We start from the raw sequence: 72,089 nt of genomic DNA, 5'->3' as shown, positions 1-72,089 counted from the left end.
CCTTATATAAAAAATTAGTTTTACTCGATCCAGAATCAGTTATGTTAGTGTATTTGTAAACCGATTTTGGGTTGAGTTTTATGCTTAGGAAGATGTAAACCCAGAATCGGAGTTTTATCAATACCCACATAAACCGATTCCAAAAATCGGACATTTTTAATGCACATGTAAACCGATTATGCCTTACTTTCATAAACAAAATATTCATTCCATAGTTTAGGAAATTAGCCCACTACATATATATATAGGACTCAGTATGGGAATTCTAGAATTTGACACATCAAATGCTCATCAATGAACCTCCGAGCACGTCGGTACAACGTCGTATATTCTTTGTGGTGAATGAACTTTCTTTCCCCATTACGAATTCTACATAGCCCGTGGAGACGTTCCAGCTGAAATTCAATGAATTCTTATATGTTAGTATGTGAACTAGTGTAGTTGACTACCAATATTCTGTGGAGCACGTGTCACAATCTTAGTGGCCGAACATATATCCAACTGTGTAGCCTTCGCTGAACTGAGAATCCTAAGTAGCAAAGGATACCTCCCGCAGATCCACTTTATCTCATCCCAAGAAAGAATGCCTAAACGGTCAAGATAAGAATGGTAAAATCCTAGTCTACAAAGAGGCAGCTGACGAGGGGACAGAGGTAGATGACGCATCTAATCAACATTAAATGCTCAAATCTCTTATCTACACGCATGAATCAAGGCACGTGGAGAGAGAAGGCGTGGCAGAACCCGATTGGCGGAAGCTGGCGGTGAACGAAGGTACAACCTGTACTAAGGTTGGGTAGTTCCCGAAGGAACGTGGGCCAGCTGACGTGGTGAAATACAACTGGAGAAGGTACGCGGTGGACGAAGGTACCATTAGTACGAAAGGTATATCAACAGACGATGGACCCAGAGGCAGCAAAGATATACCTGGAGCAAGAGGGGCTATAAATACCAAGCCTCACCAACAAATTAAGGGCATTAAATATCTAGGAGAGAAGATCTAGTCTTAAGCTTATACCTCTTTAATGTTTAGAACTTAAGTATTTACTTCCACTTGAGTTCTCTCTATTACTTTGGGAAGCATTTAAGATCTTTGTAACCACCTCAAACTTAATACAACACAATCACTCATTACCCCGTGGACATAGACAAATGTCGAACCACGTAATCTCTTGTGTCTCATGATAACTTAGAAGCTTTTACATTATATTTGTGTTCTTCGTTATTATTGCGATCTTAGATATCATTTATTACTTAGCATTATCAGTTCAACAGAGGTATCAATACTGCTTAGTATCAGATCCTCAGAGTTGTATACATTACGTAGACTACGGGAAAACGAGTAGTCACAGTTTGACGCCCACCATGTTTTGCTCATGAACCTGAGTTTAGACACAGTTTTACATTTTACTTATATATATTCTTAAACGAAAGGATTTGTGTTCCAACGATGAATCTCACTCTCTAGTGATTCGTTCATCCATTATTTATGTGTTTTTTGAGTTCATATCCTCTAAAAACGTGCCTCGTTACAGATCCACAAAAAAAATTCAAAAAACATACTCACAAAACGCCAAAATGTTTGTTTTATACTAAAACAACCCTTCTTAAATAGAGCATATTTTAGATCTGAGAACCTTTGACTGATAGAGGAATCTCAGTCGAATTTTAAAGAAAAAAGATCTTCTAACGCATTTAATAGCCTTGTTTTTCGCAAGATCTGACACCCTTTTTCATTGGTTTTCAATGTTTTAAAGTTGTTTTTTCCAAGGATGTCATAAGAATTTAATACCCGTCTGTCAAAAACGTTATCTCAGTTCTTTATCTAAAAACTGCTTAGCCGTCTTCCATGTCAGAGCATTGATTTCTACTTTTAACGAAGATACCCAAGTAGCAGAATTTTTCGCCTTTTCTGTGACCGCAGGATAACAAAAGCCGAAGGCATGCAGAAACCAACTGATGTACCAACAAGCTCACGACCATCTATCACAAGAGGAAGATCCCAAAAGTCGTCTCAAGCAAACCAAAGGAATGAAGCGGAGGACGGACAAAGCAAAATAGCAATAAGAACAATTGCTAACAAATCACCTATTCCTGCTGAAGGGATGGGGCAGACATCGGGAGCCCAACCAAACTACGACATGCCATTACCGGAGCACGCTACAACTACAAATGCCACCTGCGGCCAACGCAGGGTTACCCAGAACCTTAGCTCCTATGGGACGAGGGTTTGGAAAACGTAACCCCAATTCAGATAGATTCAGATGCGCCAATTATAGAAGAAGGAGTGGAAAACTCTGAAGATCCAGCCAACAACACTCCTCAGGGAGGTGGATCCCACAACGAGGACCAAATGGCGGCACAAATAGCAGATTTGTTACTCCGTTACAAGGAAAACAAAGATGCAACACACGAGATGGCCCAGGAGTACCAGAACCTCAAAGGTATGCTAGACATACAAATCGAAGGTTCCCAAACTCACCCTCCGCAACAGAGGCGTGAAAACGGAGCTATCTCAGGAGGACGAAGGGTGGATCTCAACCTACCAAAGACAAATCAACCTAAGGGAGCAAGGAGAGAGCACCATGATCCAGACGAAACAGATTCAACATACAAACCCATTTAGACCTACCACGGCGAAGCATTTTCCAAAGATGCTCACAATGTGAACATGGTCACGGAGCAAATTGAGAAAATGCGGAAGGAGATCCAAGGCCTAAAAATTGGCCACGCAGGCGCAATACTAGAAGAAGTGCTACAAGAGGAAACCACGTCCCCACTATCTTTTCGCATTTTGAGGGAATCCATCCCTCCGAAATGCCCGGTACCTACGTTCCAAGCATACAACGGTACCTCAGATCCCGCAGCCCACCTACGGTATTACAATTGTGTCCTTGCCCATTGGAAAAGAAACGAGGTTGTACTTTGTAGATACTTCTCAGAAAGCTTAACGGGATCAGCACTAGCCTGGTATGACAACTTACCAGCGAACTCAATTGACTCCTTCGAGAAATTATCTACGGTGTTTTTGGAGACATACATGTACAACAAATCAACAAAGGAAGGGTTAGATAGGCTATTTGCTTTAGCTATCGGACCCCGGGAAACACTGATACAATACACATACAGGTGGCAAAAGACATGCCAAGCAATTGGTAAAGTCAATCCAGAAATTAGCATAAACTGCTATAAGTACGGACTTGATAGAACCTCATCCATCTTCGTGGATCTTCACAACAGAGCCCTCGATTCCGAAGGCGAGCTCAGGGTTGTCCAAGACCATTACATCAGACTCGAAGAAATCTAGAAGGACAACCCCAGGGCACAAGCAAAGACAACAACATCTCCACAACAAACTAACTCCCTGGAACCAATTACGGAGGTACCTAAGCGACAAAAGGAAGCCGGGGCAGGACCATCTCTCGAAAAAAACGATCCAAACACGAAGATGGAAAAATAGGCAAAGGAAGAGAAGAATTTATGGATAAAATCTACACGAAGTTGAATACAACTTTCTTTCACATCCTAAGCAAGGAGGGAGCAAAGCCAGGCTTTCCTTACCCTAATACTAGGGGAAAGCAGCTAGAAAAGACGAAGGAAGCTAAGGAGTATTGTGCGTACCACCAATACTACAGACATACTACTGATACATGCTACCACCTGAGCAACGTGATCTAAATATTCATCGACGAAGGCAAATTCATGGAGTACGTACAACTACATCCAGCGGAGACTGAGGAGATCCCAAAGAAAAGGGTAGAACTACCTCAGGATGGAAAATACATAAACATGATCACCTTCTCCAGTGGAAGCCAAGAATAAATGCTCGAAGACATACTCGAGTTAGCTCTGAATAGAAAGAAGATTGAATCTCGTGAAGTGTTCAAGCTAAGTGCACCACCCACTAGAACTTGGGAGGAATGGATGGCCATGCCATTAACCTTTTCAACAAAGGACGTCAACCAGAAGGTTGAAATGCACAACGATCCACTAGTGATCACTCTTCCAATACACGGATGGAATGTTACGAACGTCCTCGTGGATGGGGGCAGTTCGTTAAATGTGCTATTTTACGAACCCTACCTACGCATGGGTTTGATAGCAGAGCAAATGGATTTTTCCACTTGCACAATATATGGTTTTAACGGAGCAGTCTCTAGACCAAAGGGAGAAATTTTCTTGCAGGTACATACAAGACCCTTAGTAACCAATACACGCTTCTGTGTGGTAGAAGCACCTTCGCCCTACAATGTAATCATGGGCAGGCTATGGTTCCATAGATTGCGAGGAACAGCTTCGACGTATCACCAATACCTACGCTTTCATACACCTATGGGTGAAACGGAAATCAAAGGAGACCAGCAAGACGCAAGGCTATGCAATCTAGCGGAAATCAGACTCAACGAAGAAAGAACTGATGCTCAATAGCATGAAAGAAAGAGAGGCAAGGAAAATATCAAGGAAGTGCAGGACGCAACCTCCTTAGTACCCAAAGTCGTCTCATCCCCGGAGACAAGCACCTCCGCCACTCCAGGCGCAGATGTCTCCGCCAAATGACAGTTACAGAAAAGCACTCCTCAACGACCTCAGCAACAAATCTGCTCACCAGTGGAACCAACAAAGAAAATCAACATCGGGACGGAGGCAGAACCAAAGATGCTCAATATCGGAACTTTACTTGAAGAGGAAGAGGAGGTGGAACTACAAAGGTTACTAAAAGAGTACGTAGACGTGTTTGCATGGTCAATGGAAGACATGCCATGAATTTATCCGAATTTGGTCTGACACCACCTTCGGCTCAGACCGGAAATACCACCATTTAAGCAACGCATACGTAAGGTGGCGGACATCTACCACGAAGGGGTAGAAAAAGAGTTGCAAAAGTTATTTGCAACTGGATTCATACGAGAAGTCAAATATCCCACGTGGATATCCAACATGGTCATTATTCCTAAGAAGAACAGAGGTGTGCGCATTTGCATCGACTTTATCAATCTCGTGCCCCAAGGATAGCTACCCACTGCCAAATATTGACCAGCTGGTCAATGCAACTGAAGGCCACCAAAGGCTATCTTTCATGGATGGATACTTAGGTTATAACCAAATAGCCGTTGCGGAAGAAGATCAGGAGCATACTGCGTTCTTTACCCCACGAGGCATGTATTGCTATACAAGGACGCCTTTTGGACTAAAGAACGCGGGGGAAACATACCAACGATTAGTAGAAAAAATCTTCAAGCCATGGATAGGCAAAATACTGGAGGTATACGTGGACGACATGCTCGTCAAGAGCAAAGAAGAAAAAAACCATCTCTCAGACCTAAGGGAGATATTTGAAGCCATGAGGAACTTCTACATGAAGGTGAACCCGTACAAATTCACGTTCGGAGTTACCTCAGGAAAATTCTTGGGTTACTTGGTAACCAAACGAGGAATCGAAGTAGACCCTAAAAGGGTCAGAGCAATAATGGAGATGTCATCTCCACAAACTCTAAAAGGAGTACAAAATCTAAATGGAATTTTAGCTTCCATGGGAAGATTCATATCAAGGTTGTCATATAAATGCAAAGCATTTTTTGACACACTAAGGAAAGAAAGTAGGTTTATATGGACCGAAGAGTGCGAACAAGATTTTCACAAGATCAAAGAGTACTTAGTATCAGTACCCATCCTGTAGAAACCGGATCCAGGTGAAATACTCACCCTATACCTAGCAGCAGCAAGCTACGCTGTGAGCGCAGTATTGGTACGAGACCAAGGGCAAGGAGAAAAGCCCGTATACTACATCAGCAAGACACTCAGTTCAGTGGAGCGTAACTACACCAAGGTGGAATAACTCATATATGCCTTAGTAGTGGCAACACAAAAGCTAAGGATATATTTCGATGTACACACCAGCCGAGTTTTCACAAAAGCTCAAATAAGTCAAATCCTCGACAACACGGAGAATATTGGAAGAGTGGCAAAATGGAATGCCATGATAAAACAGTTTCACATAATCTTCGAAACCAGGAAAGCGGAGAAATCACAAATCTTAGCAGACTTCTTGGCGGACCTACCTCTGAATGACGAAGCAGAGATAGACGACATTCCAGGAGTGGAGGAAGAAAAGCCAGAACCAGAAGACCTCTTGGAAACAAAAAACTCACGAAGGTGGGAGATATTCGTAGATGGATCCTCCAACGGAGAAGGTGCAGGTATAGGGATCGTAGTAAAAACCCCTACCGGAGACCGACTCATCTATGCATTCAGGTTAGAATTCGAACAATACACTAACAACATCACGGAATATGAGGCAGTCATACACGGCCTACGCCTAGCACATGAGCTGGGTTTATCAAGTGTTCGTTTGACTAGTGACTCGCAATTGGTCATTAGACAAATAGAGCTTAAATACCAAACTTTGGATCCAATACTATCCTCGTACCTAAAGATAGCACAGGATCATGCGTCAAAGATCAATAAGGTCACATTCAGACATGTCCGCCGAAAAGACAACAGACAAGCAGATGCAATTGATTTGTATGCACCATCCACCATTACCACTATAAACATCCAACAATGGTAATGTTATGAAAAAAGTTTTGATTTCACATTTAACCATACTGGGTACTTCTATTAGGTTTTGATTCATACATATCTTTGATAAAATCCATGTAGTCCCCGTTATTTTATTTCATTAGGACCAAGTACACAACTAGGTTTTGCAAGCTTTCATGAGGATCAAGTACTGCAATGGTAATGTAGTCCCCATTATGTTTGGTTCATGGAATAACGAGAAAAGCAGCAACAATTGGAAAAAGCTGTCTGTGATCCATAAATCTTGATGTCAACACAATATGCAGTAAGGAATCGGGATTAGTTAGATTGTTATGCAACTATCTAAGCAATTATTAATTTTTAACGCCATGCTAAATGTTGTAGTTCTCGTAGTCGTAGGCATAAATCCTTACATAATATTTTAGCTTTATTTTTATGTTTTTACTTTATGAATCTGAAGCTCATTCTGGAGTACTGCCTTATCAAGATTCTTTTGGTTTCTCATTTGTTTTGGCATACAATTTTTTCAGTTTTTACAGTTTCTTTCATTATTGAGGTTTGTCTCAGAAAAATAGGTGATCATCGCGATCGTCACCACAGTTGAAAATTGTAATTATCACTATTGAAAATGAAAATTTTCACATATACTGTATTATTTGCTTTTGTAAGGTTGGAGGCATGTTGTTTGTTTTGGGGAAAAGTTCATTTATCACTTGGCTTTAAGGGAAAAAATTGTATTCCTTTTTTAATCTTGTAAGGCATATTTTCTATAAAAATCATTTTTTCACCTGATTTTCAAGTGAAAAATTCTTTTATCCCCGTATTTCAAGTGAAAATTATGATTATCATTAAATTGTGAAAGCCATCCTATTGTAATGCATATATAATGATTATACACTCGAATCACGACCTGAGGAGGATGTGCCCCTAAGCAAAAAGATATTTACGACACGGAAAATTAGAATGTCTCCCTAGTGGAATTAGGTAAGTTGTAAAACCAGAAATTAAAAGATAAGCTGGATTACTATCCAAAAGAGCGTCTAACCTGACGGCTAAAAACTATCCATATTCAGCTCCACGGGACCCACATATATCCTGATGTCCATTGTCGATCATATTTTCACCATAATAGGGCCTGGTGTATGTGAATGAGGTTGCTTGATTTTTCTTCTTAGTATTTGCCATTCGGCAGGAAAAAATTACAAAAAAATAAAAAAAACGAGTAAAATGTGGTAATATTAACCCAAAATCCATACATCGTTTCGAGTTCAATTCAAATGCCCTATGTGTGATATTAACGCATCAATAATATGAAGAAATGTTAACAGTATTTCATTTCCTTTTATTTATTTATATAACTAAACTTTTGAATACAAGAGGCCTCTTATATAAATTAGCCGTCAATCACCGGTAGCCTAGCTTGCCCGTCTCGAATTTAAAATGCTCAATTTAGAAATAAGTAATCTGAAGAAATGAGATGGAGGAGGAAATTGATTGCCTAAACGATATAACAAATATCAGGAATCAGATATCTAAATCATGATTCTTTATATGAAAAATTTGTTGGGTGCAATAATCAAAAACAAAGAAAAATCAAATAAGCAAAAAGTTATTGATACTTAGCTCCTTTATAGTGGAAGTGATTGCTTTGACGAAACGAACAAGCTCCCCATATCTCCGCAACAGCAACAGGGCAAAACTTTGGAAAACAGAGTGAGTCGCGTGTTCAACACGCTGTCCTTAAGACATTAGCGTCCGACTACACTCAAGAGTGATGCTACAGCCCTCACAGGACGGATATCTCCAGGATAAAACACCCTAATACACCTACTACTAGCATATGTAGTAGATGCTCAACTTGAGCTTGGCAACTCCGAAAAAACATTAAGGAAAATCGCTAATGCTAAAGAAAGCAATACAAATATTTTTCCTTGGGGGTCTCTCTAAAATATAGAGAATCCCCTTGGGGGTCTCTCTAAAATATAGAGAAACCCCTTTACCATATAGGGGTCCCTCTAGAATATAGAGCAACCCCCTTTTTCCATGCATTTACAAAAGAAGTGAATTTGTTTATATAATTGACAAACTCAAGTTAAGAAGAGCTCCTCCCCTATGTGGGACTAAAAATCTTATATAGTCTCTTAAAAACAATTAAAGAGTGGAAACTCCACTATGTGGGACTAATAAGTTTTCATTCACAAAAGAAACACTAAATCAAAATCTTTAAAAAGTATTTTTATTAATCGTTTTTCCAACAATCCCCCACATGAATGAAAACTCAATAAAACGTAAAAAACACAGATAGATCTTGGTAAATCAACAACCCAATCTCACGACCCGAACTGACTGAACAAACAGACAGATCGTGCATGTTGAATTCATACTAGCCATTTCAACGTCCTCTCCTTCACACAGTAGTGTGTTGATCCCAGGGGCATAGTATGGATTGCATAAATCATAATAGTATAGAGAGCTTTCATCTTTAGTTTCTCACAAGTGAGGCTAAAGGTTTCTTTCACCAAAGTGAAAAATCATGAACCAGTGAATCCTTAGTGACCCTTAGGTCCTAAGAACTAGTAATACCAAGACCATAAAAACAACATAAAACTCATTTTCTCAAAATGAATTAAAAATAGATAAAAATGAAAAACAGGAAATGCCACTATAGGCAGAGGTGTCCATGAGGTCTTGAACCTTTGCTGAGTGAGAGATTACCGGAACTACTTGCTAGACAGTGAACTCGATGTCTTGAACTGCTAGCGTTTGGTGTAATCCGCGATAATAACCACGCATGATATCTCCAAGGTTGCTGCCAAGCTCGTGCCGTTGTGTCCGTTTTGGCCCTGGACTTATCCTGTTTCTCAGAATGCTCTAGAGAATCATCTCATATTCTCATAGGAAGCGACCCACTTCCCCATTCAGATAGGTGATATCCATCAAGAGTGTTTACTGCTACACCCCACTTCAATCTTAAATTGAAACTATAGAACTCATTAAGACTTATTAAAAAGTCATCCTCCACATGCAGTCACACTATCACGTCTACACCATAGGGAAGGGACAGAGAATGAAAATCTCTGATAGTGTTTACCTTTACCCATCACAAATTAGTTTCTCATTCGAAACCTTGATCATGGGATCTCCAGTCAGCAAGGTTGAGTATCCTTCATGGTAAGTTTAATATATGAGCTTAAGCCCCAACCCCCTCCTCCGACCAGGACGAAAGACCCCATTGAAGCGGCTAATCGATGCATTTTTAACTATCTCTTTGTATAAACCTTTCGTAAAAGGTTGCGTGAAATTCTCCTTAGACTTTAGACAATCAATGGAAATAACGCCGATTGAGATTAGTTATTACTTAGCTTTAACTATTATAGCTTGGCTAACACAATGTATAGATATAGCTGGCACAGGCCTATGCTAGAGAGGAATGCCTTCTAAAAAGCATCTTAGGCACTCGGGCCCCTCTCGTTCTTTATCTAACGCAATACTCTCAGATTCCATAATGAACTGAGCAATATATGTTTGTCTGAAAAACTTCCAGAAACAAACCCTATTGCTAGAGTGAAAAAATATCCACTTGTAGACTTAGACTCCTCTGAGTCAACTATCCAGTTTGCATCACAAAGTCCCTCAATGACAACAAGATACCTTTCATAAATAAAACAAAAGGTAATAGAGTATTTTAGGTACCATAATACTCTATTAAGCGCATCCCAATACTCTTGTTCTGGACTACAAGCATATATACTTAACTTACTCACAATATAGGTAATGTCTGGACTCTTACAGTTCATTAAATTCATCATACATCCTATAACTCTTGAGTATTCAAGTTAAGATATTCCATTACTCTTATTTTTCTCGAATCTACAAGAAGAATCGTACGGAGTAAGGCATGCTTACAATCAGACTGATTGTATCTCATAAGCACAAATTCAACACAATGAGAATGACTAAGACTATAAATGTTAGATTATCTTCTAATCCTCATCCTTATGATTACATCAATAAGGTCTAAGTCTTTCAAGTCAACGTTCTCATTCAGCGTATGTTTTAGTGGAATCAATTATATCTACGTTTATATCAAGTATCAGCATATCATCAATATACAAGCATACAATCACATAGGCATCCTTAACAAGTTACTTGCAAATATACTTGTCAAATTCGTTACCTTAAATCCACTACTCATTATCACATGATCAAATTATCATGTCACTGTTTACGTGCTTATTTGAAAACAATACAAAGATTTGCTCAACTTGCAATCTTTGTCTTCACAACCTTTCACTACAAAGTCCTCAGGTTGGTCTATGTAAATTTCTTTATCTAATTCACGGCTTTATAAAATTTGTATTAACATCCATCTGATGTATCTCTAAGTTGTTTATGGCAGTAATAACAATTAGCATCTCAATGGAAGTAATTCTTGTCACAGGCGAATTAGAATCAAGGAAATGTACACCTACTTTTAGTTTATATCCTTTAGATATCAACCTAGCCTCATAATTTTTCCACAGTTCCATCTACCTTACGTTTCCTCTTAAAGACTCACTTACATCCTATGGTCTTACTCCCCGGAGGTAAACTAGCATGATCCCAAGTCTGATTCAGACGGACTTAGTCCATTTCACTAAATGAAGCTTCTTAGCAGAGTGAGGTTTCGGTAAATGTTATGGACGAATCTATATTTTTGGGTCCTATATTTTAGGTTTAGGGATGGAAACCTTATCCAAACACCCACACACTTTGAAGTATGCATAATAAGGTTGTCTACCTTTCCACAATTCATATGGAGTTTTATTTGATCCTTTAAAAGGTACTCTGTTCAGGATATAGCAGGCTGAGAGGACAACTTCCCCCCACAAGTTCGAAGGTAATCCTGAACTAATTAATATGGCATTCATCATCTCCTTAAGGGTACGGTTCTTACGTTAAGCTACACCACTCGACTGAGGTGAATAAGGAGGGGTAACTTCGTGTATGCCATGTTTTACACAGAAATCTCCTTTCGGAATTTTGTACTCACCACCACGGTCAGACCTAATGGTTTTAATGGTAGTATTCATTTGGTTTTCAACTTCAATTTTATACATCTTAAAGGCTTCTAAGGCTACCTCTAAGAAAATATATATGACAATACCTAGTACAGTCGTCTATAAAAGTAATAAACCATTTCTTACCACCTCTAGTTTGAACCGGATTCATGTCAACTAGGTTCGAGTGAATTAATTCTAAGGTTTTAGAATTTCTATGAACATTTTTCTAAAAGGTTTTCTATCATATTTTGATTCTACGCGAATTTAACTTTTGTGTTCAATATCCAAATTAAATTTGGGTACGTAGCATATGCTATCCAGTTTATGCATTGACTTATAATTTACATGTCAAAGTCACACAAAAGAAAGCACAAGAATCAACTATGTTCATTTTATCAGATTTTCTTTTAAGCTTATAAAGACCCTAAGTCTTATAACCGTCGCCTAAAAAATCACTGCCCTTAGTTACAACAAGTTTTCTAAATTCACTTAAGATCTTCAATATTTTACCATCTACAACATAAAAAGATACAAGATTCTTGCATATTCCCGGAACATGAAAACTTCATTCAATGTGAGAATATTACAGATATGAGCTTCTGCTCGACCTTTTCCTTTTATGCAACCTCTGTTGCAGATGAGTTACTCATATAGAGTTTCTCGACATCCCCTATCCTCTAATAGGAGGTGAACATGTCTCTGTTTCAGCAAACATGCTTAGTGGCTCCAAAGCCCACCCATCAATATCTCTCACATTGGTTATTAAAATAGCTTCTGACATCATGCCAATGAACTCGTTCTAGTTTGTCAACTAAATTAGCATTAACTTACTACTTATTAAGGTTTTTACGTTGTCTAAAACTTACTGCCATATGGCTAGGAATTTACAAACATAAAAATCACCTTTAATTAAAGTAATGCTAGATTCAGTTTTACGAAACATACCTTTATTATGAAGACCACGCTTAGTGTTGCGTTCGATGTTCTCACCTTTGCCATCTTTGGAAGATTTGTTTCCAACCACATGCGGCTATTAGCCATGTCCCTCGGAGATGACACCTTTATTCACAAATCACAATTCCAAATCAGAAAGTAAAATATGAGTTTTGAAGATAACATCTAGATATACAAACTTCGTTTGAATCAGCGTTTCAAAAAACTCATGGTTACCCCACAAAAATTAATTTAGTTAACAACAAATTTCTGCTCGTCAGAATTTTTCAGAAACGTTTTTCTGTTTTGTAAAGTATCAAAAAAATATTTTTACAACTCCAAAAATTCTGAAATTTTAAGCGGGTAACTATCAGGATGTCTACTACGTTGTGTCAAAAGGGGTCATCGAAATTCCTTCTATGTTGAGAGATAAATTTGAAACTCTACAGCTGACCAAAAATTCGTTTTTTGTTTTTCACTCCACAATTAACATCCATGATTCACAAGACCAACCATTTTCGATTATTACAAATACCTAATGTCTTAAGATTGTTGGGTGCAATAATCAAAAACAAAGAAAAATCAAATAAGCAAAAAGTTGTTGATACTTAGCTCCTTTATAGTGGAAGTGATTGCTTTGACGAAACGAACAAGCTCCCCATATCTCCGCAACAGCAACAGGGAAAAACTTTGGAAAACAGAGTGAGTCGCGTGTTCAACATGCTGTCCTTAAGACATTAGCGTCCGGCTACACTCAAGAGTGATGCTATAACCCTCACAGGACGGATATCTCCAGGATAAAATACCCTAATACACCTACTACTAGTATATGTAGTAGATGCTCAACTTGAGCTTGGAAATTCCGAAAAAACATTAAGGAAAATCGCGAATGCTAAAGAAAGCAATAAAAAATATTTTCCCTTGGGGGTCTCTCTAAAATATAGAGAATCCCCTTGGGGGTCTCTCTAAAATATAGAGAAACCCCTTTACCATATAGGGGTCCCTCTAGAATATAGAGCAACCCCTTTTTTCTTTGCATTTACAAAAGAAGTGAATTTGTTTATATAATTGACAAACTCAAGTTAAGAAGAGCTCCTCCCCTATGTGGGACTAAAAATCTTATATAGTCTCTTAAAAACAACTAAAGAGTGGAAACTCCAATATGTGGGACTAATAAGTTTTCATTCACAAAAAAACACTAAATTAAAATCTTTAAAAAGTATTTTTATTAATCGTTTTTCCAACAAAATCAAAATCAAATTTAATAAGGTAAATCTTCTGAGGTGTTTTGAGCATTAACTTGATGTTTGGTTCGAATATCAGTGTCTTAGTTTTTGAAAAGATTTCCAGTTGGCGGGTAGTTGTAGCTAGGATGAAAACAATATAATTGCATTACCAGGAAATTGCTTATGAAGACATGCTTTAGAGATCAAATTTGGAGCAGACCTGATGAGCAGAATTGCAAGAAGGACAAAGTTAGAGGTCGGAAGAAGTAAAGCCCGATTTTCTTACATAGTAAGTAAGACTTGTCCAAATTGTTATCTTTTGTTTTATGGAGTTTTTGCTTCATATATCAATTGTTTGTAGCTATTTTTTTGAAGTTCATTAATTTATAATTCATAAAAAGGAATTTATTAAAAATTATTTGTGCTTTGCTGCCTAAATTTTTGGTACGAGTTAGTCATATGTTAAGACTATGGCATGTAATTACATAACGGTGAAAGACATGCCGCTAAGCGTTAAGATACTTATGGCAGAGTAAAGCATAAAATATTAAAATTCCAAAACACAATATAATGACTACTCGTTGTGTAGATCTCATTGAGACCTTTCCGAATATATAAAATTTTTATTAATCTTCCACTTATATTTTAGAGATATTTAATTTTTAATTTTTTTTACTCTGCTAATGTTAAGAAAAAAAAAATATCATTATGTATCACGTGAGGAAGAGAGAGAAAAGGTACTCTAGATACTCTAAAGAAAGAGGAGAAATGTCCGGGGATAAAAATCTTACAACAAGGTAACAGATTAATTTAGAGCTGCACATGGGTCGGGCGGGTCGGGTTTTAGCTAATAACACCTACCAACCCAACTACAGCGGGTTTTTATTTTCATAACCAACCCCGCACCCACAAACATCGGGCGGGTTTTGCACCCGCCCGCCACGGGTCGGTTGGGTTCGGGTTTAAGCCCGCGTCAGATTGTAGTTCAATATTTTTTGCAAGTTTTTCAATATTTCGATTGTTGGTGAAGATTCGAAGTAGTTGTTGTTGTTTTCGTAGGTGAAGAAGAAGAACTGAGGAGGCCGAACAGAGAGGAAAAGACTAGAAAGTGGAGAAAAAGAGGGTTATCTTATCTACCAGTACCACTAGGGTTTCAATAACGGACGAATAGGATTAGTTTTATCAATGGTGTATATTTAGCGGGTTTTTCGGGCGGGTTCGGGCGGGTTTTAGATAATACCAACTACCAACCCAACTATAGGGGGTTTTTATTTTCATAACCAACCCCGCACCCACAAGGGACGGGTTCAGATTAAAAACCCACGGATTTAGCGGGTACGGGCGGGTTCGGTTAAGTTAGCTGGGTCTTGTGCAGCTCTACAGATTATCGTACTTTTAACATCCTGATTGAAAAGTTTGAGGAAAAGCTTTCTGGTTGGAAAAGAAACAACCAATCCCATGCTGGAAGAACTACACTTATCTTATCTTTCATATCTCTCATTCCAGTATATTACATAGCAACACAAAGCATCCCCAAAACTATTGAAAAAGTAGGGTACAACAACCTCACCCAATAATTCGCTTACAAATCTGTATGGACTAACTCCAATATACTTTTCAAGAGAATAAACTAGACATTCAGACTCAATCTTAAAAAAAGTATATCAAAGAGTTATATCTTAATTTCTCTATTCAATACTTACTCAAACAAATAGAAATTTGCGAGTCAAATTGAATACAAGAGAAATTAACTTGAACATTACCAAAGACCAATGTTCAAGGATCAATCAATTTCAATCAACAACCAAAGGTCGGATTTCCCAATTGATTGATTCGACGCACAACCTGTGATATTTCAATTATATAACAAAATATAATGCGGAAAATAAATACACAGACACCAGAAGTTTTGTTAACGAGGAAACCGCAAATGCAAAAAAAACCCCGAGACATAGTCTAGATTGAGCACACATTATATTAAGCCGCTACAGACACTAGCCTACTACAAACTAACTTCGGTATGGACTGTAGTTGAACCCCAATAATCAATCTCACACTGATCCAAGGTACAGTTGCGCTCTTTACGTCTCTGATACCAGCAGGATACTACGCACTTGATTCCCTTAGCTGATCTCGCCCACAACTAAGAGTTGTTACGACCCAAAGTCGAAGACTTTAACAAACAAATCTCTGTCACACAAAAAAGTCTACAGGAATAGATAAATTTGTCTCCCACAGAAATACCTACAAATTTGTTCCGTCTTTTGATAAATCAAGGTGAACATGAACCAATTGATAACCCAGACTTTTATTCCCGGTGAACAGCCTAGAATTATCAATCACCTCACAATAATCTTAATCGACTAGCGAAATAAGATATTGCGGAATCACAAACGATGAGACGAAGATGTTTGTGACTACTTTTCTATCTTGCCTATCGGAGAAATTAATCTCGAGCCAATTTTAAAATTGTACTCAATATGATAGAAACAACAAGATCAGATCATGCAACTACAGAGAAAATAGTGGGGTCTGGCTACACAATCCCAATGAAGTCTTCAAGTCATTAACCTACTGGGTCTCGGTAGAAACCTAAGGTTAAAGGAGAATCGGCTCTAGATTATACAACTAGTATCACACAGGAGGTGTGGGGATTAGGTTTCCCAGTTGCTAGAGTTCTCCTTTATATAGTCTTCCAAATCAGAGTTTGTCATCTAAGTTACCTTGGTAACAAAGCATTCAATATTCACCGTCAGATGAAAACCTTATTAGATTCAAGCTAACATCTTTCAAACGTTAGATTGAGCTTAGCTTGTTATACACAAATGAAATGCACGTTCATTTAGGTTTGTGTAGCCGTACCTAAACGTGCACACCTAGTTGGTTCAACAGTAGTTAACAAAATGGTTAGCCATATGAGCACTTTCATATCAACCATATTCATCTTCACCATAACTAGTTCAAATGGATCAAAAGAATTAGTTAGAGAGTTGTTCAATTGCTTAGATATCATAGAAGTATACAAGACACAATTGAAGCAAAAACTAATTTGATTCACTCGAATCAATTCATGAACTTTATAGCCATTGTTTGCAAATATGCATTCCTTAGTTTATATAAGTTTAAGTTCACGAATAAACCGTTTTTGGAAAATAACCCACTCAAGTATGCATACTGGTGCGCATACTTAAGTACCCGGATTAAGTTTGTTTTCAGTTCACAAACTCCAGCAGAAATTCAAGGGACGTGAACCTCCGGTTATCCTGAGCAGCAAAGTACGCATACTTTGGTTCAAGGATTTTGGACTTACACAAGTATGAGTTCACATACAATGTTTATATCTATTCAAGGTTATATATTCGAAACTCTCATTTCAATCATTGAAACATTCGTAGAGGATGTTAAAAAGAGGTTACTCACACACTATTCTTCATCAAAGCAATTTTCAAGATATTGAAATAATCAACATGACTTTCGTCACTTGTAAAGATGAACTTTGCCAAAGCGAAATCTTACCAACACATATTTCGAGAAATAGATAAGCGAGATAAACTCGGCTCGAAATAGCAAATGTTTATAATCGAAGTCTATATAGCAATACAACTTTTGTCTCAATATATGAGATAGACTAGATAGACTTTTGAGTGATAGATAAGTTCAAGTCTCCACATACCTTTTAGTCGATCAAGATCCACCAGTTCCTTGAGTAGTTCTTCGTCTTTGTATGATGAGCGTCGTGGAGTCTAGAGCTCAACTACACTTACTATTCTAGTCTGGGACTTAGCTATAAGTAGACTAGAAATCAAGACTTGCAACTAAACTTGACAAACAAGCTTGAGATAGAAACGCTTGCGAGTTCGACCGAGCAGTGCTCTAACAACTATCCTCAATAAACTCACACAAATTATCAGATATTTTTGGTGGGGGCACAATAGATACAATAGGAAGATGCACTTCCTTAGATGAGAATGGTTCAATTTTCCGAAGGAAAAAGGTGGAATGAGTATAAGGTCACTGCCAGACCTCAATCAAGCCTTAGTGTCCAAACTGGCATCAAGATTCTTACAAGATTATACATTGTTATGGGAAAAACTATTGAGAGAAAAAATATATGCGAAATATGTGTTTCTGGATGTCAAAAAATCAAAGAAAGTGTTCGACCACTTGGTCGGCTATGCTTGATAGCAAAAATGATTTATGACAAGGTTTTATGTGGTTAGTAGGAAATGGTCAAGATATCAATATTTTATCGGATCCATGGGTATACTCTCTTCATGGTGCAGCACCAACCAGAGTTGAAGAAGCAAATACTACAATCACGAGCACAGTTCACCAACTCATGAATGCAGTTTCGGGGCAATGGAATTTGGCTGTTGTTTGTACCATAAGTAAAAATGCCACATAATGGGCCAAATTGGTACTTGAATCATCTTTTGTCCCTCATCCAAGCCCGTTAACCAGTCAACCAAAGCATCCCACCAGCCTGCCCAATATTACATAAATTCAATGACCAGACAATGGTCAAAGTCAATGCACGGTTAATGGTCAAAGTCAACAACCGATCAATGGTCAAAGTCAACAACCGGTCAACTGTCCAATTCAACCATCAACCAATGTCAAGGTCGTGTTGCCGATGGTGCTGCCATGCAGTTTCCATCCATGTTGCCAGTTGTGCCACCAACCAGTTTCCAGCCAGGTTGCCAGATATGCTGTCAGCCAGATTCCATCCAGTCTGCCAGCCCAGCCCATCCTGTCATGTCATCCAGTCAATCCAGCCACCTATCCCATTATGTCTGTCAGCTAGTCAGTCCATCATGCAGAATTGAACTAGAGGGGAGTTTCATGGGGTTACATGCAGAATTGAAGATGGAGACATGCAGTATTAATTCCAGCAGTTTCATGCAGAATTAAAGATAGAGGCATGCAGTATTAATTCCAGCAGTTTCATGCAGAATTGAAGAGGGAGGCATGAATGAGCAGTTAATGCGATTTAAGTTTATATTGAAATTACGTATACAATTGTATAAATAGTGAGGAGCAGAAATCAAATGGGGGGATATCCAATATAGAAAAAAGGATACACTGTAATACAAATATCAATAAAATATTACTCCCCAAGGGGATTCGTCCGTGGATGTAGGCAAACCATGCCGAACCACGTAAAATTCGAGTCTCTCATCTTTATGCATGTTTTCATCAACAACACCAAAATCATCATGTTTAGTACTCGGAAATATTTCTGGGTGCAGAAGATGATAAAGAATAGGGGTCGAGAGAAGATCAGCGATGGTGATGGAGCGCCGCCGTCATCTGTGGAGTAGAGGTGTTCTTCAGCGGTGGTGATTGAGAGAAAAACAGATAGGAATTGGGTTCGAGTGGTTGAAGGAGGGTTATGCTTCGGAAAAAAAAGAAAGAAGAAAAGAGTGAATCCGAATGAAAATGATGGACGGTTGAGATTGTATTTAAGATGTTCATACGGATTAAGAAAAGATCTTGACGGTTGAGATTGTATTTAAGATGCTCATGCGGATTGAGAAGTATGTGTTTCATTTTGGGCTAATACGAGCTCATGTATTCGGTTTGATTATCAACCTTCGACCCGAAAAAAATCCAAAAAAAATATGAATAAATGTAGCACATTCTTATCGACATTTTGATTTAAAAAAATCCAAAAAATGTATAAGAATAAAGTTGAAAAATAAGAAATCAATCCGATAATTGGTGTGTTGCTTTGTGCTTTTGTGCTTTCTCTTTGTGCTTCCGGTTTGAATTTCGACTAGTTACATAGGTCATGAAGTAATTTTGACTAGTCATACATGTCATGAAGTAGCTTTAGTGCACATTAATAGCATGATATATCATCGAAATCGATAAATATGAAGCTCAATGTCGATTCAAACTTCAAATGTGGTATAACGACATACAAACTATGAACCAAGAAGCTCTGAGAGGGTTCTGACTTCAAACTTAGCATGATACATCATCAAAATCGATAAATATGAAGTTCAATGTCGATTCGAACTTCAAACTTGGTATAATGGCCTATAATCTATGAACCACGAAGCTCTGAGAGGGTTCTGACTTCAAAATTAGCATGATACATCATCGAAATTGATGAATATGAAGCTCAGTGTCGATCCAAACTTCAAGTTCGGTATAACGACTTACAAACCATGAACAAGAAGTCTGAAAGTCCACAAAAACGATGAATCCAACCATTTACTGGTAAGATTCCATGGAAATATTCTACGAAACCTTAAACACACACAAAACTTGGTAAGAACGATGAATCCATCCATTTACAGGTAAGATTCCTTCGGAATATTCTACGAAACCTTAAACAAACCCTATTTCTGCACATTGGATGCAAACCAGACTCCGAGATCGAAACCTGGCAGCGAGTGGACTACTCTAAGTCAGAAACTTGGTAAGAACGACGAATCCATCGATTTACAGGTAAGATTCCTTCGAAGTATTCTACGAAACCTTAAACAAACCCTATATCTACATATTGTATGCATACAAGGCTCCGAGATCGAAACCTGGCCGTGAGTTGACTACTCTAAGTCAGAAACTTGGTAAGAACGACGAATCCATCCATTTACAGGTAAGATTGCTTCGGAATATTCTACGAAACCTTATACAAACCCTATTTCTGCATATTAGATGCAAACCAGGCTCCGAGATCGAAACCTGGCCGCGAGTGGGCTACTCTAAGTCTGAAACTTGGTAAGAACGACGAATCCATCCATTTACAGGTAAGATTCCTTGGGAGTATTCTACGAAACCTTAAACAAACCCTATTTCTCCATATTGTATGCAAACCAGGCTCCGAGATCGAAATCTGGCCGGGAGTGGACTACTATAAGTCAGAAACTTGGTAAGAATGACGAATCCATCCATTTACAGGTAAGATTCCTTCGAAATATTCTACGAAACCTTAAACAAACCCTATTTATGCATATTGGATGCAAACCAGGCTCCAAGATCGAAACCTGGCCGCGAGTGGACTACTAAGTCAGAAACTTGGTAAGAACGACGAATCCATCGATCTACAGGTAATATTCCATCGGAATATTCTATGAAACCTTAAACAAACCCTATTTCTGCATATTGTATGCATACCAGGATCCGAGATCGAAACCTGGCCGTGAGTTGACTACTATAAGTCATAAACTTGGTAAGAACGACGAATCCATCTATTTACAGGTAAGATTCATTCGACATATTCTACGAAACCTTAAACAAACCGTATTTCTGCATATTGTATGCAAACCAGACTCCGAGATCGAAACCTGGCCGGGAGTAGACTACTATAAGTCAGAAACTTGGTAAGAACGACGAATTCATCCATTTACAGATAATATTCCTTCGGAATATTCTACGAAACCTTAAACAAACCATATTTTTGCATATTGTATGCATACCAGGCTCCGACATCGAAACCTGGCCAGGAGTGGACTACACTAAGTCAGAAACTTGTTACGAACGACCATTTCATTTACAGGTAATATTCTTTCGGAATATTCTACGAAACCTTAAAAAAACCCTATTTATGAATATTGCATGCAAACCAGGATCGGAGGCTGAGGATCAAATCCCCCCATCCTCATTTCTTCCAACGTTCTATATTTTTACTTCAACAACACTTATAAGTGTTGTTATGCATTTTTATTAAGAAAAAAAAAACAACCAAAACTTGTGAACGGTAAGGATGGTTGATGAGCTAGACTTCCATGCAGTAGATTCATGTTCGAATCTCCCTTCTAATCTCATTTTTTCCAACATTCTATATTTTTACTTCAACAACACTTATAAGTGTTGTTATACGTTTTTATTAAAAAAAAAAAGAAAAAAAAAACAAAACTTGTGAACTGTAAGGATGGTTGATGAGCCAGACTTCCATGCAGTAGGTTCATGTTCGAATCTCCCCTCTAACACTATTTTTCATCATCATATTTTGGTGTTCTTCAACAACTCTTGTGAAAATTGTGATAGGCTTAGTCACTACCTTTATGGAACAGAGTTGTTATAGCTAAATGTCGTCACAACATTTTTGCTTAAGCAGTTGTCGTTTGTTTTCTTAGGAAACCCCTTGTTTCCTAAGGGTTGGCAGTGATGATATACGACAACTCTTCCTTTGAAACCAGTTGTAAAACATATGACTTTCTACGATGTTTAGCGAAGAGTTGTAAATCTCCAGTTATAGATGTATATTTTTCCCGTAGTGCAAGATTCAGCTTGACTGCTGGTTCTATTGCAATAAGGGAACCATCTGCTTCAACAAAATTCACCGTGTCAGAGTTTCCGAGTCTTGCGCTAGCACCAATATCACGTCCATACCTATCTCTTGCTACTGCAGCACAAGCATAAGAGCCATCCTTCCAAGCAACATTTACGTTTATCTCGACAAAGGGATCTTCAGGTAGAAACCAATTTTCCAATAACTCTGCAGAAATGGGGGTACTCGTAGTTTCAATGGTATCATTCTCTAATATAGGGTTATTGTAGAGATTAACCCAGTAAAGTGTTATCTTAAGAGTTCTTTGAATATTTATTGACCCAGCAAATGGCCATACCAAAAGCAGCTGAGTACTCATTGTCACCATTATTTAACCAACTTTTCATGAGTTTAATAAGTTTTGAATGAGAGTTACCTTGCTATAGAAGACTCATTGGTGATGCGAACCAAACTGCCAACAAATGATGCTCATTTTCAGTTTCAGATTGACACAACATACATTTAGTGGGAACACTATCTACGTTCCTGTCAATCTTTTCGGCGACAGCCAAACCATTCTGGATGGCCCTCCATGTGAATGTTTTTGTTTTTAGAGCCACCTTTTTAACTCCCCGTAATTTTTTCCACGGGAATTCATTATCCCCCTTACCTGAGCTTTCTCATTGATTTTGTTGTAGCACTTTCTGTAAAGATTGTGTGGTAAAATCCCCATGGTCTGTAAGTTAATTTCCAAGTCAGTTTGTCGACAACCCCTGAATTGATTGGTGTTAAACCTATATGAAGGGTAGTGAAAGCATCCACATTTTGTTGAATGACTACTGTTTTCACCCAGAAATATTTCCGAGTACGAAACACGATGATTTTGGTGTTGTTGATGAAAACAGGGTTAAAACATGAAACATGCATAAAGATGAGAGACTCGAATTTTATGTGGTTCGACATGGTTTGCTTACATCCACGGACGAATCCCCTTGGGGAGTAATATTTTATTGATATTTGTATTACAATGTCTCCTTTTTTCTATATTGGCTATCCCCCATTTGATTTCTGCTCCTCACTATTTATACAATTGTATACATAATTTCAATATAAACTTAAATGACATTAACTTCTCATTCATGCCTCCCTCTTCAATTCTGCATGAAACTACTGGAATTAATACTGCATGCCTGCATCTTCAATTCTGCATGAAACTGCTGGAATTAATACTGCATGCCACCATCTTCAATTCTACATGAAACCCCATGAAACTCCCCTCTTGTTCAATTCTGCATGATGGACTCACTAGCTGACATGCATAATGGGCTAGCTGACTAGATTCACTGGATGACATGACAGGATGAGCTGGGCGGGCATACTGAATGGAATCTGGCTGACAGCATATCTGGCAACCTGGCTGGAAACTGGTTGGTGGCACAACTGGCAACATGGATGGAAACTGCATGGCAGCACCATCGGCAACACGACCTTGACATTGGCTGATGGTTGAATTGGACCGTTGACCGGTTGTTGACTTTGACCATTGATCGGTTGTTGACTTTGACCATTGACCATGCGTTGACTTTGACCATTGACCGGTCATTGAATTTATGTAATATTGGGAAGGCTGGTGGGCTGCTTTGGTTGACTGGTTAGCGGGCTTGGATGAGGGCCAAAAGATGATTCAAGTACCAATTTGGCCCATTATGTGGCATTTTTACTTATGGTACAAACATCGCCCCCTCTTAACCTCCAACTCGTTGGGGGTTAACAAAATTTCGTTTTCCTTAGTCAATGGCAAAACTCGCCCCCAAGTGTGAATTTTTGATGTTGAGGTGATTGGAAAAATTCCCTTGTTGTTTGCGGAAATCAAGACACCCCCAAGAGTAAATTACTGTTGTTGATGAGCAAAGAAAACTGCTTTCGGCGATTGAGGAAATCGTAATCAAGTCGCCCCCAAGTGATGCTATTGCGAGTGGAAGATCGCGGGAAATGGTTGAGTATGAACTATTGTCGTATGCAAAAACAGGACTGAAGCCTGAACTGGACTGCAACAGAAGCATGATGCTGGACAGGAGTGGTGTTGAAGTGAGCTGTAACTGCTGATGTAAAACTGAACTATGGAAGTTTCGTAGAGAAGGGGTGTGACCGTTTAGTAGTTGAGATGATAACAGACTTTGTGTGTTGTCGGACCTCGAATGGTCTTGGCTATGTTACTGGATGTAACATCAATCCTTATATTCTTTAATAGTTACATGAATCAGGATAGCAGCAGCGATGTCGACTAGATCACAATAGTTGCTGCGGAACTGAATTGTCCTGATTGAGGTACTGCGACGGCCACAAAAAATTGTCCTATGCAGTAATAAGAAAAACTGGGTGGTAACAGTATTCGAGCAAAGCTGGTCTGCAGCAGCTGCGATCAGCTGGACTGCAGGAATCGCGAACATAGATGGACTGCAGTAGCTTTGATCAGCTGGAATGCAGCAGCGACGAGCAAAGCTGCACTGCGGCAGCTGCGATCAGCTGGACTGCAGGAGCTGCGAACATAGCTGGACTGCAGCAGATGCGATCCGCTGGAATGCAGCAGCGACGAGCAAAGATGGACTGCAGCAGCTGCGATCAGCTGGACTGCAGGAGCTCCAAACTTAGATGGACTGCAGCAGCTGCGATCAGCTGGAATGCAGCAGCGACGAGCAAAGCTGCACTGCAACAGCTGCGATCAGCTGGACTGCAGGAGCCGCGAACATAGCTGGACTATAGCAGCTGCGATCAGCTGGAATACAGAAGCGACAAGCAAAGTCGCACTGCAGCATCTGCGATCAGCTGGACTGTAGGGGCTGCGAACATAGCTGCAGCAGCTGCGATCAGCTGGACTGCAGGAATCGCGAACATAGATGAACTGCAGCAGCTTCGATCAGCTGAAATGCAGCAGCGACGAGCAAAGCTGCACTGCAGAAGCTGCGATCAGCTGGACTACAGAAGCTGCGAACATAGATGGACTACAGAAGCTGCGATCAGTTGGAATGCAGCAGTGACGAGCAAATCCGCACTGCAGCATCTACGATCAGTTGGACTGCAGGGGCTGCGAACATAGCTGCAGCAGCTGCGATCAACCGGACTGCAGGAATCAAGAACATAGCTGAACTGCAGCAGCTTCGATCAGCTGAAATGCAGCAGCGACGAGCAAAGCTGCACTGCAGCAGCTGCGATCAGCTGGACTGCAGGAGCTGCGAACATAACTGGACTGCAGCAGCTGCGATCAGCTGGAATGCAGCAGCGACGAACAAAGCCGCACTGCAGCAGCTGCGATCAAATGGACTGCAGGGGCTGCGAACATAGCTGAAGCAGCTGCGATCAGCTGGACTGCAGGAATCGCGAACATAGCTGGACTGCAACAGCTTCGATCAGCTGAAATGCAGCAGCGACGAGCAAAGCCGCACTGCAGCAGCTGCGATCAGCTGGACTGCAGGGGCTCCGAACATAGCTGCAGCAGCTGCGATCAGCTGGACTGCAGGAATCGCGAACATAGCTGGACTGCAGCAGCTTTGATCAGCTGGAATGCAGCAGCGACGAGCAAAGCTGCACTGCAGGAGCTGTGATCAGCTGGACTGCAGAAGCTGCGAACATAGCTGGACTGCAGCAGCTGCGATCAGCTGGAATGCAGCAGGGACGACGAGCTAAGCCGCACTGCAGCAGCTGCGATCAACTGGACTTCAGGGGCTGCAAACATAGCTGCAGTAGTTGCGATCAGCTGAACTGCAGGAACTCGCGAACATAGCTGGACTGCAGAAGCTTCGATCAGCTGAAATGTAGCAGCAACGAACAAAGCTGGACTGCAGCAGCTTTGATCAGCTGGACTGCAGCAGCAACGATCATTATTGGATTGCAGTAGCTTCGATCAGCTAGACTGCAACAGTTGCTGAGGAAATAGATTAAGACAGTTCGATAAACCTGAGTGTAACAGTTACAAATAAAACCAGACTGCATCAGTTGCGTCCAACTGAGTACAGGATTGATGAGCAAAACTGGACTGCATCAGTTGCGTCCAACTGAGTGCAACAGTTGCTTAGGAACTTTATTACAACAGTTTGATCAACTTAACTGTAGCAGTTTAACATTATTGATTGCAATAATTGCATCAAAATATTAGGGTGTATGCTCGCCCCCTCTTAATCCTGTAACTCGTTGGAGGATTAAGAAGTTTGGGTTACCTTTTGTCTCGATTTTCAGAAGCTGAATTTTGCATTGCATTTAGATGTTATGTAGCTCGCCCCCAAGCGTATGGAGTGTTACGCATCTCGCCCAAAAAGAGTTATTTTGGGACCATGAGGTGTTACATATCTCGCCTCCAAGTGATGGTCATCCATGTTGAAGTGATATGCAACTCGCCCCCATAAGACAGTGATCGTCATGCTGCTCAATGCTCGCACAAGGGTGCACAGCCTTGTTCCATCTTTCTCGCGCATGGAATGATGTTGAAAGATTTGCTGCTATCTGGAATTCGCGCAGGGGGGAAATCCCACTATTCCAGATTCACACAGAATTGAGATGTGTGCATCTTCGCATGCCTTGGCACATGAAAACGCTCGCCACATTGCAGGTGTCCTAGTGAACAAAAGTATGTATGATTATATGAAATGATGCAAAAATATGTAAATTGTATAATACCTTATGAGATGTGGTATTACGACTCTGTGTATGAGGTGGTTATGATGTCCATTGGATATGTTGATGTTTTCCAGCGATGATGACTAGTGTAGTTACTTCAGCGTCTCGGCTTGACTCAACAACTAGATTTGTCTGCTGGACTAGAATTCACCAGTTGAATTAAAACTGGATTGAAGACAGTTGTCATGGAACTATAGAAGTTCGATCATATTAGACTGAAGCAGTTCTGAGGAAAACTGTACTGAAACAGTCTTGAGGACTACAATAGTTCGATCACTGGATTGTAGTAATTATACGAAAAAGGATTGCGGCAATTCGATCAACTGGAATGCAGTATTTTCCGAGGGACTGGACTACAACAGCTCGATCAACTGGACTGTAGTAGTTATGATCACCATCGAACATAAGTGTCTTGGGATTTAAAAATCTACACAACAAGTACGGACATTCCATGTCGTGGACTTAAATCGACACAACATCAATCTGTGAGGATTTCGTTATGACTTCATATGGTGATTTAAAATGCGCCCCTCTTCCATGTCGCTGCTCCAATCTCAAAAATAATTTTTCTTTAGACGTTGTAATCGCACCCTCATGTTGTTGGAAATTGACATGCGATTGTAACGAGCCGAAAATCGCTCAATTCGGACTTACGATGAAAAAGTTATTGAACAAACAAATTTGCATGTGGAATAAGTCGAGAAATAGATTGTTGTAGGGCGGAAGTAGCTGATGTGGCGCAACTTCTACTGATATGATGGAAAGTTGCTAATGTGCAAACTTTTATGGCAAGAAGTTAGTTAGCATGGCACCCGGTTGACGGCGCGGTATTAACATGTCGAAGATGTGACCCATTTTTTAATGACTTTGCCCGGTGAGCACCTTGCTCCAAAGATGTTGATGATGTAGTTTCTCCAAAAATATTCTCCTCGAATTGTATAAATTTTGCATTCATGTTGTAGGATATCGAACTACGATCACAACGAGCCAAAAATCATCCAATTTGGACGTGGGATGAAGAAGATATCGAGCAAACAAAATTTTAAGACCAAGCCCAACTGGGGCGTATAAATCCACTAGGTAAAATAGTGTGGGGGAAGAAAGATCATGTGAGCCATTGGCTCGGCTCAGCCAGCGAGTTAACTCGGCTGAGTTGTGTAGATCGGCTCAGCTGGGCTGAAACATCTTCAAGTGTAACAGAGTGGGGTGTATATATACGGGGCTATGGATTTAAACTGCGCCGTGCTACACCAAATCAGGGATACCATATTAAGTTACGACGAGGTACACTGAATCGGGACTACGCTATTAAGTTACTCCGTGCCACACCGAAACAGGACTATGGTCTTAAATTGCTTCGTGCTACACCATAACAGGGATGCTGCCGGACGGATGCGGCTGGACAGCTGCTGCTGCACGGGATCGATGGAGGTGGATACCGGCTGTGGCCGCTTCAACTCCGCTATCGTCGCCTGGGAAGATGAAGATCCCGGCGACCTGCTGCTGCAACCCCGGTGACGTAGCCGGAGAAGATGAAGACGCCGACGTTGCTGACGATGATGACGTCGTGCTGGGGTCATGCTGACATAGACAACGGAATATTCCGAGCATATTCTAACGGCGTTACTAACAGTAAACGAATATTCTCTGTGTGATGTCATGATGAAGTTATGGTAACGTGATCGAGCATTACTCGCTGACTGTGCAGTCCGGGTGACGTGGCACCCTCTGATTGTCTCGTTTACGTTGACGTGGTGTCTCACGATCGACTAAAATTGCTGACGTGGCGATTGCGCTGACGTGGAGGGTGTAGGCTGATCCATTCGGGTGACGTGGCATGCTGACGCGGTGTCTATTTAACGTGGGTTACGGAGACCCTGACGTGGGTGATGATAAGTTGACGCGGGTGAATGGGACCCCTGACGTGGGTGATGTGCCGCCGGCCTTGACCCGCCGACCCTGTCCGCCGGCCTCGACCAGCCGGCTCTGTCGGTCGGTTTTTTTTATTTTACTTTCCGCGACGCTTTCTTAAAACTGTGATCTTTGCCTTCGAACCTTTTGTGACAGATTTTCTCAACTGTTGTGTTTTCCTTCAAAGCTTCTTGCAACGATTTTTTTTTGAATTTTCAGCAACAGTTTTCTGTTACCGTTACTGTTTCCACAAACTTTTCTGCAACAGTTTCTTGTTTTCTTCTTTTTCCTTGGACTGTTAACAACGGTTCTGAGGACTGTTGCCGTTTCTCATGGACTTTCCAGCACCGTTCTGCTACATTTTTGTAGCCCTTTCTGGAAATTTTTTGAGATGTTTTCCTGGGGATCTTCCTTAGGGTTTTCCCCTCTCATATCTGTTGTATATGCAGTTGGTGCAGGTAAGTACGGACTTGGAACTCGGGCATGGTGGTGGTGATTTCGACAAATTACGAACTCAAATATGCTGCTGTTATGTTATCGGGGAACTAATTTTTTCGAACTTTGGACTGCTACATACTGGAGATCGAACATCCTGCCAACAGTTTTAGCGATTTTTGCAGAAAGTCAGCTTTGGTGGCTTCCGACTGCGAAGCTGGACTGCAGCAGTTGCGATCAACTGGACTGCAGTAACAATGATTAACTGGACTGCAGCAGCTGCGATCAGCTGCACTGCAGTGATTGAAATCAAAACTGGACCCAGCCATGTTGCGGATCGAATATCCAGCAACAATTTTGACGATGTTTTTACCCCATCTTTTGCCGCGGACCGAACGTCCTGGAATCATTTTCATCAGGCTTTGTAGTGATGCAATTTTAGTGGTTTCATAAGGTAATAGCTTCAGCAAATCTCGAATTACGAATCTGGACTACAGCTGTTGCGATCAACTGGACTGCAGTAACTGCGACTAACTGGTCAGCAGCTGCTGCGATCAGCTGGACTGCAACTATTATGATCAAACTGGGATGCAGCAGTTGCTATCAACTGAACTGCAACAGTGATTTTTCACGACGTTCAAACAGCTTTTCCACTGACATGATTTTGAAGCATTCTGTACTACTTTTCTCAACGAGAGAACACGATTCCTTTTCTCGTAATCCCCTTGGTCGGCGCCAATGTTCTCAATCTCTCTCTTTAACTCCCCCTTTCTCTCATCCGCAACATTCAATAGTAGCAGCTCATCAAATCCAGATCTGAACCAAATTCTAATCAACCCCATCACTGATTCAAGTTACACAAAACCAAATTTTTTCTCGGTAACAATCAACGGCGGCCCTAACTCAAGTTTCCTTCAAATCTTTATCACATAACTCAATTCTTCCATCTCTATAAGTTCTCGATTCATCAAAATCTTCTTCTCAATCTAGAACCTCATCCCAATTCCCATAACCGAACCCTAGAAGTGATCGATAGTTGATGTTGGCAGTGATGAAGATGGTAATGGTCGTTAATGGCAGAAATTGTATTAGGGTTTGCTGTGAATCTCAGAGGAGGATTTTAAGAAAATTAAAGTAATCAGGGGTGATGGAAAAGAATGGGAGAGGATGAAACAACAAGCACAGCAACCTGGTTCTTCTGAATATGAGCAGGAAAGTGAATTTGAAATCAAAGAGGAGGAAGAGAAAGAGGAAGATATGGAGAAGAATGGGAGAGGAGGTTGGAATTTGTATTCGGTATTGATTCTTGTTGGTCCTGTATTTGGATTCGTATTGATTTTGGTATGTGGGTATAGTGGATTGGTATTGATTTTTAATTGTGGATTGAATTTTTTGTATTAGGCTAATGCAGCGTCGGGAATTGATGTGCACGATGATTGCAAACAAAGGTTTTTGGAATTGAAGGAAAAAAGGACTTTCCGTTTTGTTGTGTACAAAATTGAAGAGAAGGATAAGCAAAAGCAAATTATTCTGGAGAAGCTTGGCGAGTCAGCTGAAATCTATGAGAATTGCCAAAAGAGAAAGGTTTTCTTCATCTATTGATAACTTTTGCAACTGTGTTTTTTGTTGTATGATAGGAATTCTGGTCAGGGTTAGAACTGTGAGTAACCTTTGTCTCATTATTCTGTTTTGAAGGTCTCATGATACCACAAGGGTGAGGACCAAGATGATTTACGCGAGTTCATAGGAGAGGTTCAAGAGAGAGCTTGACGGAATTCAGGTAGAGTTGCAAGCAACTGATTCTACTGAGATGGATCTTGATGTCATTAGAAGCCGATCTTTTTAAATAATATGATGATTTCTGAACCCTGGGCATTGGACTTTTCCCTCCAATGCAGTTGCTTTTACTTAAAATGAAATGTCTATATTCTATGGGACGGTTGATTTGGCTTAGATACGATGTATTGGCTTGTTTACCATTGCAAGCTAATATGTAACAGTTTGTGTGGGAAAATGACACCCTTGATTTGTTCTTCCTCTTTCTTTCTAAATTTCAAGATGTTGACATCTTTTATACCTCTATCTGTTTCGCTTATTACAATGTAGGAAATCTCTTACACATTTCTGAATGATATCTAGGTGACTTGTTACTCTATTCAAGTAAAAAATTTCATAATCTTGATATTGCTATTCTCGTTGGCTGTTCATCTCAATTTTGGCTACTTGAGCATGGAATTAGTTACAGCTTATCTTTCTTGTATTTTTTCTTAGTTGAAATGAATATGGCTGAAACTGAGTCTTGAGATAAAAATGGGATTGCAGTTGGTGATGGAGATGCCGCAATACAATGAATGGCCTGCGAACCTAGTTGTATGTTAGGACATTTGGAAGCAAGATGAATGAAGTGACGTGAAATGGTAATGGGGAATGTTGGTATGATGGCTGTGAAGAAGGGAATGTATGTCTCATGAAACTGGTGGTGTTGAGCTGTTGCAGTAGCACATGAATGGACTGCAGTTAAAGCTCAGATGGATTCGGCTGATAGATTTGAGGAGAATGGCTTAGGATATTGGTGCTGTGACTGTGATGCTGCTGCCATGGCTAGGTTGTCAAGTTGCAGATGTTGATGCAATTAATGCTTTGAGGAGAATGTATGGAATGGTGGTTGTGTAGTGCAGTGGACAGCAGGGGATGACTTGATGGGCAAAATTTGTTCTTGTGTAGGATCAATTATGCTCTGTACGAAGAGCTTGATTCTGAAAACATGGATCGAACTAGAGAAGTTTACAGATATATATCTTCATTATCTGCTAAAACCTCGTATATGCAGTTATATGTGAATCCTTTAGCTATTAATTAGTTATCCATCTCTTTATATACAGTAAAAATTGCATGATGATCAGGTCCTATTTACTACTGCCAAGATTGCATAATCTATGACTACGTTCTGCAGAATTTATATCCTGAACAGCCTATTCTCAATGGTTATCCATATATCGGATTAAGCTGAATTTTTAACATGTTGTTTCTGTATATGCAAGCAACTTACTGGGCTCCCATATTACTTCACAGAATCACAGATTAGAGAGTTGCTTGAATCTTTTGGTCGCCTTCGTGGTTTCGATCTGGTGAAGGACAGGGAAACAAGGAACTCTAAAGGATACGCCTTCTGCGTTTACTAGGATCTCTCAGTTACAGATATTGCTTGTGCTGCTCTAAATGGGTGATAAAACTCTTACTGTTAGACGAGCGAACCTGGGCACCGCTCAGCTAAAACCTGAGAAGGAAACGTCTTAATACATGCACAACTACAGGTCGCGTGGCAGGTTAGTGGAACACACTTTATATTTTTCTTAGTTTCCAGTATATACAATAAATATATAAATATTTGCTACTGATATCTTTTCTTGTTTCTTTACTAATGAGTTTTCTTGTTTTCTTTGGCAGAGGCAATTGTTCCAAACCGGAGGTGGTCTAGGTGGTGGTAATGGAGGTGGAATTGCTACCAAGGTCGTATGCCTGACAGAGGTGGTTACTGCAGATGAGCTTAAAGATGATGAAGAGTATGAAGATATTTTGGAAGATATGAGGGTAGAAGGTGGAAAATTTGGTAAGTTAATGTCTTTGTTTCTAATATTCGAGCTTTTGTTTTTCTTTTTGTGTTTCGCAGCCTTTGAAAATATTTGATTTCACGCCCCAATTAAACCACTAGTTTACACTTTTGGACCTTCAGAATAATTTGTTTCTAACTCGTACATTTTGCGATTGCAGGTACATTGATGAATATTGTCATCCCCCGTCCACAACCTAACGGTGAACCCTCTCTAGGACTTGGAAAGGTTAGTTTCAGTGTAATGTATTGTTAAATGACACTCTTAGGTTGAATGTTACTTTGTATTATAAAATTTTGATTGTTACTTTGTATTGCTAAATGACACTCTTCTCCTGTAGGCTTTCGTTGAGAACTACGACACTTCATGTCTAAGCCAGTGCCTCTACGGTATCATCTACCAGTATGTTTCTCATAATCGGTGTTAGGTTTACCAAGAAGAGAGTGTGTAGCAAAAACGGATCATTTCTATTTAGCAATGTAACCCAGACTACCATACTGGAACGTGTATGCTACTGTCATATTTGTAGGGAAGGCCAATATCTGTGTTTTACGATTTATATGATATTTTTAGTCATGTTCAAAGAATCTATCATTTTATTTTCTTTCGTTGCGCAACACACTTTCATACAAGGTGATTTGAAGTTAGCTAGGTAATGCAATTGGAGTGGTAGGTTAACTTGAATGAATGTGAATGTGCTACACTGGCATGTTAATGTGAATGTGAAATACTTTCGGCAATTCATGCAATTCGGTTTCAGCTATAATTTTTTTTTTCAAAATAGTTTTATGCACACAACTTCTAATAAGAGTTGTATTCCATATTTCAACTACACATACCAAAGGTTGTGAAAAATGTCTTTACGACATAACCAGGTGTTGTCCAAGATAGTTCGACAATTCATACAAGTGTTGTGCAAATATTATTCATAATACTGGTAATTGTTGTTGTATATGTTTCTACGATATACTACTTATGTTGTCCACGATTTTTCTACAATACAAGCAAGAGTTGTGTTAGGTTATCAAAAAAAATCGAAAGAGAATCACAACATTGACAAACTATTGTCGAACCATGAATCACATCACCCTTTACAACACTTGTCATCCATTGTAAAAAAACTTGGACTTTCTACAATACCCCCGTTCCACAATGCATGAAATGGAATTGTCGTAGGAGTACTGCAACTCTTATCTTGTGTCGTCAATGATGTTTTTTCCCGTAGTGTTGATTCCATCATCTTTCAAGGTGATAACCAGGTGGTTGTACACAGTTTAAATGGAACCCCAAGGACCTCCCCCTGGAGATTCTGGAAGATAGAAACAATATAAAAAAAACAGTCCACCCGTTTCTGCAGCTGCAACTTCAACTATGTTCCGAAGCTTGCTAATGCTGCAGCACATTCCTTAGCTACTTTGCTTAATTTGTCTCACAAAATCCAAGATGAATGGACTAACTCCAATATCCCTACTAATATAACTTCTCTCTAGAATGTACCCATCATTCAGTCTTTTTCCTTGTTCCTGTTGAATACCAAAAAAAATAAAGAGACAAAAACTAATATTTTTGAATAAATAAGGACCAAACAAAAATCTCGTTTTGTTAGTGGACCAAACTAATTTAGGACCACATAAAATATGACCAATGGATAATTTCCCCTAAAATATCAAGTACAGCTTCATTTACAGACAAAGGTTTTCTCATATTCAACTTATGCCAGTTTATGAAGTGAAAGACGTGTTGCTAAGCACAAAGATATTTGTCAAACAGTAGAATGGAATGTCCCCATAGAGTTAGGTGGGACTTGGGTGCTGAAATGAGAGATGCAACGGGGAGAAGATATTTGGAATATTTTTGAAACACATATACAGAAAATGCAAGAAAAACCCCAAATTCTTACGCCCAAAAAAGGACTAGAACAATTTCAGACGTCGGATAGGCTAGCTCGTGTATGAACATGGAATTTACATCTGATGTCACTGATGTGTGAGCACAAAATCAAAACCTGTTAACATGAGAAGTCACATTCTGAATTTGAAACTTTAATGTGTGAAATTTCAACGGAAGAATATAGTTTAGACTAAACTCGGTCATGGTGTGTCTGAGTTTCACTACGAAAATTCAACAAAATTATTCATATTGTAAATGGCATTTTTTCCGGCAATGAGATGCTAGATTAGTTATGCATGCATAATCTGAGTAAAATGAGGAAAGATCAAAGAGAAAAAAGAAAAATGAAAAGAAGGAAAGATCAATGGAATTCATACGTGAGTACTGTTCTAGTTCTTCTATTCATTTTACGTGTGATAAATAATGCATCAATAGGCAGTGAATCAGATAAAGAAATGTCTTACCAACATTTCATGTCCCGTTTATACGAATTAGCTTTTATATCCAAGAGGGAGAATGTCGGATATTTTCATAAATGTTTGCCGCTACGAAGGAGGTCTGATAGCGATGGAACTAGGAATATGCATTCAGCTCAATGGCAATATTCTAAATTGGGTTGATAAATATGTATAGTAAAACTTAGTTTTATTACACAAAATAGCGACTGTAGGCCGGCCGACATTTTTAAACATTAATTTATATATCTTTATACGCCTTTCACGTAAGATCATGAAATTATGAACTGATATAATCAGAACATCTCAACATTATTATTCTTTTATTGTCTGCAAAAAGAAAAAAAAAACAGCAAGGAAATTAAATTATGCTAACAAATTTTGATATTTGGGTTAATATTTATTTTCTACATCGGCCAAATTTTGGGAAACAAAAGGCTAAATAGATTTTTACAAGGTTTGGGTAAGTTCTGAATAGCTGATTCTAGTTTTTAACCTAAACATTAGACGAAACAAATTTCGAAAACAAGAAAAAAATGTAACATAAGTTACATAACAGTGAAATTAGAAGCATAATCACATGAGTATGCTAGCTAATGGGCTATTTAAAAAAGAACGATTTTTTGGGATCATGGTTTTTCTTGGGGGATCATGGTTTTATTTTGGGTAAAGACATTAGAAGTAAATTTAGGTCACCCCTTATCTAGATATTTATATTAATACCTAAATTACCCTCTTGATTAATTTTGGGTGATGATTAGCTAGTGTTAATAATAGTTAGTGTAATGATTAGTGAGATGATTAAGTTAAAGATAATTAGTGAGATTAAAAAATCAGATGAGTTTTTTTTTTAAAGAAGTAGAATTATTGAGAGAGTAAAGTTAGAGAAGATGAAGAAGGAAAACATCAAAACGATGGATTTTACCTACCACAACCAGAGGAAGGGTATTTGGGTACCCAGGTATGCTTCAAACTTAGATAATGTTGGTTGAATTGCTCCAAACTTTCAAAAAAAAATGAAATTTTTATGTAAATTTGGGCCAGTTCGGTTAATCATATGTCAACAACATGTAACCGAACACATCTGAAAGTGTAGTTCGGTTACCATATGTCAAGAACATGTAACCGAACACACCTGAAAGTGTAGTTCGGTTACGTTTTCCAAACACGCAGGTTACCGAACTCGCTCGTTAATGGAGGTTTTGGTCGTACAGTGCAATGCTCGGTTACCTAGGATAAAATGGTAGGTAACCGAACTTTGAACTTGAAAATGTATTTGAGTACATCTTGTGTGTTCGGTTAGTTCGCAAACTTCAACGCAACCAAGTTCCCAACCGAACTTCAGATTAAAAGTAACCTAGTGTTAGAAGTTCGGTTGGTTCGCAAACTTCAACATATTTTGCGAATCAACCGAACTGGGCTTATAGGTAGAGTTCGGTTACAAAGAAAACTTAATAATTTTGTGAACGAACCGAACTTATGGACTTGTATTGTTCTAATACAAGGAGTTCGGTTAAAAGTATTTTTTTGCGAATCAACCGAACTTTGAGTTCGGTTAAGAAAAAAATAATTTGTGATAACCGAACTTTTTACTGAAAAAAACTCCATTAAACCTTTCTGGAACTTCCATTTTCGACTCATTTTGATGATTAGTTCTCATTTATTCAACCAAAAAAGAATGACAAGTAATGGGTTTGTGAGAATATCTTTGTTAATGTTTTAAATTAAGCTATATATGTAGTGGTGGTGGTGGTAATCGGAGGTGGTGGAGGTAATCGGTGGTTGTTGGTGGTGATAATTGGAGGTGGTGGTGGTGGTAATCGGCGGTGGTGGGCGGTGGTGGTAATCGGCGGTGGTGGGCGGTGGTGGTAATCGGCGGTGGTGGGTGGTGGTGGTGGTGGTGGTAATCGGTGGTTGGTGGTGGTGGTGGTAATCAGCGGTGGTGGGAGATGGTGGTCAGAGGATGTGGTGGTTATATATATATAGAGAGAGAGAGAGGTGGTTGTTGTGTTGGTTTTAAATTAAATTAGGTTAAGGGTAGGTTAGTCATTCCAATGTTCTAGGACACCCCTTATAACTATAGGGAAGGTGGCCTAATAAGACCATGGTCCCCCAAAAAACCATGGTCCCTAAAAAATTTATGTGGGCTAATCAATAATTTTTGGACAATTAGGCTAGCCTATATGGGATTTTCCACATTTTGGGGTGGGCTTTAGCCTACCTAAGCCACCCCTACTTCCGTCTGTGGATTCTGGGGATTTCTTGTCCTTGACATTTTTGAGTTGATAGAATCTCTAGATGTGGAATTTTTTGGGAACTTAAATAGGAATGGTTCCCAAATCATTCCACATAAAACTCATTGTTACCTAGTCCAGAATATGTGGATACTAATGACAATGATGATCATTCTGCTCCTACTCAAGACATAAAAGATAATTTAGTACCTATTGAACATATTGAACCTAGAGGGGAAAACAGAGAAATAATAGAGAAACATTATGGTCCAGATTTTATTATATATCATGTAGAGGGTAGTACGAATGAAATTTTCAGTGTTACTAAGTATGTTATGTATGTTGACGGTGATCCTAAAACTTACACTAAGGCTAATTTCTGGAAAAAGTCTACCAATGATGAATGCAGATGGTTTCATTGATAATTCAAAGCCACTTTTACCTAACGATACTTGGATATACTGTGATTACCTCTAGGCGTCAAGCCTATTGGATATACCTAACGATACTTGGATATACTGTGATTACCTCCAGGCGTCAAGCCTATTGGATATACCTAACGATACTTGGATATACTGTGATTACCTCCTGGCGTCAAGCCTATTGGATGTAGATATTTAAGAGAATATTGAATGCAGATGGTTTCATTGATAACTCAAAGCCAGATTAGTTGGCAACGGTTATAAACAAAAAGATGGAACTGATTACCTTGATACATATATATGTTCTTGTTGCTCGCATCTCATCAATTTGTTGTTTAATTGCGCTTGCATCTGTTCACAAATTAATTATACATCAAACAGATGTCTAAACTTCTAATCTAAATGGTGATATGGAATGAGAAATTTATATTGGAACAGTCTGAAGGTTTCATATTACCAGGCCAAGAAAAGAAGGTTTGCAAGTTGGTAAAATCTATTTTTGGCTTGAAGTAAGATCTCATGCAATGACATTGAGAAGTTTGACAAAATAGCTTTGTCATATGGTTTTGTTTTCAATGATGCTAATAAATGTATCTATAGTTAGCATGAGAGTTCTGGATGTGTAACATTCTCTGCTTGTATGTTGGCGACCTTGACTTATTTTTGGATTTGACATATCTTGTTTAGAAAAAACAAATAAGTTTCATAGTTCTAACTTCGATACGAGTGACTTAGGAGAAGCTTATGTTGATCTTAGGAATGAAAATCTTAAAAAGAGAAATTGTCGGCACAATTACTCAATTAGCAAAGTTTGGCCTGCAGAGCTAAGAATAGTCTCATGCAATACCATAGTATTTCTATACCCAAAATGCTCACAGACTCAATTTATTGAAATAAATAATATCATATTGGGACTTTTCAAGTTCATATTTCCTAGAACATTGTTATTGGCTGCTAAGATCGCCAGTTTTAGAGTCGTGGAGTTATGGTTCTGTTTAACCTTAACCAGATTTCTAAGAACAAAAGTTAATACTTCAAAATTTCCATCCTGCATTTGGTGGAACCCCAGGCTGAATCTGGCTTGCACTTACTTTTGATAGACTTCTTTTATTTCCTTCAGAGTTGCATCAATTTCAACATGAAAATCAATGTTAGCTCTCTGCAACTCTTTGGCCCATTCGACAGCTAGTTTAACTCTTCTTCCAGCCTAGTTTCTGCTACATTCATAGTCTGTGAAACTCCTAGCTCCAATTGCGCATGTTCTTGAGAAATGCATAGCAATTTGAATTTTCATGAATTCAAATGCATCTTTCTCTTGTAATAAATAAAAGGGCTATTTAATGTTTGGTACCCAGCAAATGTCCAATATCTAGCTTTGGTACCCAACATGTTAAAAATTAAGGGTTGGTATCTTGACTAGTGAAAGACCGTCAAGACCACAGTTAACTTAACCAATAGATATTTATTTTGATTAATTATATAATTATTTTTAAAAGTCCGAAATTACCCTTCCCCACTTCGTCTCCTTCCCCTATCTTAGGCTTAGTTTGGTATTGCTGCAGCTTTTGTGAAAGCACTTTTTTGTTGTGCGTTGTTGTGTTATGCTGTGAGAAAAAAGCAGTTAGACGTTTGGTAAAATATTAATTAAAGTTAAAGATGATTAAAAACGCAATCAAAATGTGTTTGGTAAAATATCATATTCAACCATTGTTGTTGTGACAAATGACAAAAACAGACATATATCTGAAAATAGTTTTATTCAATTTTATTGGGTTTAAAAATAATTAATTTTTTTGTATTAAATATAAATATATAAAATATTAAATTTACTAATTATTACTTTTATTATGAATGTTAAAAAAAATTATTTTACTTAACCACTTTTTAATATATGTATATATATATATATATATATATATATAATTTTAAACAAAAAATCAAACTAAAATTAAGTAATTATTTAATATTTGTTTTTATTTTTATTTTTGACAAACTAAATGAAATGGTATAATAAAATAATTTGAAAATATTTGTTTCTTTTTTTTGTTTTGTTTTTTTCCTTTTTTCTTTTTCTCAGTTCCCATGCCTAGGGTTACACGGTCTTCTTCCCAAGCGACACTACAAGCCCCTTTCCCCCAGTTACCTTCTTCTTCAACAATAGTTGTTGCTTCTGATAATGTTTGTCATTGCCCATTCAAGAGCATCCATGGTTGCAGCGACGGGGTTCATAGCAGAGGCTATGTCAAGGGGTCGTTCTTGAAGCATCTTCATGACAAGCACCTTGTATCGGAATCCAGCAAAGATATTATTCGAAATCTGATTGCGAAGGATGTAACTGTATACCGAGGAATGGAGAATGTTCTCTACAGTTTGCGTATGTGGTTGTGCAGCAAGTGTTTCTACTTGCATGCTTGAAGGAGCTAGGCATGATTTCATCCCAGGGCCTTTCAATGGGGAAGGAGCAGATTTTTTGATACATGGTTTGATCAAGCCAGACGAGGTGCACCCTGAAGTTTTTGAATATGTTGCTACTGAGGGAGATACATCTCCAGGGAGTGATGGCAGTGATGATGTAGAGATTCTTTCTACTGAACTGCTCAACATCGTGCTTCAACGAAACTTTCCCACTGTTAACTTCATCCCCCATAAATGCAGGCTTGCATTTTCGAGAGCTCTCAAAGCTTGTCTCGACCGTGTTCTATCTAGTCCCTCCACTTTGACAGGTTTTCTTCGTCTTCTGCTTCTCCCTATTTGTACTCTGTCGATGTACCAACCTAAAAGCTCAGCTGAGCGGAAGTCCAGCAGTCGTAAGAGATTGCAGGTGGAAGCAATTCTCCAAGATCTTAATGATTGGAGGGAGCCTAATGGCTGTTCCACTTTAGTGAAGAGATTGCTTCAGCAGCCACTTCGTTAGGGGTCTAAGAAAGATGACGAGAAGAAGGCAGAGCAAAAGCAGCAAGCAGCAACCATTAGCGCTTGTCAGAAGAAGATTAATTCTGGCACTTTGCTGCTGCGATACGGGTTTTATCTTCATATGGTTTCGCCTCTTTTGAAGAGCAGACTTATGTTGACCTGTTGGACAAACATCTGTTAGCCTCACCTCCTGAGATTCCCATGGACGATATCACTGCTAACCCATTTGTGTGGGTTCAAAGGCTGTTTTGGGAGCAATTAAAAGCTTCCCTAAAGGTACGTCATGTGATCGTGATGGTCTACGCGCGCAGTACTTAGTCGATGTTCTTAGCGGAGCAGCAGTGGCAGATGATTTGCTTTTGTCTATTTCTGGGGTTGTCAACCTTTGGTTGGCTGGAAAATGCCCTAGTGAATTAGGCGAATACATTGCTAGCGCACTGTTGACGCCATTACTGAAGCTGGGGGGAGGTCTTAGTCCCATTGCGGTTGGTACAGTTTGGCGTAGATTGGTTTCCAAGGTGGCTGCTTTTTCTGTCAGAAAGGATATGACTTCTTATTTAGGTGACTACCAATTCGGGGGTTGTGTTCCGGTAGGAGGGGAAGGTATTTTACATGTTGTAAACCGCCTTTTGGAGATGAAGGACCATTCGGACAAAATGTCAATGTTGCTAATTGACTTTTCTAATGATTTCAACATGGTGAGCAGGTCTCAGCTCATCTAGGAAGTGCGCATCCATTGTCCGGGTATTTCTCGCTGGGTTGAATTTTGCTATCTACGTCCGGCTAAGCTTTATTATGACCAATATATCTTGTCCTCAGCACTTGGTGTGCAACAAGGGGATCCCCTCGGTCCCTTGTTATTTGCATTGACACTTCACCTCTTAGTGAATACTATTGCCTCTCGTTGCAAACTCGATTTGCACGCCTGGTACCTTGATGATGGCACAATTGTGGGTGATACCTTGGAGGTAGCTAAGGTTTTGCGTGTAATTGAAACTGAAGGTCCAAGCAGGGGGCTACACCTCAATATAAAGAAAACGGAAGTTTTTTGGCCTTCCCCTGATCCTAGGAGTGCAGCAGAGGATGTTTTTCCCCCGGACATTGGTAGACCTTCCAAAGGTGTTAAACTTTTGGGTGGCCAGTGAGTTTAGATATGGACTTCATTAGCGATATGTTGCTGAACAGGGTGCACAAAACTGTTCAACTAATGGATGCGACCAAAAAACTCAGGGATCCTCAAAGCGAGATGTTTTTACTTCGCAATTGTACTGGGGTGTCCAGACTTTACTTTGCAGTGCGAACTACCAATCCTGCTGCTTTTCAACCTGCCACCGATCTCTTTGATAACTAGTTATTTCAGTATCTGAGACTTCTAATTACTGGGGATGGTGCGAGTTTTGGTCCTTTACAGAAGAGAATAGCTAGCTTACCTATTAAAGATGGTGGACTTGGCATTTATACCATGGCTGACACTCGTGCTTATTGTTATCTCGCTTCTCAGAGCCAGACTACTTCAGTGCAGAAAGTGATCCTTGGTAATTTATTCTCACCGTACAAGGGTTCAGCTTATCAGTTGGCTCTTCAGACCTTCACCCAGGTATGTGGATTACCGTCTACTTACTGTGTCGATGATTCTGCCCCCCCCCCCCCCCCCCCCCTTCTATGCATTCTTTGGCAGTAGTTTATTTTGATGCAGTTAAGAAGCAAATCCCAGACCAATTTCATATGTCTGAAAGAGATTCCATCTTATGGCAATGCAACCGTGTCAAGCATGCACAAGACTATCTTTTGGTGGTACCTATTAGTGGGCTTAATCAATGCCTCGGGCCTAGACAATTTAGAGTTGTGCTCTGTTATCGCCTCGGTATTCCTATGTTCGTTGAGAATAGTTCATGTCCAAGTTGTAGAAAACCTATGTACATCTTTGGTGATCATGCGCTTCATTGTGCTAAGGATATTGGGTATAAGTTTCGCCATGATGTTGTTCTTGAAGTTGTCATCGACATTTCTCTCGGTCTTCGGTCAGCTGATGATAGAGATCTAAAGCCTACTAATATTCTTGTTCTTAAGTGGGAAAATGGGAAAGATGTTTGTATGGATGTCACAGGTGTCTCTCCATTCGCTGGTGATGGTGTCCGCTCATTTGCCCCTGGAAAGGCTATTTCTGGTGTTGTTTCTCGTAAACGTGCCAAATATTTGGACAAGTGTGCTGCACATGAATATGGTTTGGGTGTTCTGGCTTTCTCTACTTTAGAGGAACTTGGTGAGGATACTTTTGTTTTTTTCAAGCGTCTACGGAATTGTTTGGTGAGCAATGACGCCAGTGGCGTCTTAGGTAGTTTTATTTTTTATAGATTAGGAGTTGCAATTCAAAGAGGAGTTGGAGCCCAGCTTGTTGCTAGGTTACCAACCAAAAGCTCTGTATAATTTTTTTTTTAATTCATAACATTTAAAGAAAATAAAATTTAAGAAATAAAAATTTAATTGTATATACATTTAAGGGTAAGTTTTGTCATTTACAAAATAAAATAGGGACAAAAAGAATAAATGAAGCATTAAATTTTAGTGGGACCAAAGCTTATGCTTTTGTAGCTTTTAAAAGAATGCGAAATTGGGGGATAAAAAAAACAATTGGGGGATATAAGAAAATGACAAAAACTGGATCCAAATATCAATTCGGGGTCACCCCTTATCTAAGTATTTTACATATTACCTAATCTACCCCTCACTAATCAGGATTAGTGATTAATAATAATTAGTAAAATCATAAGATTTTTGATAAATGATTAGTGTGTGTTTTATTTGAATTTGGGTGAGTGAGGTGAGAGTAGAAGGAGGGAAAAATATTTTTGAGTGGAAATTTTATTGTGAAAATGGAAGATGATTTTGAGGAGAGAATTGCAGCTGCTGAATCTTTAGCTCAACTACAACAAGGAGCTAACGACAACAACTCTCAATTGCAACTCTTTGTTGAGCCAACACCCTTGAATGATGATTTTGACGAGTATGGAGAGTTTTTCGAAGAAGCTACACAAGAAAGTAAACTTGCACAACATGCAAGCATCCCCAATACACAGGTAAAGCTGCTAGGAGGTTGAAAAATCGATTTTTTTCTTTAAACCCGCCATTTTTTCAACTGTAAAACCTAGGTGCCGGCATAGAAATGGTATGAATACCATGCCGGCAGACTCAATATCGGCATGGTATTCATACTACGACCATGCTGGTAGAGCGATATCCCCCATTTTGAATATTGATCCGGCATAGTATTCTACCAAAAAATTATGTCGGTGCGCAGTTAACTTTTTTTACCTACAAAGGAATATACTACTGAATATTCAACCGACATGGTTTCATTGATAGGTTTTTATGCCGGAACTGCATGAAAAACATACAGGAAACATTTCCATCTAAAACCAAACACCGCATGAGAAATTAATAAACATCAACGCCGGAACTCCGTACCGGCGTGGTACCATCAATATCGAGAATGTCGGCAGCGCAACCGGCGTTGTTAAGTTTCAATTTTGCAATGTCGGTACCTACCAAAAACCATACAGGAATAAATGTTTTCCAAAGCTAAATACCGGCATTACATATCAATTATTTTTAATGTCGGAAGCGTGTACCGGATTGGGACAATAAATTACGAGAATGCCGGCACCTTGGCTTCCGGCGTTGCTGTCTAATGAATCTTTTATGCCGGAATATGTTTCAAATTTGGTCTTTAGTTTTGGCTAAGTTCGACAATGCCGGAACATTGGTCGAGCATGCTGGTACGGGTTTCCGGCATAGTGTTTTAATTTCGTTTGGAACTAATTTTCATTCGATCTTTAGGTGGTGACATATATTGATCCAACAAATGCAAAGCCGCTTCATCGGGATACGTCGGAATACTATAAAATACCTCTGGTATGTGACCAAAGAATACTTTTCACCTAGTATCTTGAACTTCACTAATGGATTGCTAGTAATGAACCTTCTAATGAACGTGAAATTGATCTTATGTAGGGAATAATAGATCGAAATGAAGAAATCGCTTGGGCTAAAGAGACGGCTCTTAAGAACATGTGTGTGTTGGTGAGGAATATCGAAGGTTCAAAGAGGCATTTTGAGATGTCTTGCGAGAGAAGTGGGAAATACAAGGAGAAGAATAGCCACAAGATAAAGGATTATGTATATCCAAAGAAGACTAATAGGGTATACAAGACTCGTACGAGGAAGAATAATTGCCCGTTTAAGCTTGTATTCCGTTTAAATGACATGAACAATTGGGATTGTGAGGTTTTGTGTGGCTGTGATAACCATCGGGATCCGAAAGATTTTGTTGGTGATGAGTGCCAAATATTGTATATATTTACCCCTTTTTGTTGGCATTTAACTCATCTTTTATGCATTAATTCTACATTTTATCCCATATTCTGTATTTTCATTGTTTTCAAGAATAAATATTTTTATTAATTAATTTTGCATTTTTAGGTAATAAATAAAGTTCGGATGAGTCGCGGAGCGAAAAAAGCAGAGAAGTAGTGAAAAGCCGGGAGAAATCACGCAAGGAAGCCGCGAAAAATGGTGCGCACAACCTCATTTTCTACACACAAAAACGCCTCCGTTCTCAGCCATCAGATCAGTTCTCAGAAGCATCCAACGGTCGCTCCCTTGCTGTTCATCAACGTTTGATATCTCCGCCTTACACTACAACACCTAACCCCATCTAGAGCCGTTAACTTCGTTGTATCAAAAAATCTGACGGTCGCTACCAACCTCTTCAGGAGGAACCATCCGATCCACCTACCAGCTTCACATCCCACGGCCCATCTCACGAAACATCATCTCTTGATGGACCCGCCTCACACCCTAGTGACCGAGCACCTACACCTCAAACAAACGCACCCTTCCCTTTCTCCATCGAACCCATCTCCTCCATCACCCCCCTCTGCAGAACCACCATACCCCGTACCACCACCTCACCCCAAATCACTCCACTATTTTCTCCCCAACTCTATTCTACCTAAGCCCATCATCACCATCACGTACCATCTCTTTAGCATCACTAATAACCTCAATTTCTCATCTCTCTGCTCACTGAAACCCTAGGTGAGAAATTGGGGATATAAGTGATGATTAAAGCATCAATTGGAGCATGGGAGGAACGAGAAGAAGCAGGAGAAGAGTGGGTCGACGAGATGGAGAGAGTATCTCATCAACAGTAGGTAAATAAATTTCACCAAACCCTAGTTCTACTGATTTTGGGGGAAAATTGGGGGAAAACCCAAAAAATGTGTATTGGGTATAAATTGGTGTTGTGTGAAGTGTGTGAAAGACACTGTGTATCTCTCTGGACTAGCCAGTAGAGAATTGAGCTAAATTTTAATGAACTTCAAATTTCAGTGCTTATCAGTGAACAGTTGAGTATTGCACATGTTTTTAGTTATCTGATATGTTGCTAATTGTGTCTAATTTATATCTTATGATGAATGTATGTTGCTACATCATGGTTAGCATGAGCTAATCAGCATCAGGCCAAGGCTCAGTGAAGCCTTGTGCACTGTCATGTGACTAGAAGCTAGGATGGTTCTCCTGTTGCTGTGTTTTGATTGAGCAAATGGGAGATACCAATGCTCATAGAGCCTGTGATTGGCTGTACTGTCAAAAGACAGCCAATGCTAGGGGTAGACTAGTGAGCAATTTGGTGTTCTTCCATTTCTAGATGTATGCTTAGGAACAAACATAACCTAGAAACATGTCATTTGATTAGGACACAAGGTGGATCATAAGCCTTGGCTTACCCACCAATTCCCTTTCAGTAACTTGCATTTTCAGTCCTGTGTGTTTGCAATTCAGTTAATTTTCTTGCCTTTTATTTTCTTGCACTTTGTAGCTTCTGTGCACTGAAGTCAGTGCACAATCCTGCCCTTGCCCTTGGCTTCCAAGCCTTGGTTCTTTGCTTATCTTTCCCTGCTGTGGTTCTTAACTGCTTCTTTATTGCTTTACCTTGCATCTTTGGTTCATGCCATTTCCCTTGCTTTGCTCACTGCCATAGTGCATTGTCACCATTGTTAGCCTAGGAAGACTTCTTATATGCTCCTCTCCCTGTGGACAAACCCCCACTCATCACTATATTATAAATCTTGACCTTGTATACTTGCAAGTGTTTTGTGTGTGCTTCTCATTTTCACACCAAGTTTTTGGCGCCGCTGCCGGGGAGCTGGCTGCCATATTTTTGAAGTTTTCATAGCTGTTGTGGCCTTGTTGTGCTTGCATAGTTGTGTGTGTTCATTGCTATCTTGTTCACTTGCTAACTGCTGCTGGAGCTGTGCATTATTTGTTGTTGCTGCCAAGCCTGCTGCAAAGCCTGCTGCTGCTGTTGCTGCTGCTGGTGAACCAAAGCAACTGCTGCTGCCAAGTGAAGCTGCTGGGCTGCCAACTGAAGTGAAGCTGCTGGGCTCTGCCTTCTTCTAGTGGGCTTGTACTTTTCTGAATTGGGCTTCACCAAGTGCTGCTGGGCTCTGCCTCCTTTTGTTGCTGGGCTCGTGGTCTTCTGTGAGCTGGGCTTCGTTGCTGCTGCTGCTGGGCTCTGCTCCACCTGTTGCTGCTGGGCTTGGACGTGAGCTGCTTAGGACGATCATAAAGCCCAACTGGGCTTTGCAACTAAAAGGGGACTAAAAGCCTATTTTTGGGCTTCCCTCCAAAAAACAAGTAAGCCTAACCCATGAGTTAACCCACTTGGGCCTCATTTAAATTCAAATTCGGGCTTGTAATAATTAATTTAATTATTTATTTGGGATTGTAATAATTTTTATTTTCTTTTTCTTTTTTTTATATTTGGGACTGTAATTATTTTTTTTGTTTTCTTTGATTTTTCTTTTATTTTTCTTTTTTCTTTTATGGGTTTGTTTTAATTATTATTATTGTTTTTATTTTCTTTTATGAGTTGTGATAATTTATGCTAGGTTTAGTTCAAAAAATTTTTTTTTTCCAAAGCCCAAATTTTTTAAACCAAAAACAAAACCCCTTCTTTAAACCAAAACCCATTCAAAACCAAATCTTCATAACCCTTGTGGGCCAAATTGTTTCCGATTGCTCTGTCTGACCAACATGTTAGTTAAGGTACCTACTAGGACATGATTGTGACCTACAGAGACCAGACAAACAGACTTGTTAGAATTAACCCAGACGAACCTATCGAAATTCTAAGTTCTGAGGGAGACAGTCCAGATCAACCAGAAACAATGGGAGAACCCCGTACCCTCAAGGATTATATGTACCCGACTAGAGCCAGTCAACCTTCTTGTATTTTGCTGCCCGAGGCTAATGGCCATTATGAGCTGAAATCAAGCACAATACAGATGCTTCCTATTTTTAGAGGTGTTGAGAATGAAAACCCGTACCACCACGTGAGAGAATTCGAGGAAATTTGTGGAACTCTGCGTTTCACTCAAATGACCGACGAAACCCTGAAGTTAAGGCTTTTTCCTTTCTCCCTGAAAGATAAGGCAAAGGCCTGGCTCTATGCTTTACAGCCTCAATCCATCATGACATGGGATGACCTCATAAAGGAGTTTTTCAAAAAGTTTTTCCCGAACCACAAGACTGCGACAATTCGTCAAAGTCTGAATAGCTTTGTGCAATTAGAAGGTGAGACCTTAGCTAGATACCTGGAGAGATTCAATGAATTATTGCTCCAATGTCCCCATCATGGTTTTGAAAAATGGAGACTTGTGCAAATTTTGTATGAAGGTCTAGATGTGTCCACCCGAACAACGGTTGAGTCGATGTGTAATGGTCTATTCGTAGATAAAACTGCTGACGCGTCTTGGGACTTCTTGATTGAAGTAGCTGAAAAGACGCAACAGTGGGAATCCATCCGTGAAACCAGAAAGACTACATCCGAAGCAAAGGCTTTTAGGATTGAAGCGGATTTTGAGGGAAGAGCAAACATGGCATCAATAGTTAGGAGATTAGAAGAGTTAGAACTACATAAAAATTCAAAACCTTCCACCACTACTCTCCGAGAACATGTCGCTTCGTCTGTTTGTGCTGCTTGTAACGACCCCAACCATCAATTCCAAAATTGTCCAGATTTGCTTGCAGTCCAGGAGTCTAGGCTTGAACAGGCACATGCCATGTTTCAAAAACCAGAGCATAACCCTTATTCACAGACCTACAATCCAGGATGGAGAAACCACCCTAACTTTTCATGGTCAAAAGGACCCACTCAGGAGGACCATCTCAACCCAATCAGAGCTATCAAAACAATCAGGGATATCAGAACAATCAAGGTTATCAACACCCGAGAAACCCTCAACAACAATCAAACTCTCAACAACAATCATATCCTCAACACAATACCGACAAGAGATTATCCACCCTAGAGGAAATGTTCCAGAGTTTGATGCAAAGTCAGAAAAATCTAGATCAAAAGATGGATCAAATGTGTGAGAGAGAAAAGGGTAAACTTCCGAGCCAACCCCAACAAAATCCAAAGAGGATATTTCAAACAGGCACAACATCCTGCACTGAAACCTCACCTGATCAAATCCATGCCATTACCACCCTCCGAAGTGGTAAAGTCATCGAGAACAACGTGGGCGAACCTAATGAATCTGATACAAATTCCACGCTGTCTCCACAACCCCAGAAAACCAAAGAATCTGAGCAAGTTGGAAAATCTGACAATTCTACTGCTGTGAATGTCCCTTTGCCAACTCATTTCCTGTTGCCCCATTTCCTCAAAGATTGATCTATCAACAGAAAAGTACCCATTACAATGAGATGTTAGATCTGTTCAAGAGAGTCAACATCAACATTCCTTTTCTTGAAGCAATCAAGCAAATCCCTGCTTATGCCAAATTCCTCAAAGACTTGTGTACTCAAAAGCGCAAGCTCAATGTGCAAAAACGTGCTTTCTTAGCTGAGCAGGTGAGTTCCATCATTCTGAACAAAACTCCACCCAAGTTTAGGGATCCAGGATGTCCAACAATTTCTTGCACTATAGGAGAACACACGGTCAATAAAGCGTTATTAGACCTAGGTGCAAGTGTTAACCTACTGCCATATTCTGTTTATGAGCAGTTAGGTCTTGGGGAGTTGAAACCAACATCTATCACTCTACAACTGGCAGACCGATCTGTCAAGATTCCTCGTGGAGTGGTCGAAGACGTTTTGATCAAGGTTGACAAATTCTATTTTCCCGTAGACTTCATTGTCTTAGACACTCAACCTGTACAAAACCCAGACTGTCACATTCCTGTCATCTTAGGACGTCCTTTCTTGGCTACGTCCAACGCGATCATTAATTGTCGAATGGAGTGTTGAAACTGTCTTTTGGTAACATGACGGTAGAATTGAATGTGTTCGATATTAGTCAACAACCTGTGAATCTTGATGATGATGATGTGCATGAAGTTAATATGATTGAAGGATTAATGCAAGATTCGTTGACTAACATTCTATCCGTCGACCCCTTTCAAGCATGTATGGAGAACTTTAACCTCAGATTCCTATGATGATGCATACTGTAGTGACGTCCTATCTCTGCTCGAATCTGTACCTCAAATGGACGTCACTGAAAGGAAATATGAAGTGGAACCACCCTACTCTCTGATTCCAAGCTTATTCCATCCATTGTTGAGCCACCCAAGCTTGAATTGAAAACATTGCCTAGTACGTTGAAGTACGCATTCCTAGGTTCTTCTGATACTTTACCTGTCATTATTTCATCATGTTTAGACACGGAACAGGAAAGTAAGCTTTTAGAAGTACTTAAGGAACACAAAGAGGCCTTAGGATGGACCATCTCAGATCTCAAAGGAATTAGTCCCACCATTTGCATGCACCACATTAACCTTGAAGAGAATGCCAAACCATCGAGGGAAATGCAAAGGAGACTTAATCCTAACATGAGAGATGTAGTCAAAGGAGAGATCCTGAAACTACTTGATGCGGGTATCATATACCCAATTCCCGATAGCAAATGGGTTAGTCCCATTCAAGTTGTGCCTAAGAAGTCAGGCATTACTGTGTTCAGAACGACAAGAATGAATTAGTCCCTACTCGTACAACCACAGGATGGCGAGTATGCATCGACTACAGGAAGTTGAACACAGTAACAAGGAAGGATCACTTCCCGCTCCCTTTCATTGACCAAATGCTAGAACGTGTGTCTGGACACAGTCACTACTGTTTTCTAGATGGCTTTTCCGGTTATAACCAAATTCACATTGCTCCGGAAGATCAGGAAAAAACTACATTCACGTGTCCATTTGGGACGTTTGCTTATAGACGTATGCCCTTCGGGTTGTGTAATGCACCTGCTACTTTTCAGCGTTGCATGATGAGCATTTTTTCTGACATGATAGATAGTTTTCTCGAGATCTTTATGGATGATTTCTCTGTTTTTGGTTCCTCGTTTGACGAATGTTTGAAGCATCTTGCCCTCGTGATATCCAGATGTAAAGAAAAGAACCTTGTTCTAAATTGGGAAAAATGCCATTTTATGGTGAATTCAGGAATAGTTCTAGGACACATCATCTCAGAAAGGAATTGAAGTGGATAAAGCTAAAGTTGACCTCATTCAACATCTACCACAACCTTGCTCTGTGAAGGAGATCAGATCATTTCTAGGTCATGCTGGTTTTTACCGGCGATTCATCAAAGATTTCAGCAAAATCTCCAGACCTCTGTGCAGTCTTCTCTCCAAAGATGTTGCCTTCAATTTCGATGCTGCTTGTGTGAAGGCATGGGAGGAATTAAAAACCCTTCTCACCACCGCTCCTATAGTCCGACCACCCGATTGGAAGCTTCCGTTCGAACTTATGTGTGATGCCTCTGATTATGCTGTTGGTGCTGTTTTAGGACAGCGAGTTGATAGACTACCATATGTGATATACTATGCTAGCAAAACCCTTAATGATGCCCAACTCAATTATTCAACTACCGAGAAGGAATTGCTTGCCGTCGTTTTCGCATTAGACAAGTTTAGATCTTATCTGATAGGGTCTAAGATCATCATATACACAGACCATGCGGCTTTGAAGTATCTTCTTTCCAAGAAGGATGCTAAAGCTCGCCTTATTCGATGGATACTCTTATTACAGGAATTCGATCTCGAAATCCGTGATAAGAAAGGTTGTGAGAATGTGGTTGCTGATCATTTGTCTAGATTAACTTTAGAGTCTATTGATGAATGAGCTGATTAGAGAATCATTCCCAGATGAACAGCTGATGTCTATCTCAGACCTTCCTTGGTTTGCTGATATTGTTAACTACCTCGCTACAGGTAGGATGCCCTCACGTTGGTCGAGACAAGACCGCTCTAAATTCCTGGCTGAAGTCAAACATTTCCTTTGGGATGACCCATATTTGTTTAAGTACTGTCCAGACCAAATCATTAGGAGATGTGTCCCCAACACTGAACAGAAAGATGTGATATCTTTCTGTCATGACCAAGCATGTGGAGGCCATTTCAGTGCCAAGAAAACCGCTGCAAAGATCTTGCAGTGTGGATTCTATTGGCCATCATTGTTCAAGGATTGCCATGATTATTGTGTTGCTTGTGAACGCTGTCAAAAGCTAGGAAGCATTTCGAGGAGAAACATGATGCCATTGAACCCCATTTTTGATTGTGGAGATTTTTGATGTTTGGGGGATAGACTTCATGGGTCCATTTCCCATGTCTGACAGCAAGTTGTACATCCTAGTCGCAGTTGATTACGTTTCTAAGTGGGTAGAAGCCATAGCAACCAGAACAAATGACCACAAGGTGGTACTTTCATTTCTAAAGGAAACATATTTTCACGTTTTGGTACCCCTAGAGCTATCATCAGTGACGGCGGTTCACATTTTCGTAACAAGTACTTTGAGTCTTTAGTACGCAAGTATGGCATAACTCACAAGGTTGCTACTCCGTACCACCCTCAGACTAGTGGACAAGTGGAAGTGTCTAATAGGGAAATTAAGCACATTCTGGAGAAGACGGTCAACCCGTCCAGGAAAGATTGGTCATTGAGATTGAATGATGCTTTGTGGGCCTATAGAACAGCTTATAAGACACCAATTGGCATGTCCCCCTATCGTCTAGTGTATGGAAAGCCGTGCCATCTACCTGTGGAATTAGAACATCGTGCCTACTGGGCAATCAAAGAGCTGAACTTCTCTGGACGAAGCTGGAATTCAACGGAAACTTCAACTCAACGAGTTGGAAGAATTGAGAAATGAGGCTTATGACAGTGCCAAGCTGTACAAGCAGAAGATGAAGATGTTTCATGACAAGCGTATTCTGCGCAAATCCTTCACTCCTGGTCAGAAAGTCTTGCTGTATGACTCCCGATTACATCTTTTTCCAGGAAAACTGCGTTCCAGATGGAAGGGTCCGTACCTAGTACGCACAGTTTTTCCTCATGGAGCTGTAGAGCTGGAGGATGTCTCCAACAAGAACGTTTTCAAAGTCAACGGGCAGAGATTAAAGCCATTCCTTGAGCCATTTCCACCCGACATTGAAACCAACCTGGAGGACCCAGTCTATGTGGACTAAACTGGTCCACTCTTTCCCTAAATAACCAAAAAGTTTTCCAAATCTTTCCCTAAAAACCAAAATTTTCGTTTTCCCATCAAAACCAAATGTTCCCAACAAAACCAAATTTTTTCCAAAAAGTCCAATCCCATTAAAAACCAAATTTTCTTGTAGATAATGTGTTAGTTAAATTTCCTTTTGTGTATATTTTGTGCTCATCCATTGTGACTCCTAATATGATGGATTTTTGCCTTGAATAACGGAGTTTTAATCGAGCTGCCCGTACAATCGGGTATTCTCTCTCCTTTTACTCTACTCAGCATGTTCCTCTTCATATATTGTTTTATAATTCTTTCCATATTTTGAAACATTGAGGACAATGTTTAGTTTAGGTTTGGGGGTATAGAGTAGATACCATGATAATTGCCATAATTGAAAACGAACTCCTTCTTCTTTTTGAAAAAATTGAAAAATTCCAAAAAAATTGAAAAATCAAAATTCAAAAAAAAAAAAAAAAAATTAAAAATGAAAAAAACATAAAAATGGAGCTCATTTACCTTGAAATGTTGACTCTTGTGCAAATATGTATTTTTATTAGGAGTCTTAGTCTAGATATTTAGGCACCCTGATTCTAGCACAATTCACATAGTGATAAGAAATTTGCACGCGCACGATCTACCAATACATGTATGGCCTCGATCTTCAAGGTGTTTGATAGGAAGTTACGATTGCCAATCACTTTAGAATACTGAACGAAACTTGACTAGCTTGTTCTTTGGTTGGTTGGGATAGAAGGTGGAGGTTACATTAAGAGACAACCATCGAATTTAACTGGGTGCATCAAAAAGGGCTACCTCTTGCAAAGTGTCATGTAATCTTTTGTTTCCTTTTGTTATGTATCAAAAGTGTTTCCTTCAAAAAAAAAAAAAAAAAAAAAAAAAAAAAAAAAAAAAAATCAGAAAAAAAAAAAAAATACAAAAAAATCAAGTATTTATCAATTCCATCATCTCTTGTTCCAAAAATAAAAAGAGAATAGTCAATGTAAATAAGAGTCATGTAAAGAGTTATTTTGTTGTTTTTTTTTGTAATAAGCAAGGAGGGTGTATGCCATTGATGTACAACGCGAGTAATTGTGAAATACCTCCAACTCATTCACAATTCTCGTAAAGTCCGGACAGCTAGCTAGATTTCGACCTCAGTTCTTAGCCTGAGAAACTATCTCTTGGTGATTAGTAGTCATAACTTCAGATCTTTCTTTACACATGTGTAGATACACTTTACACTCTTATCACATGTCCTTTTTTTGTTATCAGTGCTAGGATTGTGCCTTCGATAGCTAGATTGACATCTCCATTTTGCTGTGAGCTTAAACTGTTTTGCACATATCACATTTGATGGAATCTGAGCTTATATTTTGACCTAGAACTTTGTAGGTACGTTCTAAGCAAACCTTCACGAGACTTCAACTCGTCCACTAGGGACACTTAGTGGTTTAAAAGGCTTAGTGCATACGCTAAATGCATTCGAGAGACCAGCGACAGTGGTATAGTTAGGATTTCCTTAGTTTTGTTTTACTTGAGGACAAGTAAAATTCAGGTTTGGGGGTATTTGATGAGTGCCAAATATTGTATATATTTACCCCTTTTTGTTGGCATTTAACTCATCTTTTATGCATTAATTCTACATTTTATCCCATATTCTGTATTTTCATTGTTTTCAAGAATAAATATTTTTATTAATTAATTTTGCATTTTTAGGTAATAAATAAAGTTCGGATGAGTCGCGGAGCGAAAAGAGCAGAGAAGTAGTGAAAAGCCGGGAGAAATCACGCAAGGAAGCCGCGAAGAATGGTGCGCACAACCTCATTTTCTACACACAAAAACGCCTTCGTTCTCAGCCATCAGATCAGTTCTCAGAAGCATCCAACGGTCGCTCCCTTGTTGTTCATCAACGTTTGATATCTCCGCCTTACACTACAACACCTAACCCCATCTAGAGCCGTTAACTTCGTTGTATCAAAAAATCTGACGGTCGCTACCAACCTCTTCAGGAGGAACCATCTGATCCACCTACCAGCTTCACATCCCACGGCCCATCTCACGAAACATCATCTCTTGATGGACCCGCCTCACACCCTAGTGACCGAGCACCTACACCTCAAACAAACGCACCCTTCCCTTTCTCCATCGAACCCATCTCCTCCATCACCCCCCTCTGCAGAACCACCATACCCCGTACCACCACCTCACCCCAAATCACTCCACTATTTTCTCCCCAACTCTATTCTACCTAAGCCCATCATCACCATCACGTACCATCTCTTTAGCATCACTAATAACCTCAATTTATCATCTCTCTGCTCACTGAAACCCTAGGTGAGAAATTGGGGATATAAGTGATGATTAAAGCATCAATTGGAGCATGGGAGGAACGATAAGAAGCAGGAGAAGAGTGGGTCGACGAGATGGAGCGAGTATCTCATCAACAGTAGGTAAATCAATTTCACCAAACCCTAGTTCTACTGATTTTGGGGGGAAATTGGGGGAAAACCCAAAAAATGTGTATTGGGTATAAATTGGTGTTGTGTGAAGTGTGTGAAAGACACTGTGTATCTCTCTGGACTAGCCAGTAGAGAATTGAGCTAAATTTTAATGAACTTCAAATTTCAGTGCTTATCAGTGAACAGTTGAGTATTGCACATGTTTTTAGTTATCTGATATGTTGCTAATTGTGTCTAATTTATATCTTATGATGAATGTATGTTGCTACATCATGGTTAGCATGAGCTAATCAGCATCAGGCCAAGGCTCAGTGAAGCCTTGTGCACTGTCATGTGACTAGAAGCTAGGATGGTTCTCCTGTTGCTGTGTTTTGATTGAGCAAATGGGAGATACCAATGCTCATAGAGCCTGTGATTGGCTGTACTGTCAAAAGACAGCCAATGCTAGGGGTAGACTAGTGAGCAATTTGGTGTTCTTCCATTTCTAGATGTATGCTTAGGAACAAACATAACCTAGAAACATGTCATTTGATTAGGACACAAGGTGGATCATAAGCCTTGGCTTACCCACCAATTCTCTTTCAGTAACTTGCATTTTCAGTCCTGTGTGTTTGCAATTCAGTTAATTTTCTTGCCTTTTATTTTCTTGCACTTTGTAGCTTCTGTGCACTGAAGTCAGTGCACAATCCTGCCCTTGCCCTTGGATTCCAAGCCTTGGTTCTTTGCTTATCTTTCCCTGCTGTGGTTCTTAACTGCTTCTTTATTGCTTTACCTTGCATCTTTGGTTCATGCCATTTCCCTTGCTTTGCTCACTGCCATAGTGCATTGTCACCATTGTTAGCCTAGGAAGACTTCTTATATGCTCCTCTCCCTGTGGACAAACCCCCACTCATCACTATATTATAAATCTTGACCTTGTATACTTGCAAGTGTTTTGTGTGTGCTTCTCATTTTCACACCAGTTGGTCACTCCCTAATTGCGAAGCTGAAACCTCATAAGTTCGAGGATGTAAAGAGATTGACCAAAGCACTTATCAAACCGAGACAAATTCTAAGAGGCTTCAAGGAAAAGGATGCGTCTAACGTGTCTTCTCTACGTACAATTTATAGCGCACAAGCAACTATTAGAAGGGTTGAATGGGAAGGTGGTCCGTTATGCCTTGTTTGAACCCACTAAGGAGGATATTAAGAAGAGAATGATTGTTCAACTAGAGGAAGATGTTCGAAAGAACAAACTATCCCCCAAAGAAGAAGAAGATGAGAGAGGCAAGATAAAGGAGCAAGTGGACAAAGAACATGCGGAAAATCATAAAATAGTGGTTGGAATTTCTAAGATATTGGGACAAATTTTATTGGTCTCTTACCGAGGTTATGTACGAAAAGAGATTGGAGAAGTTTATTGCCGATTGGAATGAAGTTTATCCGACTGCCGTCTGGTATTGTCGGACACAATGGTTGGATAAGTTCAAGGAAAAATTTGTGTGTGCATGGTCAAACCGGTATAGACACTTCAAGAATGAAGCAACTAGTGCAGCGGAGTCCGCTCATGGGAGATTTAAAGATCTCATCCAGTCTGGTCAAGGCAATATGGTTACGGTCACCGAGGTAATGGAGCAATACTTTAAGGCTGATATCAACAAGATCAAGGAGGCTTTTGAGAAAATCTCAATTGAAAGGATGACTCAATTTCTTCGTTATGGTAAGTTTCTCCAAGGAATAAAATTCAACGTCTCTCGTTGGGCAATAAAATATATGATGAGACAAATGGAATATGAGAAAAATTACGGAAAACCGGGTGATGTGTGTATTTGTCCCGACATGTCTTCATTAGGGCTTCCGTGTGATACCTATTGAGGTTATTGATCCGTTTTGGAAGAAACTATCTTTCGACCCTCTCCCTTTGGGAGATCCCGGGCAATCTCCATGGAATACGAACGAAGCAAAGGAATTCTTCGAAGCTTACTCACGTGGCACATCGGTAAGCCGGCAAGTCTTGTTTATCCAACTAGGGATAATTACTCGTCCATGGATCGCACAAAGCGAAGATACAAGAAAGGGAGATCCAATAGGTAGACCACAAACTAAAACGTCAAGGAGAAAACAAAGGGTAGAATTGAAAGAAATGACTCAACGTAAAGAAGAACGTGCGGCAACTAAGAAACGAGATCTAACCGCATGTGAGATTTCTGAACAAAGGTTCGTGGAAGAGCAGGTTCCAAACAAAAGAGGTAGGCCGAGGAAGGAACCGCTATCAAGTCAACAACAAACGAAGGATTCCGTATCCACACTAAAAGCCAACTCATCGGAGGTTCCAATGAAGAGGGGTAGGCCTACAAAGGTATCAACATCAAGTTACAAATAACAACAAGGTGAGCGTTCCGAAGCCATACCTATAGTCGATGTAGCGGAGGTTCCAAGGAAAAGTGGTAGGCCTCCAAAGGTATCAACATCAAGTGACATAGAACAACAAGGTGAGCATTCCGAAGCCATACCCATAGTCGATCTAGCGGAGGTTCCAAGAAAAAGGGGTCGGCCTCCAAAGGTATCAACATCAAGTGACATAGAACAACAAGGTGATCATTCCGAAGCCATACCCATAGTCGATCTAGCGGAGGTTCCAAGAAAAAGCGGTAGGCCTACAAAGGTATCAACATCAAGTGACATAGAACAACAAGGTGACGAGGCAAAGGTGGTGACAAACCCAAGTGATAAAAAAGTTGATGTAGTTTTAGTTCCAAGGCGAAGGGGTAGGCCTAATAAGTACGGACTCCCATCACATATCGAAGAAAGTGCAAGTGTAGATATTTAAGAGGATGGTTTGGATATAATCAAGTTAGAAAAGGGTAATATGAAGATGTATAAGGATCCCAGAACAGGTAGGACAATTAGAAGTTATCATACCAAGATACAGTCTTACATAGACCAACTTCCTGAGGTTATTCGCGAGTATATTGTATATTCGGATGATGTCGATAGAGATGGAAATTTTGGCTATCATGTTGTAACGGAACAATTAGGAATCTTTGACACGGCGGTTAGTAGAGGTATAACACCATGCCGATATGCTAGAACGAGGATGGCCGAACAACTTGTGAACAAGAGGAGCTTTTATGAGCAATTTCTCGGTGTAGGCGAGGGGTTTGATGATATGCATGCCCAAGTATTAGGGCCCGAGCAAGAGATGAACTTTCTTCCTTCTCAATATTGGATGAGAATGCCGCTTTGTGGGCATCTAGTGGCGGATACATTTAGATGTGTTGTTCATTATTTTACCCCTACCGTAGAAGTAACATTTACCCCAAAGTGGCAAAAATGCGAAGGATCCCTTAAGAAATATGAGTTGTTTTGGAGTTCGTGAACGGTAATCATTTCGTTATTCCAAAACTCAAGGACAATTGTCCATTGCCACCTGTTTGTGGGATGGTAAAAAATAAGGATCTAGATCCCAATATCTGGAAGGGATGGATGGCATTGTATAAGGAGAATCACCAATTTTGGGATGCGTTGGCCTTATCAAAGAAACCTCTTCAAGAGGAGGAGATTCAAGTTAATACGTGTGGAAGCGATGATGAGTAATTTCGATATATGTGGTTCACTAATACGCAACCTTTGTTTTTTTGGAAGTTTGAATTGAAAATACCGGCATAGTTGTGTTTTATAATTATGACGCCGGAACCATGGTTCCAGCGTAGATTATTGTTTTGAAATCATGCCGGAAATACAGAAAAAATATCCAGAGAAATCAGTAAATTCGCCGGCATAGAAATTAACATAATAACAGTGTGGGTTTTCTGTGAAAAACATATTTTCCAAGGAGATTGCAGACCACTGACATAGTATCCAAACACATTTGAATGCAAGAACACTTTCATTTAGGAAACCGACATTGATTTTACTCTTTTCGAGCATGCCGGTACTGGAGAAAACTTAGAAATTTATGTGATCTTTCCACATTCAAACTCTGTAAAAGAGGTAATTTGACACAAGTTTATCAACATAATAAATATAATAACAATATTAGATTGTATACAAGAACAAACTCCAATGTTATGTGGTTCCAAACCGAAAATAAATCAAACATAAACCAAGTCAAGCAAACATAAACAAACAAACACATTGTTCAAGACTCACAAACAAACATAAACCAACACTAGATTGTTCAAACCAAACTAATACTATAGAAGAAACACACGATCACTCGGTTCTTGGCTTCTTGTGTACCCTCTTCTTCCTTTCGCCCCACAAGTCTTTTGCCTCTGGATCTTCAATTTTGTCTATCTTTTGCTCGACGTTCTTCATTTTTTTATGGGTCAGCACCTCTCCTTTCTTGTTCTTTTTCTTAAAGAACTTGGACAAATTTCCAATCCGCCGAATCTGTTAAGGAAATTTTAAACATGTACTTAGTATGTACAATTGTATAAGTTCATAGATAAAGATTAAAAAAATAGTAATGAACAAGACGTACGTACCAACTACGTAACGAGTTGTAGAAGTGCGGGTACAGTTTCCGGAGTTGTGGAGGGGCGTGCTGGTGGTGGAGGAACATCTACGATATCTGGGAATACAACATAAGGATGCGAGAACTTCCGATGGCCTATTAAGAAGGTTGGTTCACTCTCATAACCGTTCTCAGCCAATTCCCAATCAGCCCTATCCAACACAAGTCCGTGTTCTTCCCTTTCACTCCAATGTGCAAGAATAGGTTTAGGGTCGTAAACTATGAGAGTATGGTTCTCATTTGATTGGCATTGAGGAAAGTCATGAGAGAATTTATGATAAGATGTATCCGTGAGATCTTTTTACTTGTACCTAAGTTGCGCATTACATGGCGAGGGTTGTGCATAACAAATCCTTTTGGATGAAATAACGGTCCGTTGTAAAATGAAACATTGTCACGCCTTTGCAAGTAAACTCCTCTGGCATTCCTATATGGGACAAACACAACATCTTGGACAGCCACCGAGTCCAAATCCAATCTCATTGCACATAATCGTTTCTTATTATTGGGCCTCGGGGTATTATTGAAGAAGTATTTCTTACCTAGAGGCCTATTTTGTTGATATTCAGTGAAAGCACTCAATCCTTTATACCGTATGAACAATTTTGGGAAGTGTTCATAAGACCACACTTATGCCAATGAAATGTATAAGAAAATAAATAATTGGAAACTAACAAATTTAATGAAAATGATTACCAAATAAGTAGTTTCGTATACCTGAATTACAGTGAAATTCCCATTAAATTGACGGGCGTTCGCCTTAGAAGCTCGACGCATTTCTGCCAAAAAATGTGCCAAGAAAGCAGTTCCCCATGAATACTCATGAACATTTTCCAACGGATCCACGTATTGTAGGTTGTTCATATGCACCATGTTACCATTAGCGTCAGGGAATATAGCGGTTCCTAAGATGAACAACATATAAGCAGCGACAGTTTGCTGAACTTGTTCGGGATTCAGTTCCTTGTTCTTCGTATTCCCAAACAATTCAATGAGTTTGACGAATGTGATAGTCTTTGTCTGGGAACGGTTTGTCTTGTACATATTTGCCAAAGTGGTTTCCTTGTCCCATCCAAATAACTTTTTAGTCAGCTCATAGATCTTGTCCCATCCTAGGTACTTAGACTCATCTCCTACCTTAACGGCTTTCCCAAGAACCTCAAGACCTATTATCCTTTGGACATCTTTAGGGATAATGGTCATCTCGCCAAAAGGAAAATGCATGGTATCAGTTTCACCAAAAAACCTCTCCAAAAAACAGTTCGTCGTGACGGTATCAGTGCCCACATAATTTTTTATCGCGGGATACAAGCCAGATGCTTTGACTACTGCTTTAACAGCGTCACACTCAAGCTTCAAAGGCCATACATCCGATTGTTGATGGCGGCTAACACGGAAATCTTTCTTGTGGTCCTATAAAAACACACCAAACTTAATTAAATTCACTGGATCACAGATAAAGAATATAATAAGAAGATGCGAACGTCTTACATAAGTTTAATAGATCCAACGAGCCCAAGAGTGTTTGTAAGCAAATAAGAGTTGCGAGTTTATCGGTTCACCCCAATATTTTCCATCAACGCGGTCTGGAATCATGACATATTTATCAGGAAGGTGGGCTGGGAGTGCCTTTTCATTATCCTTAGGGGCTTCAACTCTGACACCAGTTTTTCTTAAGCCACCTGCTTGTGAGGATGATCCACCTGCTCATTCCGGTACAGGTAATTGTTCCCACTCATCATCATCATCACTGCTGGTTGAGTCGCTTATAAGTTGATCCCGAATTTTGACCTTAGCAGTAGCCGGATCAGGACAACTACGTCGAGAAGACTTATGTTTTGCTTCTACAAAAACTTTGCCTTTTCCTTTGTTGTTTTGTTCTGCTGTAGACCTAAGTTCCAATATGTAAACTGAGTTAAATAATCACAGCCGGCATATATATTGGACATAACATCAATGCCGGGAACTGATCCGGTATTGTAAATAATTAAAAATCCATGCCGGTTGTCTTGAATTTTAGAAACAAAATTAACAATTTTTGGTAAAGAAAACTGGCATAGTAAGTTCACATATAGACACTTCCGGAACACCTGCCGGCATTATAAGATAGATACTATGTATGCCGGAACTATGTAATTTTAGTACAGAGTTTTTAACAAAAGAGGCTAACGAAAACGGCATAGTATTGATCAAATATACAACGCCGGCAACTACAACCGGCATGGTATTCAACTAAATATTCATGCCGGCAGGCTCATGCAATAAAATAGGGATTCAATACACATAATATGGCATGATTTTCAAATTGAATTCCACCGCAAATCAAACATGTAACTGAACTTCAAATTTCGATTTCAAAATTTACTTCTAGTGTAGTAGAAAGACTAAACAACCAAGTTTCACTTTGTATAAACCCTAAAAATACTTCAATTCAACATATACATCACTTACCGGAGCAATTGTGTTATTCTCGCCTCACCAATAGACTCTTCAGGCTCAGGCATTTCTTGCGCTTTTGATTTCGATTTACCACCATCATCAGCAGATTCTTCAGGATTGGTTATGGGTTTTTCACGAGGTTTGCAACGACCCATTGTATTTGGTATAGAAGATGAAACAAAAAGGGAGAGTGAATACAAAGGGAGATTGAATAATTTCCTTTCGATAACCGTCACTTAAATAGAATGTAGGAGTTTGTAACCGACGCATAAACTGGTATTAAGGATTTTATAACCGTCAAATAAGTGGGATAAAATAGTTTGTAACCGCCAAATTAGTGGAATGAAGGAGTTTGTAACTGCCACATAACTTGTGTTTGTAACAGTAAGGATGCCGGCATGGAAAGATGGCACAATTGAATGCCGACATTCTGACAATAAGTTTCAATTGTAACCATAAACCGGCATAGTAAGTTGATCAAAGTTCAACGCCGGTAGTGATTCTTGATTCATTATTAACGCTTCTCCAAAAGGTTTAAGCAAGGAAACTGACCCAAATTGGGCTTGATAGACACATTTATGTGTCTATTTTGTTCTCAATGTTCTGTATTGTTAGACTCGATTAAGTACTTATTGTGTTATTTTGTGTTCTTGTAGGAAATTTTAGAGAAATAAGCCCTTGCGGCGAAATGGGCTCAAAAAGCAGTGTATTACACCCCGGAGAAATGTACCGTAGGCACCCCAGAAATGCACCGGAAGCGTCCCAGAAATGTCTCGGAGGAACCCAGAAAAATTACTATTTCCACCCCAATTGATATTTGCACCCCAGCATTCTGGATAAGGGGCACCTTCTTCAATAATTTGAATTTGTGTTTTTGGCGGGAAATGAAGTTTTCAACTGGCAGAATTTTGATTGTCAAAATGAATGGGTTAGAGTGCGATTCAATCGCTGAAAATTGGCAGAAAGATGTGATTTGGCATAAGGAACAAAGTTTGGGTGGTGGTTTCGATTAAATTTGGCTGGAATACGTGTTTTGATTCTCGAGTTCAAAACAGGGCAAGCATGCACTGGAGGATGATAATCATGCGTCATGGAGAGTTATGGACGTGTCTGATGATGTGGAATGGCTCGAGCATCACTTTGGGTCGTGAAGAATCGATTTGGAGCGTGGAGGGAGGAAGTTTACGCAAGAAATTCCAAGTTTGGTAAGAAAATATTTGGAAACTATTGTTATTCACTGCCCGCATAATGAAGAATTATATTGGAGTTATTGGCGAGATTTGGAGTTGTTGTTGGGTATAAATAGGCTCTTTGGGTCTACTAGAGAGGGTGTCAAGAGTTTTGGGAGCTAGGGAGAGCTAGAGAAGCAGAAATCAAGAGTTTTCAGAACTCTGCTGCTGATGATGATGATGATGAAGAACATGAAGAACACGAAGAACGGACCTGCCAGAGCAGTCGTTCTTCCACTATAACAGCGACAGCGGAACGTGGGTCGTAGTTTTCCAACGACTACAGCACTTAAGAGATATCGTTCTTTGTAACGGGTTATGCAACGATTATAAACGTTGCAAACACCTGATTTTCACCATTTTCTCTCCGTTTCATCATTGTGAACCATAATAAATTATTTTGAGAGCATTTTTACTATGATGAGTTAATTCCCTCGTAACCAAGGCAATGGAGGAAGCTATTCACGCAACATAAAAGGGTAACTATTTCATTTAATTATATAATTTACCTAATCGCTGCTTTTGCAGAGTTTTAAATTGTTTGAATCATTGTCTTAATTATTTGTTATTCAGTTTGATAGGTTATGCTTGGTTTAATCTCTTGATAATCTATGCTTAAGGTTTACAAATAATGTTTGATAATCTGTATGATTGATAGTGAATTAAAGATAAAAGAGGACTTAAGAATTGAATAGAGTTTTGAAATATTTATGATTCAATTTTGCATAATAGTGGAATCTAGTGTCTTGGTTACCTGTCACACCCATTGTTAATAATTTTGTATATAATTTTATTAAATCTTTAAATTTAATCTTCACAAGTCCGAGAGTTTGAACTTCATTACTACAACCCCAGAAAATCTTTTAATCATTTTGGCGCCGCCGACGCGGACCTGTGCTTAGGTAGAATTTTTTTTTAAGTTTATTATTTTTTTTATTTTTTTTTTAAATTGTTTGTTCCTTTTTACGTTTCTTTTTATCTTTATTTTGCAGGTTCGAAGTGAAAACTAAGGACTTGGAAAGGAAAAAGCTTAAAGCGAAAAGAGAAGAAAAGAGGACAATTTTAGGATTTAGTTTTTAAATTTTTTTAGAGTGTGTGAGGAAAACTGTAATTTTTTATTTTATTTTTTTTTCTTTTTGAACTTTAAATTGGACTTGGACTTTATTTTTTTTAAAACCCTACGGAAGGGTCAAATTAAAAAAATATATATATATATTAAATTGTGTGCAGAGAAGAACGGTGATTACAATATCACCTCGGCCCCTCGGGTTCGCACACGGTATAGGGGTCGTGGCCCGAGTCGACAACAACGGTTCATCCCCCGTCTGGTACGGGAGGTAAGTCCAATCGAAACACTCGTGAATCCCCTGCAAGCGAGTTATTGTACTCCTTAAGGTGCTAATTGTTTGAAGACGAACCGGATTGTCTTTATTTTCCTAGTAAAGGGCAAGTCCTGGCCTAAACAAGATAAGGGTTCGTATTTCATCACCGCTCCCTTCTTGCCCGCCTTAGGAAAACGAAACCTAACGCGAACCCAAGCTTTAAAATTTGGAATAGAACGAGACCGATAGGGTAACGAGCTTAATAGGAAACTCGTTCGAAAAATATTGGTTGCTCTTTAAGAACACTTCAAAGTTCATGATGGTTTCTGTGAGTTGAATGCGTGACTGAGCCGCCTTCTAATGCGGTGAGGCCTTGGGTATCAAAGCTCTACTAAGCTTCCCTTGACTCGATTCAACTTACATTAGATCGGATTGATTCCAGAGGGGTGTGCTCAAATTGTAACGAATTCCTTTTCGAAGGAATAGAAGTTGGTCTAGAAAACAATATAAGTGAAGCCATCATGTTTTTTGTTTGCTAGAAATCTTTAGGTTTGTTTTGGTAGAGTCGAGTCGGCCTTGTTTGTGGTTTTGTAGAATTCCCTTGCAATTAAGAATGTCGAACTGGTATGATAGAAGCCAATACAATGAGTATCGACCTGAATTTGAATATGGACATCATCCTTTTTATGACCATGGTGGGAATAGTAGTTGGTAACGCCAACCTTTTCAAGGTTATGGTTCATACCATGGTGAGCCCAATTACTATCCACACGCGAATTGGTCTTACAAGCAAGAAAATCAGGAACACTGTAGTATTGGTTACTCGTTTTTGGAAACTAGTCCTGATTATGATATTTCTGAACCTGTTCCATCTCTAGAAGAGACCCAACAACGGATTGAAAGGACGTATAAACGTTTAGTTGCAATGAATAGTTCAAAAAAAAGAGTGTACACGATATTCTGAGATGATAAACGAGAGTGGTGAACGTATAAGTGTTATGCTCAGTGAAATTCAGGCACGTCTAGAGGCAGAAAATGAATAGTTGGCTAATGTTGCTCGAAATAATCTATTCCAAAATAGGTTTCTAATTCTACCCTTGATATCAATACTGAATATTTTCCTAATTTAGAGGACGAGGTTAGAATTGGTAACACTACTTGTTTTGATAAGGTTCGATCATTTTCATGTTATTATAGTGATGATTATGATGAGGATAGTATTGATGAAGAACATGAAATATGTAGGCATAGTGATCAGGAATTTGTTACTCCGATTGAGCTGTATAATGATAGTGTTGTTTCTAATACAAATCCAAATAATTTTAATAATTATTCACCTATTCAAAAGGATGTGGATTTAACTAGAGATACCACCGTTTTATACGATGTAGTTCATGATCCTTTAGCCTGCAGTATGTTGGATAATCCATTATTTGATGTGCCTATCAGTGAATCGGAGGAGGTAACTATGATTAAAACATTATTTTATGAGCCTTTCTCTGATAATACTTTATATGATTGTGATGATGGTTTAGAGGAAATAGTTTACCCTGAGAATACTGTTTTAGAATCTAGCGATTTAGAAACACTAGTCTTAGAAGATGATAAACTCGTAGAAATGAGTGAGGATGAACCCAACTTAGAAGAATCTATTGACCATTTCCAGGAATCTGATGACCTAGAAATTAGGGAAGTTGTGACTAGTCTTTCTAGAGACACAGAAAACTCTAAGTTTGGGGGTGATTATCATTCTCCGTGTGCTTTAACTCTTATAAAGTACCCTCCTGTAGGACTTGACATTTGTGCCTCAACCATCTTACAAGATTATCTTCATACACGTTTTCCCGAACCTAATGATGTCCAGAAAGAAGATCAGTTGTTAGAAACCCATCCTCTGGTTGATGTGGTTAACCCAGGCTATGATACCAAGACTGACTTTGTTTTCCCACAAAAAACTTTTCAACCAATTGTGGGAACTTTTGATTTTAATATGTGTCGGTTATTAAGTTTTGAGACTAAACCTAATCACTTTAGGATATTAGGGTCGACACATTTTCTTAAGGAAGACCACCTCTTTCATTGTGGTCAGCTGTGTGAGTCAAATCTGACTGACTTAGAGGATCCCCAGTTATTCAGGTTGTTGTTATGTGCTTATAAGTTCTTAGTTGAGTTTTTCCAGACTCTAATACCTAAACCGGATCTTAGCTTTGAGGAAATCCAACCGATGAAAACCTGTTATCTAGACCCAGTTATAGAACCTGAACCTGAGCCACAACTAGATGTAGTTGTCTTAAACAAGGGTATGTTCGGCATCTTTTTGGTCTGTTGCAGTTTTCTCTTCTTGTGGGTAATACTTTTTGATCCAGATGACCCACAGTTATTCCGACTACTTCTATATGATTCTACGTGGTGACTAATCCCTGCTTAGTCTGGCTGAAGACTTTAAACTTGGCACTTCTTGGGAGGTAACCCAATCTCATGCAACACGGTAATATCCTTCCTTAACTCTTTTGCTTCAAATAGTAACCGTTTCTCCTTGTTCATGCTTTTAATTTCATCTTTAGAACATTGAGGACAATGTTAAATTTAAGTTTGGGGTTATGGGAGAAACTTTTTAGTTGCAATTAGTAAACTCCAGAGCCTAGAAATTTATGCCTATTAAGGTTTGCACTAACCAATCTAAGTGGATGGGAACATCTTGGTTATAGGAGTTGAGGAACCAATCTGATTAGATGGAAACATCGAAAGAGTCTATTCATAAAAGCACAGAGCTCAGGTGTTAGAAATAACATGATAGTTGCACCATATCTCGTAGAGTCCTTTTCATTTCTTTTTTTTATTTTTCATTTTAAACTATGTTTCTCTAAGTGATTAGGTGGGGCACATGATTCAAGTTGTTACCACTGCTAGGGTGAATTAGAGTGACTGAGTTACTAAAAAAAAAAAAAAAACCGGACCAGTTAGACCAATCGGAATAAGTATTAACACTTGGATAGCAATATGTGTGTGTTCTCCCTTTTTCCGTCGCCTAAGCAAGCGTGGAATGCAGGACCAGTGGGAACTATCGTGTAATCTGCTGACAAGAAGCATGCGCTTGGATCAAAAAGATCTATTCATGCCGTTAAGTTAAAAAAAAATGGTTATTGTTCTGTGTAGTCAACTGCTGGTTCCCTTGTATTTGCCAGTTTGTTGATCTAGATTTAAGTTATTGACCACTGGTTCCCTTGTATATGCCAGTTGTGTTGATATTAGGAAAACCGGTATCTCAGTCCATTAGGATAGGTTCATTCTAGCAGTGGCCTTCAGACAGATATGTGAAACATCGATCATTTGGTTAACATCAAAACCATCTACATTTTTCTATTTCCATCTCCTTTTTCTATCCATATGATTAGTTTGACTCCGAATATGATGTCCATAGTGCAACTATCTGAGTAGAGCTCTGTCAGTTTATACGAATTTTAGTATGCTTGAGTGCAAACTCGTGTACAACAATTGGAATTTCACATCAGGGTTCTTCCTCCCATAAGCAATAAGTATGCCAACTAATGAGGTTCTTTAGTGCCTTCCAAGGTTCTGCGTAGATAGCTAGGGTCTGGAGTAAAGGTTTTGTGGGTACACCTCTAGTAAACCCTCCGGAGACAACACTCCGTCACTAGGGCCACCTAGGGGTTCAAATTATTTTTCTTTCTAGAATAAATTTGCTCGAGGACTAGCAAATTATAAGTTTGGGGGTATTTGATAGACGCATTTATGTGTCTATTTTGTTCTCAATGTTCTGTATTGTTAGACTCGATTAAGTACTTATTGTGTTAGTTTGGGTTCTAGTAGGAAATTTTAGAGAAATAAGCCCTTGCGGCGAAATGGGCTCAAAAAAAGCAGTGTTTTACACCCCGGAGAAATGTACTGTAGGCACCACAGAAATGCACCGGAAGCGTCCCAGAAATGTCCCGGAGGAACCCAGAAAAATTACTATTTCCACCCCAATTGATATTCGCACCCAACACTCTGGATAAGGGGCACCTTCTTCAACAATTTGAATTTGTGTTTTTGGCGGGAATGAAGTTTTCAACTGGCAGAATTTTGATTGTCAAAATGAATGGGTTAGAGTGCGATTCAATCGCTGAAAATTGGCAGAAAGATGTGATTTGGCATAAGGAACAAAGTTTGGGCGGTGGTTTCGATCAAATTTGGCTGGAATACGTGTTTTGATTCTCGAGTTCAAAACAGGGCAAGCATGCACTGGGGGATGATAATCACGCGTCATGGAGAGTTATGGACGTGTTCTGATGATGTGGAATGGCTCGAGCATCACTTTGGGTCGTGAAGAATCGATTTGGAGCGTGGAGGGAGGAAGTTTACGCAAGAAATTCCAAGTTTGGTAAGAAAATATTTGGAAAATATTGTTATTCACTGCCCGCATAATGAAGAATTATATTGGAGTTATTGGCGAGATTTGGAGCTGTTGTTGGGTATAAATAGGCTCTTTGGGTCTAATAGAGAGGGTGTCGAGAGTTTTGGGAGCTAGGGAGAGCTAGAGAAGCATAAATCAAGAGTTTTCAGAACTCTGCTGCTGCTGCTGATGATGATGAAGAACATGAAGAACACGAAGAACGGACCTGCCAGAGCAGTCGTTCTTCAACTATAATAGCGACAGCGGAACGTGGGTCGTAGTTTTCCAACGACTACAACACTTAAGAGATATCGTTCTTTGTAACGGGTTATGCAACGATTATAAAGGTTGCAAACACCTGATTTTCACCATTTTCTCTCCGTTTCATCATTGTGAACCATTTTTGAGCCATAATAAAAAAATTTGAGAGCATTGTTACTATGATGAGTTAATTCCCTCGTAACCAAGGCAATGGAGGAAGCTATTCACGCAACATAAAATGGTAACTATTTCATTTAATTATATAATTTACCTAATCGCTGCTTTTGCAGAGTTTTAAATTGTTTTAATGATTTTCTTAATTATTTGTTATTCAGTTTGATAGGTTATGCTTGGTTTAATCTCTTGATAATCTATGCTTAAGGTTTACAAATAATGTTTGAGAATCTGTATGATTGATAGTGAATTAAAGATAAAAGAGTACTTAAGAATTGAATAGAGTTTTGAAATATTTATCATTGAATTTTGCATAATAGTGTAATCTAGTGTCTTGGTTACCTCTCGCACCCATTGTTAATAATTTTGTATATAATTTTATTAAATCTTTAAATTTAATCTTCACAAGTCCAAGAGTTTGAACCTCGTTACTACAACTTCATCAAAAAAACATTAATCAGGGCTTCATATTAATATTAAGGAAATAAACTAAAAAACATTAAACACATAAACAACGTTACACATAAACATTAAACACATAAAATGAAAGATCTCAAGCTAATTGCAAATAACATCATTTCTTGGTACGAGATTCAAAAAACAACGCAGCTTCGAAATGCCTAAAAGTCTCTTTTCTCCATTTGGTATATGCGTCCTGAGCTTGATACCTATTATCTCGGTATGTTGCGAGAAACTCGTTGTATTTGCGACACAATTTTATGAGGACGATACACTCTCATCATCTCAGGGGCATACTTCGGGATTTTGGATTCCATGAATTGGTAGCTTGCATTGAATGCGAATGCTTCCCCCTTTTCCTCCAAGTAGCGCACTTTGACGACTTCATGCTACAAAAACATAACACAAACTTACTTGGTTAGTGGTGTTTAGTAGGAAGATCAAACAACGAGGATCACGTAAAATAAACCACAACAATACTTACAAATTGGTCAATGGACAAGTTAAAGTGGGGATCGTTGAAAATTGGTTTTTGGATGTCTAAATAAGCAAGTATCGCACTTTCAATGACTTGGTGCCTATCATGAATCTGTTGAACACTTCTTCTATTCGGATTCCCAAACTCTTGCATATATTTGTTGCATACCTTACCCCAAAAGGTTACGGAATCCACCCTTACGGAGGACTTCCTCCTAGCTAGAGTTTTCTCGTACCAAGCTTTAGTGATCGCCAAATATTCATTTGAATCAGAGGATGCCATTGCTTTGTATGTTGAGGTATTGGGAGAGTTAGAAATATTATATAATGATATCATCTTTGGAGAGTATATGGAACCAGGTGTGTGTTGTTTTGTAGGGAGAGCAAGTGTATTTATAGGATGGTTCCCAAGTATGGCCGTTATTGTACTCAATCAATGAAGTTGTACTTGCAAAAATTTGAATTTTGATTTTGCCGGCATAGTAGTAAGGATAAACGAACCGCCGGAAAATGGAGCCGGCATTGTGCCATCTATAACATCAATGCCGGTACATGGTTTATTATACACGGAAACCATATAATTTTGACACTATATACCGGTATGTAATAAATATATAAGATCTACGCCGGTACAGGATACCGACATGGAATTATGTAAACATAGTATGCCGGAAATTTAATTTATTTCAAATGTAATCCTTGTCGACGGAACAACGAATGCACTTAGCACGTGCATCAAGCCTTTAAACCCCTAGGCGACCCTAGTGGACGAGTTACATTCTCGTGAGGGTTTACATAGAGATCTACCCACAAAACCTTACGAAATACCCAACCAACTGCCCTAAAAACCTAAGCAAACACCACTAAACTATCAATCTTCTTAAGAAGAATCTGTTTCCGATTCACCCAGCTGGTGGTACTCCGTGACTTTGGTTACAATATGGTTGACATTGGCTTCAAACATGAATGCTTCCCCCTTTTCTTGTAAGTAACGCGTTTTCACGGCTTCATGCTACAAAAACAACACACAAACTTTGTTTGTTACATAAAATTTGCAAACGAGTAGATTATGTCGAATTAATCATAAAGATACTTACGAGTTGTTGAGGGGACAATGTATTGCGGGTAGCGTGATTGATCCATTGTTTCATTTTTAGATACTCAACCACCGCATTTAGGATGATGTCGTGTCGTTCCTCGATTTGTTTGACAGTTCTTCCTTTCGGGTTACCGTAATCGTGAATAAATTTGTTAAAAATCTTCAACCACATGGAATCCAGCGTGCTGTTATCTATAGTTGAAGGACGAGTTTCGGCGTA

The 72,089-nt window shown here is 39.4% G+C and overlaps 1 long non-coding RNA gene and 1 pseudogene across 1 annotated transcript; both read left to right on the top strand.

Annotated features, from left to right (window-relative positions):
* Positions 1 to 22,693: 22,693 nt before the first annotated feature.
* LOC113274460 lies at positions 22,694 to 30,825 on the top strand (annotated as a pseudogene).
* A 1,659-nt stretch (positions 30,826 to 32,484) lies between these two features.
* On the top strand, positions 32,485 to 32,985 carry LOC113273398. The gene is made up of 3 exons (XR_003322378.1): positions 32,485 to 32,589; positions 32,751 to 32,818; positions 32,931 to 32,985. It is a non-coding gene; the product is annotated as an uncharacterized LOC113273398 (long non-coding RNA).
* Positions 32,986 to 72,089: the final 39,104 nt, after the last annotated feature.

The sequence above is a fragment of the Papaver somniferum genome, chromosome 4 (genome assembly GCF_003573695.1).
Source record: "Papaver somniferum cultivar HN1 chromosome 4, ASM357369v1, whole genome shotgun sequence".
In the NCBI taxonomy this organism is placed as follows: domain Eukaryota; kingdom Viridiplantae; phylum Streptophyta; class Magnoliopsida; order Ranunculales; family Papaveraceae; genus Papaver; species Papaver somniferum.
Note: the sequence above shows the minus strand (reverse complement) of the source record. Positions and strands in the feature narration are given on the sequence as shown.